The sequence below is a fragment of the Rhyacophila brunnea genome, unplaced genomic scaffold (genome assembly GCF_057557595.1).
Source record: "Rhyacophila brunnea isolate RB1 unplaced genomic scaffold, BYU_Rbru_1.0 scaffold_14, whole genome shotgun sequence".
Classification (NCBI taxonomy): domain Eukaryota; kingdom Metazoa; phylum Arthropoda; class Insecta; order Trichoptera; family Rhyacophilidae; genus Rhyacophila; species Rhyacophila brunnea.
The window spans coordinates 35,437,616-35,509,704 of NW_028232796.1; the positions used below are offsets into that span (position 1 = coordinate 35,437,616).

At 33.9% G+C, this 72,089-nt stretch overlaps 1 protein-coding gene across 1 annotated transcript; it reads left to right on the forward strand.

Moving 5' to 3' along the window:
• Positions 1-13,760: 13,760 nt before the first annotated feature.
• Positions 13,761-43,881, forward strand: LOC147075912 (uncharacterized). The gene is made up of 7 exons (XM_085942390.1): positions 13,761-13,838; positions 17,812-17,867; positions 18,056-18,138; positions 18,279-18,365; positions 19,953-20,029; positions 22,580-22,761; positions 43,782-43,881. The coding sequence occupies exons 1-7, from the start codon at positions 13,761-13,763 to the stop codon at positions 43,879-43,881; spliced, it is 663 nt and encodes a 220-aa protein (XP_085798516.1).
• Positions 43,882-72,089: the final 28,208 nt, after the last annotated feature.

The window sequence follows — 72,089 nt, forward strand, 5'->3', positions numbered from 1 at the left end:
TTCCCTACCCATTCGATTGAGTCCAAGGAATTTTGAGGTTAATGGTTGATTTATCAGTGGTTAATTGTGTAATATAATAGTGTCCTTAGTATTTGAACAATATTTCTTGAATTCAAGTTATTGCAACACTTAGTTGATGCATGCGTGCAATAGATATCAATCATGGCTTAATGGCATAACAAGACATGAATACTGCTAGTCTTTTGTGTTCACCTAGATACCATGGTACTCAATTTAAAAAAAATCTTTGTCGGAAACAAGTTAACATTCAGAAGTATTACTTAGTATGGTATTTGATTTTTGTTTACAATACATAAATAATATTATAATATGACAGCTATAACTTTTGTTTAAATTTCGCCCCTAGGGGCCCAATTGTTTACATCCGCTAACTAATGTATAAGCTCACTTATTTACGTGTAAGTATTAAGTATTACTACTATGCATTTGACCCTAGGACGTTTAATATAGCAATATAAAAATAAATAATATTTATTCTGTATACATAATATTATGAACTAAATCTGTTAATTGAACCATTTTAATTTTAAAGTCCATGTAATTTTTTATAACACATTATTTATTGTTACGGTGTGATAGTCGCCTGCGTGTATGCGTTACGTATTTTATCCAAAGTGTATTCCGACAATATTGAAAAAAAAACCTTTATAAAAATTTACTTGTATGTACGTATTTAAATGTGAACTTGTATATTTCATTAAACCTATTTGTTTGTAAAGAATAATAGGATTATCGGTGTTAGAGATTGTATACTTGTTTCATAATATTATCAAAAGTTATTTAACATTAGTTACCTAAAATTTAAGGTGGCACTTAGGTGGTTTTATTATTGGAGGGGAATTAGAATTAATAATAAATATATTAAAACAGGAATTATTGTAATGTTATAACGGCTTATGTTGATTATTATTAATACTATATAATTGTTCACATATTTAATGCATTTACGGTTTTGAGAATTGATACCTTGATTAACTAGATACTCTCACAAATACAAATTAAAATATTGAAAACGGCAATGGATGCTGAATAAGTGAACAACGGTACAACTGGGCGACGGACATCTGGTCGCCGTTGCAGATAAACGAATGGGTGAAAAAATTCACATACGTTATGACTAGTATCCAGTGTTGCCATCTTTTTCTATGCTTATTATAGTACAAAGGCGTAAAAAATATAGTATTTCTATAAAAAATATAATACAGGAACATTTTTCGTCTGGAATCATTTAAAATTATAGTATTTTGGCATATAATTATAGTATTTTACATTTTTAGCGGAATCAAAATTATAGTATTGTACGATAACTATAGTACGGTTGGCAACACTGCTACTATTTTCCAGTGGCGAATGGTGGAGGTAGGCTGTTAAGATCCGACATAAATAGTGCCCATTAAACTTTGTCAGTCATTTGCATTTGTTTTTATTGAACTAAGACTACAATTTACACATGGTGTTGGTTAGTTTTTAAAAATCAATTAAGCCTTGCCTAAACCGAGCCATAATAGTTTTAGTATGTTATTGGCGATTCGACAAAATAGTGCACACTTTTTCATTCATACTTATTTGTATTCATTGAATTAAGAATACATATTACGCATGCTGTTGGTTAATTTTTAATAATTTAACCCTGCCTAAAACAAACCATAGTACTTAAAAAATATTATTCTATCTATGAAATATCCAAATATATGTATGATTTAATGGCATAATTTTAAATATTTTGTAGATAGATAAGTATTTTTTGACTATTATCTATTATGGCTTGGTTTCGCAGGGTTTAATTAAATTTTAAAAACCAACCAACACCATCTGTAAATTGAAATTGTAGTCTTGGTTCAATGAAAACAAATACGTATGACTGACAAAGTTTAGTCTGTACTATCTATGGTGGATCTTAACAGCCTACCTCCACCCTTAGCCGCTGGTATCTTCCTATTGTAAAGCAAGGTTTATCATTGTTGCAAAGACATATCTCGATGGTATACTTTCACATTGCAACATTGCGCCGAACTGTAGTGATATTCCACAATGCTATTGAAATTTTGTGCAATATATTGTAACAATCGAAAGTTGGGCAAACCCAATTTGTAAATTTTATTTCACAATACCGCTGCAGTTCAGTGCAAGATTGGAATGTGAAAGTGCACCATCGACATGAGTCTGCAACAACCGTAAACCTCTTATAGGCCTCCACAGAATGGAGGTTGTATTAAGTTTATTTTTATGATAAATGGTTGTTAGCCTTTTGCTCAACTCATCAGGTCTATACATCAAGCTGACACACTTAATATTAGACTTGGATTAAGATTTCTTTGTGTAATTCATTCATCTGCGGCGGACAAATGCTGTTCGCGAGCCTAATACTACAAGGTTCTAAGTGTTCGTCCTTGAAAAAACAAACCTAACAATGAAGTAGTATTCTAAGCTGCCTCATTGCTACTTTTGTTTCTCCAAGGACAAACACTTAGAACCTTGTAGTTCTCCACTCGCATGTTGTCAAGCTGTCGTGTTGGAGGCGCCGAATTATCCTACACCCTTGAGGACTATTAAATGTGGTGGTCAAATCAATTCCGATTCTCATTCATTCCTTCATATTATATCTATCATTTTACATTGTTATAAACATCAATATACATACGCAAAGTAATTTTTATTTCTTTATAATTAGTATGATATTGTATAACACCTTTTAGTTTGCACAAGAGAGATCCATCTACAGGTAGCGATTATTTTGTATCAGTTTTATTTATAAAAGCCTACAATAACTCAATTATAAAATCAATGTAGCTCATGCACATGAAGGCTTGTACTCACAGAGAAAAAGTTGCCAACCTAAAATAATATGTCATAATTTATTTTAATAGATTGTTAAATTTCTGCTTGTATCAATTCCATTTAGACAATGAAAATAAATGGTTTCATTTTTTTGTGGATGTTGTTGATTTTATGATGTCAACTCAATGACACAACATCAACTGCAAGGCAACATTTTTATTTCACGCCCTAAACTTTTTGATTTGATAAGATAATTTCTAACAATCAAAAGTATTTCTTTTATTGCGTTAACTGTCAATACATGGTGGAACTGCATTGTATTGTTGATTTATATTAATAAAACGCAAACATTTTTGATGTCAAAAATGTCCCTTTGAGGCGGTCGAAACCGGTGCAAATTTATCAAGTAAATGAAAAAGTGGAATAAGTACAAAAATTTTTTGCGTCTTATTAATATAAATCAATAATTATTAATACTATATAATAAAATACCATTTTGGAAAACCTTAGTAACCTATCTATTCACCATCATTATTGACGCTACAACACAATGGGGGTTCTTGCTGTCTCCGCTTTTCTCTGTCTGCTCCATGATCTTTCAGGGATGCTATGTATCTTTCAACTACCGCAGTCTAGATCTCCCGACCTTCATTGTCCCTTCTTGTCTGTTGAAGTGGAGCCTCTTCGGTGGCTGGGTGTCTAACCTATCTTGATTCTAATTTTGTTTTGGGACGAGTGGGATTCGAACTCTACGTGTGCGTACGTTAAAATTACTTGTAATATTGCATCCATAGATAATATTTTGAACAGCACCCAATAGACGTAAACACCAGACATATATAATAGTTTAATAGAAAATCCACTAAAAAAAAAGAACATGCGATTTTGACATGTGTCAAAAATGTGTAGGTCTGCAGAAAATAGAAAAAAACGTTCACTGACTAGTGCGGCTCACGACCTCATTGTTGTTCTGGCGATTTTGCCAACTGACAAAGTCTGTTTAAAGGTTTGAAATGTACTACGGGATATGGGCATTAGTCTGATAACATTTTAAATACCAAGAAAAACGACATTACACATATAGTGGCAAGTAACGTGATGATAATGTATTTGAAGCATAATGCTCTTTTGTCATGGAACCATTTAAATGGGCATTAATCATATTTATATTTTGTCATGTTTATTACAAATTACAAGCTGAATATTTTATTGTCTATTATTCAAATAATATCCATAAAAAATGCATACAATGATTATTCCTAATATATTATTATTGTAAATCTGTCGTACTGTGTCTTTTTCTTCTAGAAAAAAGTCTGAAAATATTGTAAAAAAGATGATGATTTTAGAAGAATAATTTGTAATAATTATAATTTATTCTCGTGTATATTTAAATTTTGAGTCTATGTATGTTAATCAAATACTGATGATTAAAATAATATAAAGACTGTTACCTAAAATATTTTTTTTATTTAATTCCCTAAACATGTCAATTGGTTTGATCGCTTTAAGGTGAGGGTTCCCGAATCTGAGTCGCGACGCCATGTGAGTTTAGTCATGAAGTCTTTTCCAACAGGTTGCCGACTTAAAATTAATAGTAAAGTGAAGAAAGTATTCATTATAATTGATACGATGTAGGACGCCAGTTAGCTGGCATGAACAAACTGTCGCGCTTTGACACTTCCCGCATGCAAGGACCCATAAGAATTTAGTATTGTCTCTTCTTTATCTTAGTAGTATTCTTGTGCTGTGTTCATAAATGTCATCAATTAACAAAAAGTAAAAATTAAAGAACAGTGTCTTAATTAGGTAAACTACGTGACAGACTTCTATTATGGATGTTACATTCTGTCAATGATACATAGATACGTACAATGTTGTATATAAACCAATGGATGAGGAAACAGACAATAGTATATGATATGATACAACCACCCTCGTAGTCTAGTGTGTAAGGGGCTGGCCTTTCATCCAGGGACTCCGGGTTCGTACCTGGTGAGATCACGATATATTTTTGTCATTTTTTCAAAGCCTGTGTGTTTGCGATTGTTTTAGTTATATTACTAACAACACTAATCATTGCCTCATGGCCTATTGTAGTGTTAAAAAGAATATAAAATATTATCTAGAATAGACAAATCATCGGCTTACAACTAAAATCCATTAAGTGCATTTTTCGCTGATTTATAGTTAATAATACCACCAAGTGCAGAAAAAAATACTCCATGTGCAGGTAAAATCCACTATGTGCTGAGGGGCTTAATAACGTCGCTACAAGAAAATGAAAATACACTATCCGTATGTTATCAGAAATGTTAACAATGAAAATCAATTAAGTGCACTTTGTGTATTTCTTTCACAAAATCAGTACATAATTTAAAAGAGAGTACACATGGTGGATTTTACTTGGCAACATTTAAAACGGTTGAAACAAATGGTGTCTTTTAAAGTTTGATAGCTGATGCTACCGGAGGGTTTTGAATGCAAAAAGTGCACATTATTTTGGTGATTTTAAAATAGTTTAGAAGAAAATGACGTCTAGAAATGAAAATGTAATGTAGCTAAAGAAATGCTTGCCTTATAAAGTACATAATCTATAAACAATCAAAGCTGTTCATTGTAATTTTTGATTTAAATGTTCAACTTACTTTAATGAACATGATAGAAAAATATTATTGTGTACTATCTAATTATTGGGGCCTTGCTGAAAAGATTTCATTTTAAATCATGTGACAACAATTCCCCTTAAAATAAAAGAGGAGAGAGTTAAAACTAATTCGAATCAGTACCATTTTGTATGAATACTATCAAGATAAAAGTGTTTCACTTATTTTTTCTTACAACTATCTGCATTAGTAACGTTGTTGTCTTAAATGCATTTGCTAATATCATCAAGGAAATACGACGATGATAAGAGAGGAAGCGTGTACCGAAAAATAAGATGCCTGATGACACCGTGCGACCCAGTACAATTTGCACTTCTTTAAGTCTAAAAAAGATCAGTGCTAAACTGTGCAAATTATACGGTTGCCAGTAGTGCACAAAAAGTGGAATTGCAACCATCGTATGATACTCACATGAAGAGAAAAGAAGAATGGTATACTGCTAAAGCCTCAATTACATTGAGCTTCTTTACGAGCTGTTTATTGGCGAATTTACAATCTGCCTGTAAAGACGCCCAGTGTAATCATCGAATAAGCTAATAAGCAGGTTGTAAACACTACTGAGAAAAGTTGAAAGCCGGTCAACTTTACACGCTACTCGCCGGCGTGTGGGCCTACTGCGTCTGCGCAGTACCAACCTCCCGGTAAAAAAATGAACTACGTTCCGTCAAAATAGTCGCTGGCTTGTGGCTTCTCAGCGAATGGAAAGTTTTGTGTGTAATCATCAAATCGCAGTAGCTGAATCGCCTGCTTTTAAATTCGCCAATAAACAGCTTGTAAAGAAGCTCAATGTAATTGAGGCTTAAGACTATTGATAAAGAAAGAGTATCTAGTGATCGCAACTTTATATCTTTATTTTGATTTGCAGTCGGTTCTCCAAATTCCTTCATTATACGTTAGCCTAATCTAATGTATTACACCCGAATTTTTTGTTCATATAACCTGACAAATTTATGAATCCGCACCTCCTATTCAGCATTTTGTTATTGCTGGACCGAATTTAACGGGAAAAGGAGAAGTTCTGTGATTGGATCATGTCTCTATAAATATTTGGTGAATTTGCCCCAGAATGTGACTGAAGTGTTAGTATTTTCAGACATATGCTGAAGGCAAAATCACAACCAGCATGCTGCGGTCCTTATCAGTACCTATATGGTTCAAACGAGTCGCATTCACGTGATAGAGCTAAAATTTTTAGAGAGTGATCATTCGTATATGGAGGTAGATTCGATGCATAGTGCCATTGAAAATGCAAAAAATTATATTCCAGAAAAATGGCAATCAAAGAAGGTCTGAATATAACGTAACAGAACTTAAATATGATAATTTCTTTGATATACCTACGTGAATTATTGTCTGATAAATGTTATAACCGGTCAAAAAATACCGAAGAAAATACTGTGAATTGGCTTCTCGTATTTGAACGATGAACCTGAAATATTCCACTATAAGTATGAGCACACAGGCCAATATAACGTCGCTGTAGATTGGTTTCCCGAATAGACCAAATGTTCAGGAGACGAAAAACAAATTTCATAATCCTATATTTAAATACATGGAGATATTTAAATTGTTATTTTTACAGCATATGAATGATGTATTCATTACCATTACAAAGTAATTTAAAGAAAGGGACGGTTCTAGTCCAATTAGATACAAAAAAACATTCTGCATTAAGAGGTTGATTTCGACAAAAACGGATATTCGGCAAACCAATCCTATAGCGACGATAAACAAATCCTATTGTATGGAAGGGGAGAGAACTCAAATCGACCAGCAGAAATTAAAAAAATTGTGTACTAAAAATATACCAATCAGCCAGCTAAAAAAGAATGATTTACTAAAGTTGTGTCGCAAAGTTCCATTCGGTCATTCCGGGGAATTTTCATAGTTGATACAATAGTCTCTCAGCTTCAAAAACCATTCAGGATTATACCAAAGCACCTGCAGTGGATGACAGCCATACAAAACGTTCAGAAAATGAATGATAACAATAACTTTTTTATACCATTTAAAAATCCCACCAAAATTAAGCTGGGTATCTATGTCACCCCTCGGTAGGAATATTTTATTGGTATACTATGACAGAGTGATAATCAACTAAGTACACTTTATGTGCACATACTGGATTTCATTTGAGTTCATTTATTATGTTTTTATTTTTAATTAAATATTATGGGTTTATGCCTACCCAAATAACTTATTGTTTTATTATACATAATTAAATGATGAATAAATGCTAAAAATCTATTTTACGAATGAAATAAAATGCCCCATTTTACAAATTTTTAAATCTTAAAATGTGTTTTACTCAGCATCATGTTTTATGCACTTAGTGGATTTTAGTTGTAAGCCGACGAAATGCAGTCATACAGTGGTTCCACAAGCCAGTAGCGAAGGGTGGAGGTAGTCTGTTAAGATCTGCTATAAATAGTGCACATTAAACTTTGTTACTCATACGTATTTGTTTTTATTAACAAAAGAACTAAGCCTAAGACTGCAATTCAGATACTGTTGGTTAGTTTTCAAAAACCAATTAAACTCTGCTTAACAAAACCATAAGAGTTTTGGTATACTTTGGGCGATACAACAAAATTGTACATAGTTTTTCATTCATACTTATTTGTGTTCGTTGGATTAAGAATACATCGTCACTGTTCTGGCAGAAGACACTAATTCGAAAAAATGACATTGAGTTAGTTATACCAAAATGTTCCTTATTTCAAACTTTACCGTTTGGAAACCATCTTAATAAATAAACAGTCTTTATTTTAAAGTCATCCTTTTAACGATTACTTAATAAACTCACATGATAGACCATTTCAAACATTTTAACAACTTCAAAGTCAAATTACTCAAAACTAGTATTCTTCAGTTAGTGTGTTCTGCCAGAACAGAGATGACATAATATTACACATATTGTTGGACCATTTTTTTAAGCCCTGCCCAAACCAAACTACAACAGACAAAAGATATTATTCTATCTATATCTATAATATCTAAGGTTTAATTGAATTTTGAAAACTAACACCATCTGTAAATTATAGTCTTATTTCAATAAAAAACAAATACTGTCACGTTGCAAATATACCTTAGCTCAAAATAGGTAAAGAGAGAAGCAAGTTGAAAAGGATGCAAGATTGGTCTTCTCTTTTGCACCAACTGCAACACTGCGGCAAATAAGAAGTGCTCTATTCTCTTTAGTCTCGGTCATTTTAACATCGGCGGCACAGATGGATGGATCTCTTCAATAAACAGTTAACATTGACGGTCGCTGCTCAGCCAGTAACCAACCTTAAATTTAGTTTTTTTTTTTTCTTCACAACATTTGCAATGATATTTTTAGCCTGAGATCGCAAAGGTGTAGACATTATTAAATCAATATGACAGTGCAATGCTTCAGTATAGACTAAAATTATAGACCAGGAAAGGTATATGGGATGCTCTGTAAGACAGGGGTGCATCTTTAGTTTAATTAATACATTTTGTTTCCAACCAGTAGCTGATTTTTTTAATGGAAAGACATTTTAGTTATTACTAAGTTTAGGTAGCTATTTCTATATACCAAATGATTTTCCTTGATTTGGCGCCCTTCGAGTAACTGCCGCCCCCAAGCGACGCTCAATCTGCCTACACCCACGGGATGTCACTGTAGGTATCTATACGCATTTGTTTTAAATTTTTAAAATTTCAAAATGTTAAATGCTTTTTTACATATCTATTTTTCACGTATTTAAAGTAAATAAGTATTGCCTTAGTTTTTAATTATCATAGGATACACTGATTACACTATAAGGCTGGCCGCGCACTAGGCAATTAGGCTGCGGAAGCCTGGCTGCTCAGCAGCCAATTCTTGCAGCCAGTTGTAGCAGCCAGAAGCCGGTGCCTCGAGATGGACGTAGAAAATGCAGTTATTATTTACCTACGGGAAAAACTGAAAAAGAAAAGAAGAAACGTTATTGGATTCACCCCCTGCTTCTCGAACGGCGCTCAAAAGGTGCATTTCAAAGTTACATCAAAGATCTTAAAAAACACCAAGAATCTTTTTTAACTATGCTAGAACGTCAGTGCAGTCGTTTAACAAGATGTTGGACATAAAACAAAATTTTATATCTTTGATTTTCTTAATCATTTTACAAATTTTATATATACCGATGTTCCACTTCTCTAATCAAACTCTCTGTATCAAAAGACATCATACAATTTGTCACAGAATACGAAAAACGCCTGGCTGCCGCGACAAGTGCGTGAAGATTGAGGCAGCCACATACATTTTACCGTGTCGTATTGGCTGCGGGCAGCCTGCGTAATCGGCATGTTTCGACTGGCTCCCGCAGCCGACGATATTTGGCTGCCTAGTGCGTTCGCTTGAATACATTTTAATACAAACTTGCAGATCATGTTGGCTACCGCAGCCTGGCTGCCTAAAGATCACAGAAAGTATTTTTTCCAGTAAAGTAAATTTTTAATACCTACCTACTTTCTGTTTCCCATAAAAATTTTGTTTTTTACACACTAAATAAAACTATTAAAACTGAAAAGGTAGGTGTATATAATATAATAACACCATATAAGCCCTTAATGTGACTTTTTTTTCATTTCTGAAGCCATAGTAAGTAAAGCGCGTTGACGCGGTCCAAGTACGATCCAGAACACTTGGACCGAGTGCCATCCAAGTGACAGCATCATACTAATTATTCCTATCCAAGATACTCGGACCACGTCCAACTTATCCAAGTTAGCTTGGATAGGAATAATTAGTATGAAGATGTCTCATACGAGTGCGCTTGGATGGCACTCGGTCCAAGTGTACTTGGATCGGACTTGGACCGTGTCAACGCGGCTTTAGGCATTTTTGCTACTAATATTTTCTCTTTCAAAATATACAGCTCTGTAATAATTTTGCTGTTTACTATAATAAATAATGATGAAGAGGTATTCAGTTTCGAAGTGGACAAAGTGGAAGAACCAATATTTACCATTTTAAAAATATAATAGAAAGATTAAATATTAACCTCCCTAATGAAATAAAATAATTAATTTACCTATGTAGGCACTTAATCATACAACAAAGATGACCAGTAATAGATTACATTTTAGACAGCTCTTTAAATATGAATCCAACTGATATTTAATATAATAATTTTGCTGTTTATTATAATAATGCCAAGGTGTTCAGTTTTGAAGTGGACAGAGCGACAGAATTAACACTTACCATTTTCAAATAATGGCATGATTAAGTATTACCCTCCCTAATGTAATAATAATAAAATTGTTCATCAAAGATGACCAGTAATAGATGACATTATTCAGCTCTTTAATTAAATGGGTGAAACTAAACGATATTTTGAAAATGTAACATTCTACAAAAGTTTTCAAGCATTGCCCATTCCATCTCATTTACATCCTTTTCCTTTTATTGTGTTGCGCAGAGATGTCCTCTTTGTGAGAGTAAGTGAAGAACTTCTTAATAAATTAGCTATTTGTTCATTTTTTAGTTTAATTAGTGCATTAGTAGGTATAACCACCACATCAGAGTCAAAATGTTGGAAAATCCATCAGAATTTAATGTTAAGTAACAGTAGGCTTCTAAACTAGATAATATTCCAATACAAGTTTTGGAGGGAACTCCATTTTGTTTGTCCCTGAAAATATATTTACCGATTTTTACACAAAATATTGACATGAAAATGCATTTCTAAGCTTTAATATGTAAATATTTAGGCTTCATCATTGACATATAACTTATACGGGGTTTTGTGATGGAATTGCGTTACCTATATAGGTAGGTACCTAGGAAAAATTATGCTATGCACAATTTTATTATAAGGCAGAAAAGCGGCGAATATTACCTGCGCCATGTAGAACTTAATGGTAGGTTATCATAGACTTAATATATTTGTAGATTATCAAAGAAATCTACCTAATACAACAAATTATGATTAGAACTTGCTTGGCCCGACATGCCGGTAATTTTATAGTATGTACCTACCTACTCCAAATCGTTTTTGAGATTGAGGTCAAAAATCAAACCAAAACCCAACACAATCTACTGTAAACCAAAGCTACGTAAGTTGTATTTGGTTTTCGTTTGGTTTTTGGTCTCAAAACACCTTAACCATGCCTACCATTGTAGTACCTATGTACCTAGATATTATACAAAATGAAGCCATATTTTCTTCATTGGTACTTTGACATCGAATTCCCCGCCAATTTGTGTACCTTTGTGAAGATATTTTTATTATGGTAATTGATGTAAATCTATTATACTAATAATTTGTGTTTCATTTAATTCTGATTCAGAATACCTAGGTAGTTAGTCAAATTCATTTTTCGATCATTCCATTCCAAGCAAGTAAACGAAGTCTACAGATGACAGTAGAGTTGTCAAAACGAATCATAGATAATAGATATAGATAGATAAGCAAAAAAATAAAATTATTTTCGCGATTTTGACCTCTCTAAATTTTGTAAATACTCATAGAAATGTTAAAAAAGATGATAATAATTGTTATTATATTTATTTTTGTTATTCCTAAGCAGTAAATATATTCACATCTTGATTGACACGCATATACTGAGCAAACATAATGAGCAAAATGCTACCTCAATAACAAATTTAATCATTAGCTGTAGTGTCCTTCTTTTACCCTCACTTTCATATATTTAACCTCAACCTATACAGAGAAGGTCTTCTTCAATGCCTTTGGGCATGACTGATGTCTTATAACTGCCTTTATGATTGATTATTGTGTTATTTGCATAGCTGTTTCAGGTAAAAATTTAACTTAACTGCATAATGGCGGACCAGATAGATGTGTCCATTTTCTTCACAACCGCTGAATGGGAGAGTCTCGATGAACGCCAGCGGAAAGTTTTTAAGCTTATGTTTATAAAATATAAATTAGGTAATTATTAATACCTACCATTTTATATTCATTTCTTATATAAAAAGCGTCATATTAATGTTGGTGTTTCGTCAGCTGATGATTGTCATACAGAATTGGTTTATTTTAGAGATTATTCGAAGATGACTTACCTATTAGAAAGCTGAATGTATAAGAACAGTAAAATATCGTTTTTTCAAAATTGAAGTTAACAATATTTCGAATTATCATTAACAAATTAACGTTCTTATAATTATTTGTAATGAATATTTGTTTAAAAATAAAGTAATTTAGCCCGTCTCCGGACAAGTAGTTTTATCGTGAAATTTTAATTTCCACCTTATAATGATTGAACATGACGCGTCAGTTAAATAATTTATTATATAGTGCATTTTTGGCTGGTACATAATATGTAGCCAAATTTAATATATACGGCACGCCATTTGCATTATTTTACCAAACGCTACCACTATTGCGATAAAGCTCTTTTTCCGGTAAAGGGTCCAATTGTATTTCTATCTTCATCACATTCTTTTGTAATCACTAATTGAAAATAGCTTTGGCTGGGTGTAAGTTAATTTCAATCTATCTGTAGATATTTACAGTATGCCAATAATTTTGTGTAGATAAAAAATTGAACGAAAGTTCTAATTATAGATATTTGAATTTCAGGTGAAATACCCAAACCAATGTTCGTCATAAGATATGAAAATTGGATAAATAAACTATTCGATAAAAGAGATGGTAAGTTATATTTTACATATTATAATGTATTAGTGGTGGGGTGTTGTCCCCTGGCCATATTTAGCGGCCTAACCCCCTGCCAGAGATCCTACCCACCATTTGCAACATGCACAAAACCACAACGTTCCTTAATGCAATGTTTAAGTTTGATTATCTCGAAGATTAGACCCAAGATACCAATGTATGTTTACATTTCCATGCAGAAACCGTCCATGGGAATCTATTATTGAAAGATCAGATCGATAGGATGATTACCAAACCGCTGCCGAATTTTAATTGAATAACATAGTGCCTGTGTACCGATTTTCAAGTCTCGGTTCAATAAGTTTCTTCTGTCGTCTTCGCAGTTAATGTTTTTAGTTCTTACCATCATTTTGTTGTGTAATTTCGTCAAATCTCAGTATGTCATCAATCCACCTAGACTAGACCCTCGAACCGTTCTTGGGTTTATAAATAGTGTCTATTGTTAACGATTGGAAATTCGTCTAGTGATGGTTCCTTATTCTTAACAATGTAAGCTGACCATCTCCACTTAACCCAAATAGTGTACTATTAAACATATTGGCACACCATACCATTCAAAATATGTTTTAATCTTAGACAGTGAAATTTAACAATGTCATTGTAATTATTTAACAACCTATTGTTTTTTGCAATTTTAGCAATGATGGGAATGGGATGTAAGAAAAAAGAAAAAATGGAAATTCGCAAGCAGCGGATGCGTAAAAAATTGGAAAAAATTCGAGTAAGTTTTACCGCGTAGTTTATTTAAAAATTTTAAATTTAATAAAATATGTATATCGTCGCTGCATATTCAATATGACCTATGTGCAGTTTTTGGTCAAAATGAGTTAATGATACCACTCGAAGCGGATTTTTTTTCCCCACAATCTGAACGTATGCTTATATTTAAAAAAAAATCTGAGACAGCATGAATACCATATTAAATAAATCGTATGTGCAGCTATTCTAAAAATGCATCTGAATTAGTCGTATGTGAGGAATGTTGCACATACGATCATTTCATTTCGCACAAATTTTTTACCATAGAGCACATCCGATTTATTTCACACTGACTATGATTTTGACGGTTTGCTACAAATCGACTTCGTTGCCGTTGAAGGCGTTGTTTCAGACTGAAGACATCACAATTTATCGATTATTATTTACCATCTTTCAAAGACTTAATTTACAATACATTATACTTACGTATTGACGTTTTATAAAATCCTTATTATCCATTAATTCGTCAATAATACTGTGAAAATATTCACGCATGGTTTTTAGATTATGTTCTTGAAGCGCTCGGTACCTATGTCATGTTTATCACAATGTAGTGGCCTTTCTTCAGTATTATTTAAATATCTTTTTTCAAATTAGGGAAAGATTTTATTTTTACATATAAACTGTTAATAATACATCAACATTACGTAGTATTCTTATTTTATGCAGGGAACTAATAAAGGTGTAGGTAAGAATCGGTAATTCTACATGCACTTAAATATTTTGAGGTTTACCTCCGCCAAATACATAGTATACCTGCCTATAATTAGGCACAATACATATTACCGAGGTGTTTTCTTTTATTTTACAGAATGATTAATAGTCGCGGGTATAAAATATTAGGTACCTACTTCTTTTGAGGCAACAAAATGGAATTGAAGACACTGAAACGTCAGTATCACGTAAAGTAAAAAATGTTTCAAATACCATATATTTTTAACGTTTACCCCACCCTCGCCATGTAATGAAATTATTTAATCCTCAACCTTCAACATCATATTAACCAGAGGAAATTTATAATATGCCCACACTCTGTAAAGACGGTATATTATCAAACTGTAATAACATACTGTGTGAAACTGCAGGAGAATTGGTATTACAAAAAGAACCAGAAAATGAAAACCAAATGCCTACATCATCATCATATCAACCAGAGGAAATTTATAATATGCCCACACTCTGCGAAAAGGTATATTATCAAACTATATACTAAGATAAATGTCTCAAAGACAAAAGACAAAAGTGATGAGGAACTGTTTTTCGGACCCTGCGATTATCTGTATTTCTGGCACCCAACTCGAGCAAGTCAGCAGCTACGTCTATCTCGGACAGCAGGTGTCCATAGACGGAAGCATGCACGATGAAATTGCTCGAAGAACAAAGCTGGGATGGAGTACTTTCGGACGTCTGAATAGTATCTTCAAGAGTGACCTACCATTATGTCTTAAGCGTAGTTTGTTCAACCAATATGTGCTACCCGGGCTCACGTATGGCTGCGAGACGTGAACCCTGAACACGAGAGATGTCCAAAGGCTAAGAGTCACACAGCGAGGCATGGAGAGGTGCATGTTGGGCATCACGCGAAAGAACCGTAAGAGAAACGAATGGGTTAGGAAGCAGACAAGCGTACGCGATGTAATAGACGTTGCCAAACAGCTGGAATGGAGATGGGCGGGGCACATTGCTAGCCAAAAAGACGACCGCTGGACAAATGCCGTCATCCAATGGTACCCAAGGGGTACGAAACGGCCACAGGGTCGCCCTAAAAGCCGCTGGATTGTCGAACTGGTAAAGTTCGGCGGAAATACGTGGCAGCGAACGACACAGGACCGAGAGAGTTGGAGAAAGCTTGGGGAGGCCTTCATCCAGCAGTGGATTGACCCCGGCTGATGATGATGATATACTATGTGAAACTTCAGGAGAGTTGATATTATAAAAAGAAGCAGAAAAAGAAAACGTAATGCCTCCATCATCATCATCATCATCTGAAGACAATAACTACTAATATTGTGCTTTGTGAAAATACTGGTGAAATATTACATACTATGAACAGTGTGGACTATACGTCATTGTCGTTGGACATTCCTGTTACGCATTTGATGAAACGAAATAAAATAAGGAGAACGTTAGGAGAGGCATACATTAGGTACAGAAAAGTGAATGATAAAAATGTACTCGATGCCGTGAAACCTAGAAAAATATTGGGCGAACGGTGTCAGCACAAACCACCCAATAAAATATTGAAAACCTCATAGTTGTGCCATTTAGTTACGGAAGACGACCGGAATGACATTATAAAAAAATATTTTTATCTTGTTCTTATTTTTATAACTGTAACAATGCAGGTATTTCTAATAACTAAGTATATACTTTTTATATCGGCCCAATGTTTTCTTATCTTGTTCGTTTATATTAATATGTTTTTGTGAAAAAATATTTATTAAATCTTTTTTATTTAACAATATTCCACAAAAAGTTTCTTTTATTGAATGATCCTCCAAAACTCCTTTTGCTACATAAGCATACCCACAGGTAGTCAATTTTTGGAGCATGGGTTGAGGGTTTAATCCCTCGGCTGGCAAAATATGCAAGTTATTTTTTCAATGTGTGTTTGATCCAAAGCGAAGACCCAATAGGTCGGGCTGTTGGTTAAAGACCACTCTCCTAAAAAATCTTAATAATATAACCACTACTCTGTGGACGCTCTGACATGGCACAGAAAAATGGTGACTTATTTTTTAATATTTTTTATAAGTATAGGTACACCAATAATATTATAATAATATCACACACAATTTTCGTTCATGCTTAAATGCACTATTCTAATGTTTAGATGAATCAATTTTTGTATGAATTCTAACAAATTGTATCAGTATAAAATAAATCGTATGTGCACAAAATGATGCATAGAATAAGTCGTATGTGCAAAATAATCGGAAAATCGCGTATTTTATGTTGAAATAGTTGTTTTTTTTGTTTTTCCAAACTCAAATAACATGTGAAATATTTAGGTCGAATTTAAAAAAAATAAAAAATGTACAAAATATTTTTAGTTATTTTTTAAAACAGTTTTTTTCGATTATCTCAGAATGTGTAAAATGACACATACGATTTATTGAATATGCAGCGACGATATACCTTAACATTACAACAGGCCATGAGGCCCAATGAAAATAGTGTAGTAAATCGGTGGTGTAGGTTGGGAGATTAACATAAAATCTACTCTGTGACCTCACTGGGAATCAAACCTGGAACCCCTTGATAAAATGCCAGCGCCTTATGCACTGAACCATGAGGGCCGCCATATATGTTCACCGCATTGGATTTGAGGGCTCTGGAAACAGAAACAGCAGTTTCTATTATTGTAAAAACTTGGCAAGTCAACATAAATGTAATAATAAAATCTCTTTCGTATATGTCGGTATAACTTCTAAGCAAAGAATTCTAAAATTTTATATGTATAAGAAATAAATACCATTTTAGATTTCAGAAGATAGAAGAAAGTAGGAGAAAGAAATATGACATTTTTATTGTGTTGCCAACATTTTACGAGAATGGAAACTATCTGTTTAAATTAATGTTTAATGTTAATTGAAAAATAATTCATACAAAATTAAAACGATTCAATGAGCAAGTGCATTACAATGCATGTATCGTATATTGTAAATGCAAATATTGTATGTGCGATCATCGCAATTGCAATATTTCAGCCAAAATGCGTAGCAAAATGGACAAAATGTAAATACAAGTAAAATCACTGCCATTTGAATATAGGTAGGTACTTGTTCAATTTGGTTGCCATGATCGCATATGTAAAATCACCGCTTTGAAGAGTTGATTAAATATGTTTGATTGATGTAAATGTAAATATGTATAAACAAAATATGTAAATTTGAAGATTGAAATATGCACAATGTAATAATAATAATTTCCAGGCTGAGAGAGATGCAGAAAAGTGTTTTGAAGGATTTTCACAGTTAGAAATTAACGAGTGAGTTCTTTTTCAATTTTGTAAGAATTATTTTATGAAATTATATTTATTAAATCATTATTTTTAATTCAATTACTAAGGTATGTAGGTACTGAATATTATATTGTACATAGACAAGATTTAAGAATGTTAAATTCTTCTTTCAGACCAACTTAAATGTACTAATGCATCTCATGTTATTATTGCAGGTCAAAGAAAGAGTTGCAAATGGTCAATAAATGTATTGATAAATTAGAAAATGAGCTGGGAAGTGATGCAGATGATTTGCCATGTGAGTACCATTCAAAAATGTATTGTCACAATCATATCATGTCTAGTCAAAGTCAAAATGGTGAATAAATGAATGAATGGTGGTGAAATGGTGAGAACTGAGTCCCACTTAACTGATTATTTTTATTTTTGTCATTATAGTTGTGCGGCGACCCAAAAATCCCAGACGAAAGAAAAAGCGACTCGTGGATTACAACGAAGATACGGATCGTGACGACAGTCTCATGTGTAAGTCGATTTTTAAAGTTCAGCCAAAAATTACTTTTGCGTAATTTAATCATTAAGAATTGCGACAACTCAGGGTGGTTCCCGGCTTCTTCCAACAACCTCTCCACCGGCCTCTTTCTAGTTCGGTATCCCAAGTATACGGCAGTTATTGCTATCCAGCCAATATTTGGGCTGCGTCTTCTATTGAGTCTTATTGAATTGCCCGACATTGTTCTGTGCTAGTGGACATGACCTGACCAGCACAGTCTTTCAATCTTAAATTGTGAATCGCACTTCAATCTTCATACATTTTGGATTGTTTATTGATGAAACCGTGAGCGCGGCTTTTAACTTACTTCTGAAAAAAGTAGATATTATTTGACCCAGAGCAAGGAACCCGTGGGTTTTATGAATGGTTAACAATTCCTCATACAAAAAAGTGTTATTATAACATCCACTTTTACTTGTGATGATCATGGCCCCCACATCCTAAAGTGGGCCTCCAGGCCACGATATTTGACGGGCTAAGGTTAAGGGCAGTGTAATGTTCTATAGTAGTATTTCCCAAATGATACTCCGCGGAACTCTGTGTAGTTTTTAGCAATTTTTGGTATTTTAAATAAATTAGCTGGAATTATCGGCACTTAGCATAATATTATGAAGCACTGATCGCGACCCTCTTTTGTGATAGCCGAGTTACATGTAACCCTTAGCCATGTTGGATAAATAGTCGTTTTCATTAGTCAGGAAACACGCTAAAAGTAATTATAATATAAAATTCTTTCCGTCTTATAGCGCCCTTTTTTACTATTAGAGCTTATAAATTTACAGCGTATCTATCTCACTTAACTGATTGACCTGCCACGCCGGGCCCCTCTTAAGCCCAGGCCCCCAGGCTAGAGTCCTGTCAGCCCTCCCTTAGTGGGGGCCATGGTGATGATTCACAAATGGTGATTTAATATTGTGGTGAATATAAGACCAATGATGTTCTCGAAATGAAAGCAAAGTGTGTCACTAGCGTTGGTCACTTTTTTCCCATTGTTTAAGCCCTCTTTAATTCATCCAATCAATTGGTATCCTACGCAAAAATATTTATTATTGCATGTGTGTGAAGCAGATAAAGATACACTGTGACCTCTGGTAGTTAAGGAATCATATTTTATGTAAACCGGAGTTCTATTTCAGCGATTAAAACCAGATGTGGTGCAGTGCGGGTTAGTTTGGAGTTGTTACAAATTATCTTTGTCTGAGGAGGATTTTATTAGGTTTTATTCATTAAGATAAGCTGAATCAGTAACGTTCTGTAGAGGTAAGCATAGTTTATAGGTGGCTTAGATATGATCTATGTACAGGTGTCATAATTACATTGATTTCATTATTCAACGTTCTATCAATTGGAATGATTCGTACTTTGACAAAGGATGTCACTGACTTGGATTATCTCTTCATCTTGTTGGATTCCACTCCAATTACCTTCTCAGAATTTTCAGTAGTATGAAATAGACACATTAATAATTATTATGTCATATTATATTCCAAATAAAATACATTATTCACTTTTGGAAATGACTTTATGTTTAAATTTAAAATCCTGTTATTTATTTCTAGGGTGTGATTTGTGTGACAAGTCTTTCTCAGAGTTCTGCCCTAAACATGGTCCATTACTGGTTATTCCAGATTATAAGGTAAACACTTTATTTATTATTCAACATTACTCGAAAGACTATAATATTTTTTTTTTTTTTTTTTTGACCATGTCCGATCCTGATAGGATCATATGGGCCTCCACAGAGTGGAGGTTTGTATTGACAGATTTTGTTTTTTACGAGAAATGGATGTCAGCCACTTGCTCAACCTATTAGGTCCATACCCTGACACACACAAATTGAAAAACAATATGTGTACTTGCCAGACCCAGGATTCGAACCTGGGACCTACGGCTTTATAGTCCAACGCTTATGCCGCGCGGCCACCGTGGGCGTTAAGTTAATATTACGTGTTATTATAAAGGAAGAAAGATGGGATCGCTTGTCTTTTATTCGTTGTCTTACAATAAAGAAAGTTATTTTTTAATAGTCAAAAGTCTGTATCATTGGCTTACACAAACGTCCAAATAAGTCGTTGTACATCGAAGGCTATGACAATAACCATATTGGAGGCGGCTTTCTACCTTTTTAATAATTTTACAAAGCTTCTTATCCTTACCATGTGCATCAGTGACGTCCCTAGACAAAATGCCGCCCCTAGGCAGCATCAAAATAAAGTCACATTTTTTTTTATTCTTACAGCATTTTTTATCATCCTTTCATGACGAAAATATCTATGAAATGTATTGTATGGATACATTACTAACAAAATATATACCACTAAATCTAATATAAATGCCACCTCTGCTTCAATAGACAATATTGCGAGTCTACGGTTTCAGATGCATTTAAAAATACACCTGACAACTTCCAAAATTCGCGAGTGACTTGCAAAAATATTTGGATACATTTTAAATTTGGTAAATATGTACCTATCTATAATTCGCAAATCTGCATGTATCATTGTTGGTCATCAGGACGTGACATCCAAGGACAACAGAAGTAAACTAGACATCGGCAACCCAACAAAAAATACAGTCCTGTTATACCTTGTGTGTTAATTAATACGTTTTGTTTCCAACCAGTGAGCTGAATCTTTAATGGACAAATATTTCCGTTATTACTTACTTATAAGTTTAGGTAGCTATTTATGTATATACCTAATGATTCTCCTCGATTTGCCGCCTTTCGAGTGACTGCCGCCCCCAAGCGACGCTCAATCTGCCTACCACCACGGGACGTCACTGATGTGCATCATATTCGACCGTGGCCAACCTGTGCCCTTGTTGCACTAGCCAGCTTTGCAGCTGTATTTCAACGAAGCAAGGCGGCCACATGTGGCGCTCGGTTCAGTGTTCGCAAGATTGCCATGAATATCGCATGTGCTGAAGCGGCTACCGCCTTTATAGAGTTTTGAATGCGACGCTAAAAACGTTGTCATGAACAGGCATGTGAAGTTATATCCCTTCAACTTCCTTCAGTGATTTATTGTGGTAACTTGTTTGCTATTTCTTCTTTAAAATCATATTATAGTTATATCAATTTTCAAAATTCATGGTTACTGCACACACACAAGGCTCCTGAACGTTGATACCAATGACATATTAAATGGACATCTCACTTCATATCGGCGCGCACGAGAAATTGTGCATGAGAGTCATTCACAGATGTATAGGTAGACGTCACGTGACCATATGACGTATCCATTTCCATTATGCGATACAAGCTTCGAGAATTTATAGTAATATAACCTTTATTGTAATGGCGTATTAGTGTCATTACTCATTACGTTAGAAACAGATTCTAGGTTACTTACGACTTCTTGGAGATTAGACGCAAGTGACCCCAGCGCATCACAGGCGTCTGTCCAATGGTTTCTGTCATTCAATTGTATTGAATAAACATTCATCAATATGTATCTTAAAATGGTATTTTATCAATAATAAATAATACTAACACATGAAAAGTGATATCCCATCTTTCTTGGAGTGTTTAGTAGATTTTTTTTACAATTTTTAACTATGCACATTGGCATTTTGTAACACAATAATAACGGCGGAGTCGAAACCTGACAGTCAGAAATTTTGTATGGGCAGACCCAGCGGTGTCGCCAGACCGCTTGCAAGCAGAATGTTCATTTGAGCGTAGGATACCGATATTAAAATATGAATTTCGCCATCCGGCAGACCCGACACAAAGTGAGTGTCATTTTATTTTCCAGATGTTTCGTCCATATTAATGTCATTGGTTGATACGCAAGTTCTTCGGACGTTATTCAGACGCACAAACACACAAATGCACCAACTGCGCAGCAGCCAACCGCGAATATAATGCGAAATTATGCGTTGACTCATTAGCTCTGGCACGTTCATAAACATAATACAACGGCCCCTTTATTCGAATACAAAGGCCTCCTATATTATATCGAGTGCGGCACCGGTGTCCCATCTGAAACGGGCCCAAGAGTAAATAGCAAACTGTAAATTCCAGGCACCTAAAATTGTGGCACCACTGTATCATATTATTCTAATTATCCAAAATATACAGTTTACATAAGGTGTGTTAGAATATATTATGACATTAAGTTGAAAAATTTAATTAAACTTGACATGGTATTCATCTAGTAATGGATTGTAATGGTTGTGCTAGGTATCCAAGGAAAGTCAACTGAGTGTAGCTGAGCAGACATTTCCAGTGGGTTACGTGAGATTGGGCCAGTCTTCCATCAAAGGTGCAGGCCAAGGAACGTGGACCTCCTCTTGTATTCCGGTGGGCGTGCGTTTTGGACCCTACCTGGGTGTCATCACTGATAAAAGCCCAACCGAATCCTTGTATGCTTGGGAAGTAAGTAATACATAGTACCTATTTCAATGTTTACAAACTATTTTACACATATTCTACATATTCTTATTTCGCATTTGCGTCAATAAGTAATCGGGATGAATAAATTAATTTCTGTATACCTACTGATATGGATGGGTTTATGTCAGAGGGTTTGATTCGACTGTGATTAAAACCACGGATTCGGGGTAATTGAATATTAGATATATTTTTTCTTTCACGAAAGATATTATAAGACATAGATATTAATAGAAGTAACAAAAATCTACTACTGGCTGATATCTTTGTCGTCAAACTACCCAAAAGTGGAAGTAGCTGCAATTATTCGGTTATAGAATTCTTTATTTTGATGTTGGGCAGCGAGGTGTCCTGTCTCAATGTTACAAATTAATATTATTTGGTTACAAGTTAAATATTTATCTCCCTAACTCTGCAGGTTATGGGATTTTTGATAGGGGATTTAGGCATTTACATATTAATATTAATCGGTATTAGTGGTTACATTTTAATTTTGACTGCCTTCTAGGTTTACCATAGATTTACTGTGATAGGTGTTTTATTTTTTATTTATAATATAGAAGGCGATGTGATTTGATATGCCGTTTACGTTTAAATATGTGTAACACTATAAACCGGTAGTTCCCAACCTTATTTTCAACTTGAGCACGTTTATAGCCAAAAATGGAATGGCGAGAAGTTTTTTATCCAATAAACCTACATAAATATTATATACATATCTGACAAATAAATATTGTTTTTTTTAAACATTGTGTAGGTATTGAATTTTTCGCGGGCACAGGGTTGGAAATCCCTGGTGTAAACAGTTTTAATATAAAAAATTTGTCGATATCCATATTGGAAAGACAGGAAAAATCATTATCCTCAATAATAATATTGATGAAACAATATAATACGTACCGATAGATAATGCTGCCTAAAAACAAACATCTAAATAATTAAAGGCAAAAAAACTTTACTAATGTACCGTAAAGTGGGGTGACTTTGATCGATTTTGATTTTATATTTACGATATTTTGAAAACCGACTATAGGAATAGACTGAAAAAATAATGTAAATATTGCATTATAAATACCAACCGAATAATAATATTAAATCGAAATTTTAACGAATACGTATTGAAATAAAAAATAAAATGTACCCTAACAAAGTCACACCATGGAGTGGGGCTACTTTGATTCCTATTTTTTTTATGCTTTCATTAGTTTACAATATGTGGGACTTCAAACCCATCCCTATATTTCATTTTTTTTTCAGAAGTTACAAGCTACATTAAATAAAATAAAAATATGAAAACGTATTCTCAATCAAAAAAATAAACAAAAAAATGTACAGATTTGCATTATAGCATTTATTCATCATGTTATCAAAAAAGTACAGGGTAAACAACAAAGATCTAGGAACATTTTTATACGAGACCAAAATTACAATACAAAATAACCAATAAAACTTAAAATAAAATAATTTGAACCTAGTTTTCTTTTGTACTGTCGCACCATCTTATTCTGGAATTAAAAACATGGAAATTAAAAAAAAATCACAAGAATATTCTTAAAATTTAGCAACTACACCATCTTCAGTGTAGATATTAGGTGCGGGGGCGACTTTGATACCCCGTATCAATGACGCCCCATACTCTAAATCAGTATGTTACACAAAAGTGTACTTCACCTCAATAAATTTGAATTTAAAATATGAAAAAGAAATAGTGATATCACTATAGTATTCAAATAATCATTGGATTACTACGATGATAATAAAATGGTACTCACATTTTATAGCTCTTCAAATAAGACACCAAATTCACCTTGATGTTTACGGATTCCGATACACAACAAATCGGACACTTAATTACCGTATTTGTAGTTTGACAGGTAGACCATAGATCAATAGCGGCCTTAAGCCTGACAACAGGGTAGGTCAATTTCGAATATATTTTTTTAATTTGCCTTTTCGTTGTATACTTAAAAGACGTATTACAAATTAGCTTTTTATACATTATAGAAGAAGTGCTAGAAATTGTTAAAGGTAGGTTACTTACCCTTAAAAAATGTCCATTTTTCACGTTGTCAACTCATCGTTAACCGAAATTGCACCCAACACGTTATAATATTTTGTAAATTAGGTCAAAAACCAAACTTTGTGTGTCTATTTATACACCTAATAACTGTTGTACTTAATACTATTTAAGAAGTGTTATGGAATGGCGGGATCATTTATATATAAACACTTTTTATATTTCCACTGATCTTATTAGAAGGTAACTTTATGATTAATATAGCAGATTACATTTTAATCGGTAACTTGTATACAATGGTTTAATACAGAAAATGCAGTCGATGGGTTTTACTCAAAGGTTGGATTTAAACTGAACTACAATTAATAACATATGAAACTTTCAGACAACAATGGTCAGTTTGAAATAATAAGCGACAAAAAATAAGAATAAAAAGGTTTGCCGCTCAAATGAGACCTTGAAACCACAGAATAAAACTCTAGAAACATTTAAGGAAAAATTTATATCATTCTGTTTCATTTTACATATTGAAAATAGTATAGCTATCTCGTTTTCAGCAATGACCAAAATTTAGTGTATGCAAGCGATAAAACAATATGAAAAAAAAGGCGTGTTTTGTGCTTTCTTTCTATCTCACATATAGAAAATGAGACAGAAAGAAATATTATTAAGAAATATGAATCTTGGCATTCATAAAATTGACCGAGCATCGAACGATTTTGAAAGTTGAGATACTTGTGTGTATGGTGGTTAGATACATGTACATATAAATTAGCGTGCATCACGTTACAATCGCTCGCCAAAACGGAAAAAGGCGTAGGATAATAATATATAGGAGATAATTGACATTGTATAATGTATATAGATTGTAAGATATTTATTTTTGGGAGGTCATTGACTTTGACCCAAGGAGCCATCCGCCTATGCCATAGATATATTATCTTTTAAAATAGACCGGTAACTTATAATTATACCGTTCCGGTGGGTACTGTGTTGCCAATTTCAAAATCATTTTCAAAGTATCAAAGTAGCCCCTCGATTTCAATGTCACCCCATTCGACGGTACTCATTGAAAATATTTATTGTATCAGATATGTGTTAACGAAAAGAAATCATTTGTCGATGCCAACGATCCTAACACTTCAAATTGGATGCGATACACCAATTGTGCTCGTAATGTTCACGAGCAAAATCTGCAGGCTTTCCAATACAAAGGGAAAATTTTCTACAGGTTACCTATTAATCTATCTATTTATCATAGTTTCTCATTTCAAATGTTTTCATGAAAATTATGATTTATACAAAGAATTTTAGACATGTCGTTCCTACATAAAAAACAGGTCAACAATGATGACTATAAACCAAAGTTTATTGTACTATTTTTTAATGCGACAATCTATAAAATATTCATTTTTCCATAGACACCAAATCAACAAAACACATTTAAAAAATCGAGTTTCTTAAAGCACCCCTAGTTATGGTCCAAACTTTTTCTTTTTACATTATTTGATGATCCACAAAAATAGAATATTTTTAAATAAGATTTACTTGTTTATTACACATTCTAGAAATGCCAATTTAATTTATGATATAATTTTGAAGTTGTTTCTTATTATTGTTTCGCAGAACCGTGAGAAACATTCCTGAGAACAGTGAGCTACTTGTATGGTATGGTCCGCACTATGGTCGACTTCTTGGAATCGACCCCGCCAAATACCATTTGAAAGATCTTTCTTTGAACAGTGGTAAAAACAATACTTTATATTAAATTTTTACATTTTTTAAATTTTGAAGCCTGAAATGAGCGCGGGTCCACTCTTCTGACGTTGATGTCAGTGATGAAAAGAACAAATGATAATAGCATTATGAATTAAATTACATAATTTGAATATTATAATTAGTGGTGGTTGCTTAAAATAATTGAGGACATTTTGTAAAGAATGAAAAAGATTTACATATTGGAAGGTTTTAGAAGAGCCATTGTTTGGCCATTGTTATTATTTGTGGAAATATGTAGGGGAGGGTTGCTTAAGTCGTACCTCCTGAGGGAAACTCGCTGTAATTTCAATTGTTTGGGAATTAAAACTCAATTCGTCACATTAATTCGCACTTTAGTTTTGTATTCATTTCAATTATAATAGAAACATAAAAAAAATGTTTACACACGTTTTTAATTGATTCTTTAAAAAAAGTTCATTTGGTACGACTTAGGAACCAGTAGCCTAAGTCGTACTTAAAAAAAATAAACATGAAGAATAAATCTAACTTACAATAAATAGTAATTTCTATCCTTCTTCTTGGTAAGTAGAAACATATAGATTAATAATCGTAAAAATAAACTCTTATCAATCTTGCAAACGGCATACTCGCACAGTTTTGTCTCATTTAAAAGCTTAACTTCGAAGGTTTTTAAATGTTAAACCATTAAAACACTATTCCAAAGCATTTACTTGCTCCACCAGTTCTTTCCCCATATTGTTAGTCAATTTCTTTGGCCTCCCAAATTTCGTGTCTTTGTTTATGCCTAATTGATGACGCTGCAAAGTTGGTTTCGGGATTTTAAAATCTCTACCCGCCTCATTAAAGTACATTAATCCACTCCATATATTTTCTAAAATTAGCATCATATCATCCTTCTTTCACGTGTTGTATAGTATTTTAGCCACCCTAATCAGAAAAAAAATGAAGAAAAATAATTTATAAACACTAAACATTTCAAAATCTTAAGTCGTGCCGGTACGATTTATGATTTCGATGCAGGTACGACTTAGGACACTGACGTTTTCAAAATATAATTCAACACAAATTTATAACCGCGATATTAACAGGTAATTCATGTTCCGAAATAACATCACTAAACACTGTCAAATCGGGAATAATTGTCATTTATTTATAATATATTTCTTCCGACCATGTCCAATCCTAATAAGATCATATGGGCCTCCACGAAGTGAAGGCTTGGATTAACAGATTAAAAAAAAAAAAAAATATTTATATATTACAACACTGATAAGTATTATAAGCTTACGAATCAACCAAAAATATCTAAGATAGCCAAAATACTTACTAAATGCATTTTTCTTCAAGAAAAGTTTTGGTTGCGTATTGATGGATGCAATTCACACTGATTAGTAGGTACACTCTCTGATCGATAGACTAGGATGTTGTGACCCTGCTTGCCGAAATATTGCAGTGGTACAACTTAGGCAACCTTCCCCTATTACTTTTATAAAGACATTTTCTTTGGAAGTGTAAAACATGATAGTGGGATTAGGTACCAACTTTATAGATGGACTTTTAATCAATCTATGCCAGCATAATGTCGTAATAATTGACAAGAATTTAGATTTTTTGTACATCCTTCGATGGGCCTTCTATTTAGTTATTTTGAAAATCACATTTTTTTAATGTGCCTTTGATCCATAGCAATGGATGGGTTAGGGTGAATGGCTGAAACCACTCCTTATTACAAATTTGTATGTATACAGTCAGACCTCAGATTGCGAGCATAATTTGTTCTGAATACGTGTATGTCAAGCACTTATTTATCAAAGCGAATTTCCCCATAAGAAATAATGGAAACTCAGATGATTCATTCCAAACCCCAAAAATATTCATAAAAAATGATTTATTATATTAAATATAAAGTAAGTATGTACCTAAAGCCGCGTTGACACGGTCCAAGTACGATCCAAGTACACTTGGACCGAGTGCCATCCAAGTGCACTCGTATGAGACATCTTCATACTAATTATTCCTATCCAAGCTACTTGGACCGCGTCCTACTCATCCAAATTAGCTTGGATAGGAATAATTAGTATGAAGCTGTCACTTGGATGGCACTCGATCCAAGTGTACTTGGGTCGTGTCAACGCGGCTTAATTGAATTTATTAATTATTGTGTCAAACGACTTTCACTGTCACGAATAGAATCATTGCTTGTATCACTAAAGTCTTTTCTTTTTGTGTGACTTTTATAAGGAACATATACAATGACACTTGCTTTTGCCTCTTTCTGAGGATTTCTCAGCACTGTAGCATAAGATAGCTCGGTGTGCTAGTGATGTAGGGATTTGGGGGTCAAACTCCGATGGTTGAATGAAATATAACCATTAATTGATAGGTTTTTTCTTTTCTCCCTCTAATCCAACCCCAATAAGGTCACAGACACGTCCACATGAGGCAGTGGTGGGGGGTGGAGGTAGGCTGTTAAGATCCAACGTAGATAACGCACACTAAACTGTGTCGGTCATACTTATTTGTTTTCATTGAACTAATAAAATAAATTGCAGACAGTAATGATTAGTTTTAAAAATTAATGAAACCCTGCCTAAACCAAACCATACTTAGGTATGCTATGGTAGATCCGACTAAAATAGTGCGCACTTTTTCAGTCATTCTTGTTTGTTTTCATTGAATTATGAATAGGTACATATTGCAGATGGTGATGGTTAGTTTTTTTAAATCCATTAAGCGTAAGACGTAACCAAACCATACAAGATAAAAAATATTCTTCTATTCATTAAACATCTAAAATTGTGTATTATTGTGTATGATAATTTTAGATATTTAATAGATAGACAAATTTTTTTTGACTATTATCTCTGATGGCTTGGTTTATAGGGCTTAATTGAATTTTAAAAACTAACCAATACTACGTAGTTGCAATTTGTAGCTTAGTTCAATGAAAACAAATAAGCATGACTGACATAGTTAAGTGTGCATTATTTATGTTGCGGATCTTAACAGCCTACCTCCATCATTTGCCAATGTCATGAGGGATCCATCATATCCTTGCAGAAATTGTACATAGCTTATTTACAATAATTAGTAATCCCTTCCCTTAACAGCTTCAGCCACATAAAATAATAATAAAATTACTTTGAAGAGCATAATATGGGCTTCCACAGAGTGGGAGTTATGTTAAATATTATTTTTTATGAATGGCTGTTAACCATTCGCCCAACCCATTAGGTGCTTGCAGTACCGAAAGTTGGAGATAGGCTGCGGAGATTTGACATAAAGAGAGCACACTACGCTTTAGGGTTAAATTAAATTTAAAAAACTAATCAATACCTACCCTGTGAGATTTGAGTTCACATCTATGGCTTCAAGTACTTGCCCATGCAGAGAATTTTCTAACTATGCGTCTGAGGAATTATTATGTTCCGTTCCGTCAATAATATTCGAAACCAACTTGAATGTGTATTTACGAAATTATCTTCATGGATAGTCAGTAGGTTTATTGCAATAGAAGTGGGTCATTATTCCTAGATATGTTTCTGACAGTGTTCAAAAGTCTGTATTTTCAATGAAGGGTATTACATTTTTTGATCTGGAAAAAAAATATTTTACTTAATAATAATCTCTGTTTACAGATGGTCGGTACCCCTGCGAATATTGTTTGATTAACTACACAGAAGAAATCTATTTGTCAAAACATTACAAACATTGCCCAGCAAAACGATCGCATGACAATAAAACATATTGTCCACCACAAGTAGGAGTCATGAAAATAGATCAATCTAAGAAGCAGTCGGTATTGCAGAAATCTGTCACAGGAGAAAAACCGTTTGCATGTGATGAGTGTGATTATAAACGTAGACAAATAGGTAATTTAAGAAATCATAAACTTACACATTCTGGAGAAAAACCATTTGCGTGTGATGAGTGTGATTTTAAATGTAAATATAAACATTATTTAAGTACTCATAAACTTACACATTCAGGAGAAAAACCATTTGCGTGTGATGAATGTGATTATAAATGTAGAGAAATGGGTAATTTAAGAAAGCATAAACTTACACATTCTGGAGAAAAACCATTTGCGTGTGATGAATGTGATTATAAATGTAGAGAAATGGGTAATTTAAGAAAGCATAAACATAAACATTCTGGAGAAAAACCATTTGCGTGTGATGAGTGTGATTTTAAATGTAAATATAAATATAATTTAAGTAGTCATAAGGTTACACATTCAGGAGAAAAACCATTTGCGTGTGATGAGTGTGATTTTAAATGTATTCATAGAAGTAATTTAAAAACTCATAAACTTACACATTCAGGAGAAAAACCATTTGCGTGTGATGAATGTGATTATAAATGTAGACAAATAGGTGATTTAAATAAGCATAAACTTACACATTCTGGAGAAAAACCATTTGCGTGTGATGAATGTGATTATAAATGTAAACAAATAGGTGGTTTAAATAAGCATAAACTTACACATTCTGGAGAAAAACCATTTGCGTGTGATGAGTGTGATTATAAATGTAAACGTGTAGGTAATTTAAGAAGGCATAAACTTACACATAAAAGAGAAAAATGATTTACATAACATAATAATTTTAGGTCTTACCTAATGGCTCACAGCCAATGGCTTGCCATTTATTGCAGCTCACTGACTAAATGAATATATTCACCCTAACTAATTTATCAATAAAATATAGTAAAATGCTTTCATCTGCTAATTATTGTATAACTTTATAAAATTATTTTACTATACCTAATAATTTTATTATTATCATTGATACACAATGTAGTGCACAGTTATATTGGCTTGGTGCCTGAATTTGTGTTTAATTTATGAGTTTAAAGTTTAAGAAGTAAATCTTATTTATTCGCATGTCTAGTGTGAGTACCATACAATTGTGTTTTTGTGTATAAGAAGAAATATGAATGAAACAAAAAATCGCAGGTTGTCAAAACACTATTTTTTATAAACTCGTCTTATGAATCTTGTGATACAAAACCATTGATTTTCCTTTGATAGGAATAACTAAAGGAAATATCTAATCACAATTCATTTTATTTATTAGACCAGTAATTAATTCCCAACGAGCTTCTGCAAGCCGTGTCAGGGGATCTGGATCCTTTCTTTTGAATTCTGCGAATTTTTATGTTTCGAGATAACCTCCTTTCAACTAATTAATACTACCCATTAGTAAATAATATTAACAACTAAATTGACCTGAAGGGGAAAAAATAAGTTTTTTTTGTGAGCAACCACAAACATTGAACCCAGCGACTCGGCGCTTGTTGCCAGCATGCAGTATCAGTGATCTCATACTGACACAGAGTTTCAAATTTTATTTCTTGTACATATCTACTGGATGCATTATTGAGAGTGACTGTCGTATCTGTCTAGACTTGGGACAAAAAATCATTACTCGCAACACGCTTGTGAAATTGTAACGAATTATAAAATAGATAAATCGGGGACATGCTAATAGAAAGGTTATGCGTAACTAAGTTAATCTAAGAGATGTTTTATAAGTATAAATACTCAAACATACAAGATAATAATTGCATATTTATATAATGACGTAACATGAGATACATAATTACAGTGATATGATTGGTATGTCATGAATGTGAATATAAATCCAATGAAGTTAGTGGTAGGTAGTTTCAGAAATCTTACGCTGCCACAAAACATTCTTTGTAAATTTAATATTTACTGGAATGCTTTTGTTGATAAATTATTCTTGTTCTCTTGTGTCATTAGCTATTTTATAGCCAAGTTTTCACGGATAGAGTCCCAGGTGTACATTTAATCGTCATAAAATTTGCCGTATTTTCAAAAATAAGATTATTCAGTAGACCAGGTGCGCGTAACATAAGCGTTTTGGGTCAAGATCCACCACCATTGTGGTGGTGAGCAATTTTCACACTTATATTAAATTTATACTTGAAACAAAATTGAACAATGCAACTGATTTATATGAAAAGATATAACCATTTTATATCCAACATTGGAGTAAGAATATCCTATGGACATTGTGTGTAAGATACGAGGGTGGGTCAATAATTCCTTAGAAAAAAGCATTAAAACAGTTTTTATTTTTGTATTTTTTTTTTATTTCTCAACATAATCTCCTTGGAGCTCAATACACTTGGTTAGACGTTTCTCAATTTTTTTTAAACCGTCAGAAAAATAAGTTTTCGGAAGGTCCTCAAAATAAGCATTTGTCCGATCGATGACTTCTTCATTTGAAAAAAAACGTTGTCCACTTAGCCATTTTTTTAAGTTTGGGAAAAGGAAAAAGTCACTGGGTGCTAAATCTGGCGAATACGGTGGGTGGTCGACCAATTCGAACTTCAATTCTTCAATTTTAGCCATTGATCGTAAACATGTGTGAACACGGGCATTGTCCTGATGAAAGAGGATTTTTTTCCTGTTTAAATGAGGCCGTTTTTCTTCAATTTTGTTTTTTAGCTGGTCCAATAAAGATGCATAATAATCCCCTGTTATTGTTTTTCCTTTTTCCAAATAGTCAACGAAAATAATTTCACGTGCATCCCAAAATACAGTAGCCATAACCTTACCAGCTGATTTTACGGTTTTCACCTTCTTTGGACATGGTTTGCCTTCGCAATCCACTGCTTTGACTGTTCTTTCGTCTCGGGAGTATAGTGGTGTATCCATGTTTCATCTACAGTCACAAAGCGACGAAAAAATTCATCCGGATTGCGTTGCATGAGCGACAACAGGGCTTTAGAGGCCACCACCTTATTGCGTTTATTGTCGACTGTGAGCAAACGCGGCACCCATCTTGCAGAAATATTTTTCATGCCCAATTTGTCATGTAAAATAGAAATGACGCTACCTTTTGAGATCCCTGTAACCTCAATTATCTCACTCAACTTTAATCTTCGGTCACTTAACACCATATCGTGGATTTTATTGATCATTTCTGGTGTAGTCACCTCTACAGGACGTCCTGAGCGTGGTTCATCCTTTGTTGATGTACGACCACGTTTAAATTCATTTAACCAGTTATAAATAGTTGCAAGTGAAGGAGCAGATATGCCGTGAACTAAATCCAACTCATTTTTTATTTCCTTTGCTGTTAACCCTTTTATATTAAAATGTTTAATAACAGCTCTAAACTCAATTTTCTCCATTTTCCATTTTTCTATTTTCCACAAGCAATTTTTTTTTTTAAATGTACGAGAAACACACAACAACCCGACCAATCTGATTGAAACTTCGCAGCATACTGAATCGGTAGTGCCGCTGCATGAAAACAAACCGCTTACAGTACTAGTCGCGCCACCTGTCGGCTTTTCTAAGGACTTATTGACCCACCCTCGTATTATAATTGTTTTAACTTAACTAATTCTTTATATTAATTGATTAATAGGTAGGTACACACTTAACTAATTTTAAATTTATCCAAATATTTTTGCCAGTCACTCGTGAGTTTTAGAAGTTATCAGGTGTATTTTTAAATGAGTCTTTCACAAGCATAGTGAACCAAGTCCATTCAGGTTATTTTTGAGTAAGTAGGTTCAAACATAAAATTTAAGGGTATGATTGTAATTCTGAAGTGTTATTTTGAGTACATTTAAGGGAAATAATACCCTTACAGCATTAAAAATACTCAAACTTTATGTTTGAACCTAGCTTACTCAAAAATAACCAGAATGGACTTGGTTCACTATGCTTGTGAACCACTCCAATATATCTGAAACTGTTGACTTGCAATATTGTCTAGTGAAGCAGAGATGGCATTTAAGTAACTATAGAGGAGCACCCTCTCCCGGCTTTCCTCAAAAACCGGTCTAAATTAAATTAAATTAAAAACAGTAAATTAAATTAAATTAAAATCAAATTAAAATCGCACACAGTAAACTCAAACAACCTATAATCCAGATCATTTACTCCAGATGAAGGGAATGACACGGATGCTGATGCGCCCCATAAACAAATAGGAATAACCCAAGTCAAGATGGTATTTAAATTAGATTTGGATAATATAGTTAGGCTTTGCAACAAAAAGACCAGGAAAGTTTTTTTTTAATTTTAATGGTTGTGTTGAGACTATTAATAGTTAATAGTGTATTTATCATTAAAAGTAAGATGTTGGAATCATGAAAGGATGATAAAAAATACTGTATAAAAATAGGGGGGAATTTTGGCGCTGCTTAGGGGCAGCATTCTAGGGACGTCACTGATCTAATGCGCTTGTGGTACAAGTCAAGTATGTACATTGATTATAGATTTTATAGGAATTTGATTTCTGTTGATGGACAATTTAATAGTTTCATCTCAAGAGAAGTGATTAATTCAATAATAACTATTGTTAGAAATCCATAATATTTTTGTTAATAATTCGTCAAGATTTTTAAACTAGAAAACATATATTTTTGAAAATATTATGATGCTTATGTGGGTACATCGGTGCCAAATATCGTCTCTGTTCTGGCAGAACACACTAACTGGAGATTACTAGTTATGAGTAATTTGACTTTGAAGTTGTTAAAATGTTTGAAATGGTCTATCATGTGAGTTTATTAAGTAATCGTAAAAAGGATGACTTTAAAATAAAGACTGTTTATTTATTAAGAAGGTTTCCAGACGGTAAAGTTTGAAATAAGGAACATTTTGGTATAACTAACTCAATATGTAATTTTTTCGAATTAGTGTCTTCTGCCACAACAATGACGATATATTCCATGAGTTATTTACTACCTTTACTTAAGCTAAAGCAGTTAGTCATTTATATTATCGTATTGAACCATTAGTTTTTTTTCTAAAGTGATAATTACTTGAACATACATAATTTGAACATTTCTGAGAAATATATAACACCCAGCAGGAATCGAACATGCGTCTCTCGGAATTCGCGCCCACGCGCATTGACCACAATGCTATATGCATCTTGTCTAATTGTGACGAATTTCAACTAATGGTTCTTACAATACTCTCTGAAGCGCTTTCTAAATTGAGTTATTATTAGCAATCAGGTTATGTATTTCAAATTAAAGTAGGTATTAATTACCCTAATTGCTAACCGACGTCACGGATCACTCCAAGATTTTTGGTTGTAAATTATTTGGTTATATATTTCTCAGGAGTGTTTTCAAATTATGCATGTTCAATGAAAAGAATGTTACATTCCTAAATCTTGTGAATTATTCGTTGAATAAAAAATTGAAAATTACTTTTTTAATTGAAAGTAATATTCTGTAAACTATTAAGCAACTTACAATGATGGATTTAATGGAATGTATTGTTATTTCACTAGTTTTGATAATTTGAATTGACTAATAATTAAATTAAAATTGTCCTAGCGATACACATGGCAATTAACGTTATGTTTTTTTCTATATATTTTCTATAAAGTATAAAAAATAGATGTATTATTCATTTTGTAATTAGGTACTAGTGTTATGTACTAATTTCTCATAGAGCTTCTTTATTATTCCATTCTTACATTTTTCCTGAATAACTAATGTTTCTTTATCTTCATAATGTTCTCATTATTTATGTAAATATCGAAAATAATTCACATTTTTTTAAATATTAAATACTTTTTAAAATAAAATATATGTTTTATCCAGCCTATATGTTTTGGCCTGCCATGCCATTTTTTGCGGCTCACCGATTAATGAGTATTATTATCTTTACTAAGTTGTCAATAAAACATTATTAAATACTTTCATCTGCTAATTGTATAACTTTAAAAGGTTATTTTACTATACTGAGCAATTTTATTATTATCAATGATATGTATACACTGTGCATATTTGCTACAGCTTGGTGCATGAATTTGTGTTTAATTTATTTATTTTGCTTATTTGCTTATTCATTTGCATGTGCAGTGAGAGTATAAAATTATGGTTTTGTTTTGTTTTATATAAGAGGAAATATAATAAAATTGGAATATTACTGTTTGCAATGCATCACGAACAACGTATTATTTTTTTATTTCAATGGTATAATTTACACGTAACTACAAAATACGCCCATCGGGCCACATTTTATGTATGCGTTCAACGCAAAAGTGAAATTGTGAACCTGTCTGTACTTACTCAGTGTTGGTTTTTGGTATTTAATAAATTTTGATTTCAAACAAACTAGCTCTGCTTTTTATTTAAATTATATTGACTAATTATTATGATTTGTATGTAAAAACTCAATGTGGGTGTAAAGCCAGACACAGACTGTAATCACATCACGTGAACTCATATACAAATTTAAACAGTGATAACACAAATTTAATGAATACATTGGAATTAAAATCGATATAAATTATTTTATCGATATTGTATGTGATGAAAAGATATTATTCCGAGTAATATAAATGAATATATTATGTTAGTACCTAATAGATCAATACAACAGTTTCCTTAGATGTTGGAGTCATGATGATTGGGGGGGGGGGGTGATTAAAAATAGTGTTGGCAAAATAAAGGTGGCATTTTGTCTAGGGACGTCATAATATTCTATTTTGGTCCATATCCGTTCTGTTGCTCGCCAGTCTTGTGTCTTCTCAGGTTATGCCAACATCCTGCAGCTCCACCGTATACAGCCTGCGGTTATTATATAGAGGATTTAATTGGATGCCAGAATCCAGTTGGCTCGAAAAACAGGCAGCCCATGTTGAAATTGTATTGAGATATCCATAACACGTGGCTGAGCTAGATCCAATGTCGTTTCTTCAATTTCAAAATGACGAGAGGCTGCATGGTCCACCTTCCTACCCCCGTTATGACATTGAGCTACTTTACAAGCTGCTTGTTGGCGAATTTACAATCTGCTTGTAAACTCACCCAGTGTCATCATCGAATAAGTTAACAAGCAGATTGTAAACAATCTACCGAGAAAAGTTGAAAACCAGTCTACTTTACACGCTGGTGTGTGGTACCGATATGCGTCTGCGCAGTAGAGCGATAGTGGCGACCTTCCGGTGAAAAAACAAACTACGTCCTGTCAAAATAGTGGCTTCTGAGCGAGTGGAAAGTTTTTGTGTCATCATCACAATCGCACTAGCTGACTCGCCCGCTTTTAAATTCGCCAACAAGCAGCTTGTAAACTAGCTCAATGTCATCGAAGCTTTACTCCTAGTAACTGCAGCAAGCTCAAAGCTTTTTATACAATTGCTCCGATTCTACTAAAGTACTATTATAATATCTCACTATAGTAAAGGAAAGGGTTGCACCTTGGGACGGTTTTACATTGGGACACTTGCTCTAGAAATTCAACCACTATGGCGGTGATAGAAATAATACAATATTGGCAAGTATATTCTCTATTTGTTCACTCAGCCATTTTAGTTTCAGTAATTCTTTGAAGCGTCAAGTCTCAATTTACTTGTGTGCTACTTTCAAAGTAAAATCTAGCTAGGTAGAGTATAATATGTTTTATAATTTTGCACTTTTTTGCACTCTTTACTATACTGATACGCCTCTTTGCCTGAATACCTTGCATAAAATTAGATCAAGTTATAAATAAATAGACAGATAATAATATAATATGTAAAAAAACGGCGTTAGACACTTTTTTCCCTGCAGCGACAACTTACTGTGACCAGTGGCGGCCGGTGATTTTTTGGATTGTAATTTTTGAGGGTGCGCTGGAAACTTACCATATTGGAAAATGAAATCAATTCAGCGTTGTTTTTGATTTGACAAAACGTTATTGACATTTCGGAATTATCTGTATATTTTATATTTTTAATAAAACATGATGTGAGTTACTTAAATCTTTATTGGATTACTTTTAAGAAACGATTGTATCTCTTATAGTAGATAAATACCTCTTACTTTTAACAAAAGCCATCTTATTCTATATAAGTACATTAGCTATCTTTAGCAATTTGTACACTGTATGAATAATGATTATTATGAAACTGCACTTTGTGAAATAGTATTAAGATTTATTAGCTTATCACTAGAATTCATGAATTAATAATTTTCTATATTATAAATAACCGACATCATTTCGGGTTTAGTCAACACACAGGATAATGAAATATTAATTTTCCAGAAATGCGGTAGGTAGCAAAATTATTTTTATCTTCACTGATTTAAATTGGAGTACACATAAATCAAAATATCTTACTGACATTGTAGGTATTTCTTACTGATTTTAAATTTAGAAAATAATGAATTCTATTGTTTTCAGTTATACAGGCATTTTACATACGAGATTGCTAAAGATGATACTAAACATAATTTGACCGTGAACAGTAAGCTGCAGCGTCTATAATAACAAACCATAATTCAAATCTGTAATTGCTCTCTACTCAGACCAATAATGATGTCATTTTACCCGGTCGGCGCACGATATTCTGGAACTTACGCATGGCGAAAAAAATTAGCACGGTTTAAAATGTTTTATAATGGCTTTAGTTCATACTAAGCTTTGGGTTCATTTTAAGTAAACTAAATATATTACCGGGACGGGGCGCAAATTATTTCAGTTTGGCAATATGGGCACATCGGTTTATGGTTTGCATTACAATAAGTGAGCGATAATATTAAAACCTATGAAGAAAAAATATGATTTACGATGTTGAACGATGTTTTATACCAATGCAAGCAGTGCAGTGCACTTGTATGATGTTAGACCAGCCGCCGCTGACTGTGACATCACGTGACAGTACGCGACGTGTGTCATAATATATTTGAGCCTTTAGTTTTCATACATGAGTCTTTCTTCAACATCTCTGAGTTGGTACCAATGCATCTATCGGATTTTAGTTCTATATTAAAATAGTCCGACATGACAAAAATTTCATAAGCTATTTCATTCAATAAAGAGTGATCAATAGTTGTAGATAACTTTAATATTAAAGATGTATACTTACTTGATTTTTATTTCAACATGAACGTGTCAGTACAATTGTCAATAATTTATTATATTCCATACATTAATAACATAGCATTATCTCGAGTAGGTACAACACATAGTGCAGGGTTGGCAAACCTTTCTATGTGCGAGTGCCAAAATTTCCCAAATATTATTTTTCAACCGTCTGGAAAAAATTGTTTTTAAAAATTCTATTAAAAAAATCGAGGCAATCGAGATCTTAACCTAGGTCTGAGACTGCGTATGGTACGTTGTTATGTTTTCTCAATTCTTTTCTATGGTATGGAAGTATGGACGCTAGACCAAGAGATGTCACGGAGACTTGAAGCTTTCGAGATGTGGCTGTATAGACGCATCCTCAAAATTCCTTGGACTGACCGGGTGACAAATGTTGAAGTTCTCAATCGAATGTGGAAGGACCTAGAAGTTATACGTAGTATCAAACACAGGAAACTACAGTACCTCCGCCACATTATGAGAGGATAAAAATATAGCATTCCCCAACTTGTCATTCAAGGAAAGATCAATGGGAAGCGTAGCAGAGGACGGCGCCGCATTTCGTGGCTTAAGAACCTTCGTGATTGGTACGAGTGCAGCTCCACTAAACTGTTTCGGGTAGCAGACGACAAAGATAAGATCGCCTTGATGGTGGCCGACCTCCACTAGGGGTTGGCACAATAAGAAGAAGATTAAAAAAATGATGATGTTCTAGAATTTAGATATATTTTTCAACTGTCTGGCATGCCGAGTAGTTATGGGTAAAAAATAGATTTTAAAAATTCTATTAAAATAATGATGATGTTCTAGATACCACTCACAGAACATAGCATACATATAGCTTTATCACTTTTTTCAATTACGACGTACATTTTGAAACTGTCTGCCAGAATTACTACTATTAGCTTCACCAAATTTTTGTTTCTTATTTGGTGCAGTCATTTTTTGTGGGTAGAAATGAAATTTTTCGTTAATGTATTAACTAGATTGGTTATTTACGCACAAATTCACATCAGAATTACTGAGATCAGATGAGGCATTCTCTCGCTACAGTGGTCTCAAGCATTGTAAATCGATCAAAATTAGAGGTTCACGGCGCGGCATTCCCCGCCGCCTGATGAGGTTAGTGCGATAATTTTATATGTGACGCATAAAGTCTAAGGACCGACCTATGCAATTATGTATTTAATTTATTCTTGAAGAGCATTTGATGTTATTTTTTATACAACGCGATTAAAAGTCATTTATTATTATTATAGGTTTACCATAGGTTCGCCACCACTGACATAGTATATAAAACGCTGATTTTTTTCCGGTGGCGAAATTATAATTCGATGATAGATTCTATATAGGTACATCAGCCTTTACATGTAATCCAATAATAATCGGTTTTCAAGAAGTCGTAAATCATTTTGCTTCGTATATAAGAAAATGCCAAAGGAAAAAAAAACAAACACTCGTGGAAAACTATCAAATTGCCGTTTCATATTAATGGTAAAAGTTTATCATTATTTATATGCTAGGGAAAATTGGTTCTATTAAAGACAAAACAAAAATAACAAAAAAATATAAGTCGAAAACGCGATCGGTTGTCTCTGGCTGGCACAATTCGCAAATCCAACTAGGTACAGAGGCACACCGAGAGTATGGGAAAAATTATACCGTAGTGAAGGGCGCCAAATTAAATAGGGCGCATACCTTTTCGGTCATTATACATTATGGGAGTTTTAATTCAGAAATAATACTTTACATAATATGTTTACCGGATATCGTAAAGAGAAGATGAATGTGATGTTTTGGAGTACAGCTGCGATTTGCGAATATCTTTGAGAATGTCGACGAATTGAAAAGTGCCCTGGCGGTGGGTGAGACGAAAGAGCTTGGCAAAATTGTAAAGTTTTTTAACAGAATTCGAATGAGGACCTGATCGGCGGATCCCCTTCTAAAAGAGAAGAAGCGGTATGACAGCGAGTCGCAGTCAAAGTCTCGGTAAAATCATAAAAAAACAATCGTAAAGAGCAGTTGCAAAGGGCCTCAAAAATTTAGTGGGGCCATTTTTCAATTCTGTTAGAAATAATATTGTTTGTAGTAATATCGGTAATATGCCATTGGTTCAATTTTTTTAAAATGCCTTGCTTATAAATAGTAATATGTCATGGAATACAAAAATAATGGGAAATGGTTTGCCTCTTTTAGGAAAGGTTGTAGTAAGTTTTAATTCTTGAATGAGGAGAAATATTTGATACTATTAAACACGAGTTTTAGAATATTATGTTAGCTTCAATGGTTATGTCTCCGTCTCTCGTGGTGCAGTCCCTAAGGCACTGCCCTTTCACCTAGGAGCTCCGTGTTGATTCCAGGTGAGGACACAATATAATTATTTATGTGATTTTCTCAAAGCCTGGGTTGGGTGTTTGTGATTTCTATTACTAAATACACCACTGTTAAACTACACTACTGTCAATGGGCTTCTAGGCATGTTGTAGTGTTAAATAACATAATATGTTTATTTTATTTTATTTTTGACTTGATTTGATTTTAATATACATTAATGTATATCGTGTAAACGGAACGTATACAATATTGGGAATATTTGAGGAATAAAAACAAATTCGCATGACTGACAAAGTTTAATGTTCACAGCCTACCTCCACCCTTCGCCACTGATTCATACTTACATGAATTTATCACGTAATATTACTCACTTTATTTAATTATCATGTCAAGTACTCGCAAACATTATAAATCTCTGAAAAAAATATATTATTATATACTAGTATTTCCTCCGAACGCAAAAGAGTCGTCAAATTTGTCAGGCCGGGCTCGGGAATGTATTAATTCGGCCCTGCGAAAACCCTGACATTATTATAATAATGTAATCCTTCGAAAATTCGTAAATAATGGAGTCAACGTCAAAGAGAAAACAAGATAATGTATTCTAAACAGCGCGGAAGTATTTTTTAATATGGCGTATAAAAATAATGCGGCAATGCAGAAACTTGGGTGTCTTTTTTGCGTTGCGACCGACGGTTACATGTAAATTGTACGTAAAACATTTCATCGTGGCACAGTTCGCCGTGAGCTTTCTATCGGAAAGAGATGACCGTACTTATACTATAATATAATACACGGTCTCCAATTTTATTAGTTTCAATATTAAATTTTCATAGCTGATTTTGGCAAAATTCATGAATTCAATAATGAGAACCTAACCTAACCCAACCTAACCTAATCTATCCTAAAAAATAATCCAGTATATCGGCTATTTTCAAAATTTAATAAGGTTGTATTTTTTTGAAATACGCCATTTCTATTGGCATTTCCCAGTGGCTAAGCTACAACATACGGCCGTAGCCATAAATTGACGATAAATGAAGTAGGGAGTAAGATCATGGTAACACGCGTGTTTGAGCATGTACCGTGAATAATCGGTTAGGTTAAGGAATGTCCAGGTTTATGCTTTGAAAATACCATAAAAGCTCCATTTTGACCTACGCTGAGCATGTGGGCCGTTAATATACGGCCATATATTTCCGATACAACATTTCACGGTGAAGTTTAATACGGCGAACTGCCTATGTACAAGTTTCCGGACACGCGTTGCGACAGGGAAGTATATATCCGAATAGGGATTGCAATACCGGTATTTCAGTATTTATCAATACCGAAATACCGGTTTAAAAAATCCAAAATACCGGAATTTCCAGTATGAAGAAAGCACACTCGTTTACATTTTTGAAAATGAATTATACGTTATGTGCTGCTAAAATGCAAATATATTGAGTGAATCCAACAGAGGTGAAAAAATAATAAAACAAATTTCATCAAATATATTTATATACCTACGTAATTGTCGCGATGAATTATCATAATATTATTTCAAAATATAAAACATCCGTGACAAGAATGTTCAATTATTATATAATTATTGATGACTGTACAAGCGTTGAATTTAAGAAGCTTTTCCTGCAACTGGACTTATTTGCACTTGATGAACTTTTGAGGGCTTTAGTTAAAATTATCAATATATTCAAATTATTTGTAAAAAATCAATAGTTCTACAATTATGATCAATATATATTTTTAAATGTCAACATAATAAATGAAGGTATGTAGGCTTTTGCTATAAAATAATATTTTAAAAAGATTTTAATATCTATATTTATTGATAAGAACCTACTTCTGTTTTTGTTTTTTTAATGTTTGAGAAATACCGGTATTAATACCGGTATTCAATAAGAAATAGTGAAAAATCGGTATTGACATTTTCATTCGGTATTGCAATCCATATATCCGAATACAGAACATAAGTACTATCACCATCTGAAATATTAGTACGCCGCGTCTTTTAAATTATTTTTTTGTTGTCTTCTTAGTGCCGAGCCACACCGGGCGACTCTGGTCGCCAGACCAGTCACCGAGACCAGACCGATGCATGCTGTTATATGGAGCATGCCACACCTGGTCGCCCAGTAGTCGCGCAAGCAATAAAGTCGGGCGACCAGTAAAATCTCGTTCGTGCGCTCGGTCTGGTCTCCCGGTCTCTCTGGTCTCTCTGGTCGGGCGATCGGTAGCGATGTATGAAAACATATAACTATGTATTGAGCGCTGCCACACTGGGCGACCAGTCGCCGGCAGCCACGCTGCGGATAGAACGTATTTTTGCATACTTGCGTGTAGATTCATTATTATTATTGGCTGCCTCTCTGGTCGCCGGCAAGTCGCCCGAGTAAATCGCCCGAAGAGACCAGTTGCGCGACTGGTCTCGCGACCAGAGTCGCCCGGTGTGGCTCGACACTTAGTCTAGTCGCACATTGAAAATCGTCTCGACTGGGATAATAGTCATAAATCAAAACTGAGCGCAACATGCAACTCCATAGGCGTATAGGACGAGGACAGTGACGTCACACGACAAGCCAACATGAATGACGAAGTGCGACGTTTCGGTATTATACCTTCGCTGTATGTTTGGCTAGAAATAGTTACATGTGACTGCAACTATTTTGCTGTTTTTAAAAAAAAAAACTAAAATGACGCATTTCATCAATGTGCGGAGCTCCATTTGGCAATGTGTGTTTTGTGAATAACGATGACGTCACATCGACGTATTCGACACGTTGCAGACGAGACGAGTTTAGATGTGCGAGCCGGCTTAAAGTTCAATTTGGTTCCGATTATTCCGTCTTCAGTCCAAAATAATTTTTACCACTTCTGAGATCTATAATTGCAACTTACGAGCCGAGAAAATATTTTAATTCACCCATTAAAAATGTTTACGTTTTTTCTTACAAATTTCCTGAGGACCGTGACCCAGGTGATTCCATTCATAACGGGTTTGGCCCATTCCTCCTAGAATTCTATGTCAGAAAGGCCTGTAGTAACAGTGAATAGCACTCACGAATTGGTGCAACCATCTGGGGCATCCAATGTCTGATTTAATATTATTATGACGCGGTGTGTATAAAAAATAAGAAAACGCGGACGACACAAACGGATACTAACGATACTAAAAATTAGGGTCTAGGACAATTTGGCGCCGGGACAACTGGACGCCACGCAATTCGAAAATAAATAGACGTTATGTACTTATAGGTACTTTTAAAAATATATTTAATACTATTATTTATATTTAGATTATTATATTATGATTTAATAGTTGGTGAGAATTTAAATATGCACACGTAAATAATGATTTAATCGTGCATATATTGAAGTTCCAAGTGTAGACAGTACGGCGTCCGATTGTCCTGACGTCCGGTTGTCCCATTGCCAATAATTATGACTGATACATAGGCCTCGCGCATACGATAACTACTTGCTGTTGCGATAACTATTACTACAAGTCACAATAACTAGTAGGTGAGTACTCATAGCTACAGGCTAGGTGTTCATCGCTAGACTCAAAGTGCGGAGTGTCTGAGTATGGGGTACGTACCCAGAAGCTAAAACTAGTAGGTGAGGCTGGTGTTTGATAACCCCCACCCCCTCCCGCCGTTTTAAAAAAATAGCAATTTTGTTAATTTTTCGAAATGGACCCCGCCATACCATTTTTATATGTGATAGTCACGCGACTTCTCAGTGTAAAAACAAGACTAATTTATGATTGTCTATGTCTTCGCGTAGGTTTGAAATAACTGTAACTGTGGGTCTATTCTATACTTATCGATCTATATAAAGTGATAAAGTGAGAGATATTATCAAACTTAGGGTAGGTTTGTATCAAAATATTAGCACTTATTGTAACAATTACACGAAGTTGGTTTTTATTGTTGCAATAAGTGCTTTATTTTAACAGCACCTATCTTGCTGCTGTCAAAATATCGCACTTATTGGAACAATAAAAACCAACTTCGTGTAATTGTTATAATAAGTGCTAATATTTTGATACAAACCTACCCAAAGTTTGATACTATTTATCACTTTAGTGTTCGATAAGTATAGAATAGACCCACTGAAATGGTCGATTTAAAAAAATACAATTTAGAGCGAGCGAAGCTTTTAGTGTGACTGAAATATTCTCAGATACTTAATCTTCTTCAACCCCGTAGTAAAAATAATGTCTTAAAAATCACTCTGGCGGAACCCACTTTGGAAACGCTGGCTTACATAAACATAAATTAATATAATATAAAGTAAGTATTCGGACCGTAATAATTACTACTAGGAACCTACTCGCAATCTGCAAAGGTTCACTCTAGATTTTTCCAGCACTTTTGCCGTGTTGCTAATTTGATTAGGGGAAAGGAGGGTGATATGTGTCACGTGACGTGCGACCGGCGGACACTCCATGCCAGGCCTTCCCGAAGTGCCGGACGTCACCCTTTTGGGAAATGAGAAAACATTAACGGAATTAACAACGGTATGTGTATAAAAGATAACGCAAACATAGGCTGGGTTAACAAATCTGCGGTTTTTTGTTTTTTAATTATTTTGCACGGAAAGTATTTCTATACACAAGACTCTATCTGCCGCTATGGCAGATGTCAAGAATAGTTTTGAATCGAAGTATTAGCACTTATTGTGCCGTCTAAGCAGTCAAAACCGTCTTCCTTGCTGTAAAATTTAACACACCCATACTGTGGTGCGGTGGGGTGGTATGAATTTAAGCAACGAGGAGTTAAGAGAACGCACCAAACAGCCTCTCATCACACTGAGAGTGAAGAGGCGACGTTGGACCTGGCTCGGCCACATGCTGCGGATGCCAGAAGAGAACCTCAACCTGGCTTGCCTGTTCTTCAAGCCGACCGGTTTCCGGCATTCTGGAAGGCTGCTAAATACTATCTATAGAGTAAATACGGCGGAACTACGGGATGCTGGAACGAAGCAATAAGACTGGCGAGCGACAGGGATTCTTGGAGGTGCCACGTGGTGTCCATATGCTCCAACTAAGTTGCGGATATGGCCGAAGAAGAAGAAGAAGATTGTAACAATTACAACTAACTTATTGTAATTGTTACAATAAGTGCTAATACTTTGATACAAAACTACCCTCGATAGCTGCCGTAGCAGCCGATATCAGTCTTGTGTATAGAATAGATGCGCAGGTTGAATTTTTTAGTTGAAGTCCAATGGGCATCGAGAAATAGAATGTTAAAGGGGTCATTTATTACACTTTTCGGCTAACGGTACCCAAAATCGAAATAAACTCGTCTTTTGTGGGTGTTTTCATCAAAAATAATATTTACTTTTATAAAAAAAACAAAACTCGTTTATTTCTGTGGTAAAATATTGAATAAAATCCGCACCTCCCCAATGTACCGTGGTGTACACTTTGGAAATCCCTGAAATAATAAATGCGCTCCATAAAGACATATTTTCAGTATTGAGCTTAGTATTTTTTTTATTACAACATGTATATCTTCATGTATCTTGACATAGTGTTTTTTTTCCAGAGCGTTGGAGCGGAACTCGGAGCAGGAGCACGGAGCACAGGAGCAATGGGATTTTACCCGGAGCTGGAGCGGAGCCGGAGTACCGAAAATTTGTAGTACTCCACTGCTCCGGATGTTTTTTCATTATTATTAAACTTTCGTCCTAAAATCCAATGAAAATAGTATTTTGACACTACAACACTGGACTAATTTGAAATATGGCAACACTGCCGAGTGATAAATTACCTCACTTTTTTGACAGAAGAGTCAAATAATGAGAGACGATTTGCTGTCGGTAATTTTGTTTAATAGAATTAATAATCAAAATGATCAATAAATCAAATGACGATTATTTTAAAACAACTTATTAATACTTTTTACCCGGAGCGGAGCCGGAGCAAGTATTAGGTCCCGGAGCGGAGCAACTCAAAGAAGGGTCCGCTCCAACGCTCTGTTTTTTTCTGTCATAATATATTTTAAATAAATTAAAGTAACAAGCATTACTTTGAAAAGTTTGGGAACCAATAACCTATACAGACAGAGTGACATACTCGTGTCAGAGTTACACTCGTGACGCCATCCATTAAGCTATCGTGGGGGAGTAGGGTACACATCTATATTAGGGGAAAGCATCCCCCAAAGGACGAGAGAATGATGTCATTAAATTTAATTTACTTTATTTAAAATAAATTATATTCAATGTTTTCTAGTTCTTCTACTGAATACAGTGGCAGCCTTGGTCATGTCAAATCTAGCATTTTTGAGTGGTCATCTAGCTAGCATAATTCAAATATGGCGCGAGGCATTAAGTCTAGCGTTTTTCGTCACTGCAAACAGCTTAAAACGTTACATAATAATTACAAGATAAAAAGAACTTTTTATATACTTGCCACGTTTTTAAATTTTCTGTTGAATCATATAATCTTGACAATTCTATGTATTAATAAATACTTTTTTTTTGTAATTGATAGAAATACTGAATAAATATTATAGAATAGGTACTTAAATGTCATTTTGACATTTCATATTGATTTCCATAGTAACGCACGTATATATTAATAATTTAGTTGCTAGGACACTTTAGCAACCAATAATAGTGAGTAGTAAATATTACTTTTAACGATTTTTTTTCCGACACATACAAAACAGAATTACCTGAAAATGAATTCAATTCTGCTTTAAGATGGCCGAAGTATTAAAAGAATGCATTGTCGTCGTGTTCTGATATATTCTAAAAGTTTCAAATGTCTAGCTAGTCGGGAAGTTAGTTAAAAATCTTGGACAAACAAGAAAAATTTGTATTGTAAACACAAGAAAAAAATCTGTACCGGACAAACAAGAATACGAGCTAATAAAAACGTGGTAAAAATGATAGATTTGGTTGAATGTCAACATGCTGGCCTTTTGTGCCTTACTGTCAAAAGTTCATAAATTATACAGTATGCCATACCCATGGCCCCCACAAGGGGGAGGCTGACAGGGCTCTAGCCTAGGGGCCAGGGCTCAGGAAGGGCCCGATGTGACGAGTCGACCGATAAGTGAGATAAACACAGACCACAAATTTGCTGTAATAGTTAAAAAAAGTCACCTGCGCCACTATTTTGGTTCAATAATAATTATTAAAAATTAAAATATTTCATTGTACGATGCAATTTTTAACTGTGTGCTGATACTCGACAACTCCACAGTTCAAATGGATGTACGTATTAAAAATACAAAAAATCGATAAAATACACCATAATTTTACCGCGCACACCATGGAAAACGCTACTGTAGCACTGCCTTTACCCTTAGCGATAGGTAGGGGGCCCCGCCAAACATCCTAGCCTGGGGGGCTATTTCAGAATGTGGGGACCATGGTCATACCTATTATATTAGTTGTGATACCTGAGAGTAATAATATAAAAATAGTGTGTATTGTTCAGCTATATGAAGCTGTATTTCATGCGTATAACGCATAGTAGAACCTCAATTTCATTAATATTAACTTAACTATGAAATGTTCTACCATCATGTTGCTTTTCAGTATGGATACCAAATTTAAACACAACATAGTTAACCATATTTTCTTACTACTAACTTTATATTTAACACAAAAACATTAAATTTCAAAAACACGTGCTCGCAGTTTTTAAATGACTAGTCATCCAAATCAATATTTACAATTATCTACTATGGCTTGGATAAGACACGATTCAATTGATTATTTAAAAAAACTGAGAAACATCTATACACTGGTCTTAGTTCAATGAAAACAAATACGTTTGACTGACAAAGTTTAGTGGGCACTATTTATGTCGGATCTACAACCTACCTCCACCCTTCGCCACTGGTATATAATATATATCATTTATCAAAACATCTCTGTATTAAAGTTGTTATTGATCAATGTGCCGCAAAATGCAGCGATAAATGATTATTTACCGTTTGCCTTAGCTTGTAAGAAATATTTTATATAGGTACAAAAATTTGCTGAACAAAATTTAATAGGTAGGTAGTAGGTACAAATGCCATAATTTTTGTCGGATCTCCCACCCTTCGCCACTAATATTAATATATCGTCACCTCAATACTACAACTAGATAACTTAATTTTCGCTGTTTTTGAGATAGCTATTGAATATTATGATTCTACATTTCTTTTCCTTCTCTACAAAATGATAAAATTAGGTAAGTTAATGGGAACTGTATTAATTTTGTGTTTGAAAATATTAGATAACTTTAAAACCATAAACACGTTAAATAAATAAAATAATATATCCACAATATTTGTTCATACAATTGAACATTATTTAAGTGTTCCCGATTCGACAAAGCACAATTTTCCATTTTACAACGTTTTTATTAGCTCGTATTCTTATTTGTCCGGTGGTTGTTTATCCAGTACAAATATTGCAATTGATTTTAACTAACTTACCGACTAGCTAGACAATTGAAACTTTTAGAATATATCAGAACACGATGCCAATGCATTCTTTTAATACTTTTAGCCATCTTTAAGTAGAATTGAATTCATTTTCAGTTAATTCTGTTTTGTATGAAAAGTTATTTCGGAAGAAGTTTGTAATCCAATCCACTATTATCGGTTGCTAAGTGGGTGGTCCTAGAAACTAAATTATTAATATATACGTGCGTTACTATGGAAATCAAAATGACATTTCAGTATTCCATATTTGTTTGTTTTTTATTTACTTCATATCAAGTAGGTACAAGTTTGAGCATATTGCGCATAATAATTGAACATAAAATTTAAAAACGTTGAATGTATATAAAAAGTTCTTTTTATCTTGTAATTATTTATTTTAAATTATAATTATAGCTTAGATTTATGTTAATCAAGTAAAGTTTAAATTTCATTTTCACAACAATGACCAAATCAGAGTTATCTAGTTGTAGTATTTTGAGGTGACGATACACTTATACCCATATATTATATTATTAGCATATCTTTGTTATTGACAGTTGGCAACACTGATTCCAGTCGGAGACCAATATTGGAGTAGGTATATACTCCGCCAATATTCAGAAATCCAATTTCATCTGGCATCAGCTGAATCTCGAAAATTATATGACAACAGACTGGATACAATGCGTCGAAAAAATACGCAGAGTCACGTGTTGTTTCGCAATTTCAACACGTGTCCCGGAAAATTGAACCGCTATAGACCGTACACTTATCGGGGGATTTGATTACATAATGTTATGTGAGTTATGTCGGTAATGCGGGTGACTGCAGCTCATTTTGCGGCGGATTACGCGCTTCTGCCCACTTCCATTCAGGCATTCGGGTGGAGAGCTTACTTCTTAGACTCCTTACTCCTCTACCAGGGATCGTAATACCGATTATGTTTTTCGAAAATGAATTTATAGTTATTTTTTCATTATTTACTACCATATTGTATATTAAATTTAATACATTAGTTGTATGCTGCCAAAACGCAAATATATTACTTAAATAATATTAAAACCAAATCCCTCAGTGAATTGTCGCAGTGAATTAACATGTTTCCAAAAAAGATAACATTCGTGGCAAATATTTTCAACTATTCTAAAACTATTGATCCCACGATGGCCGCGTGGCTTAAGCGTCGGCCTATGCCCTATAGTGACGTGAGTCCCAGGTTCGAATCCTGGGTCTGGCAAGTACACATATTGTTTTTCAATCTGTGTATGAGTCAGAGTATGGACCTAATTAGTTGAGCAAGTGGCTGACATCCATTTCTCCTAAAAACAAAATCTGTTAATACAAACCTTCACTCTGATCCTATTAGGATCGGACATGGTCGAAGGAAAAAGAAAAAGAATTGATCCAACGTAGATAGTACATCCAGCACACGTTGAATTAGAGAGATTTTCGTTTATCCGTTGTATTTGTACTGTATATGTACTGAGTATTTGTAAAAATTAGCAGTTCTAAGGCGTAAAACCCACTTAACGCAGCAAGTGGGGCTCTCGCGCAAAATTTCACAAGTGGCGCGTAAATCAACGAAAATACAACGTAATCAAATACGCCAGCGCACACTGGATTTGACGACGAATTATGCCCGCCTGCCCCATGAGTCATCGTTTTTGGCTTCTCGGCGATACGATTTAACGAAAATACAACGTAGTCCATTCATTGAAAACGGCGAGCAAAATCACGTTCCTCGAAGCGTCGTCGATGCGACGGGCGAGAAGCCTTTGGCGAACTCTTTGTTTAGTTATTGCGTGTCCGATTTTAATTACAAGCCCCGAGAAATTTAATAATATTTTTATAGCTTTATTATGAGAGACGCTGATAATAATAATTATTTTGTGCTGCTTGACCCCCTTATTACATAGGTGAAGGGTAATGCGCGGGTGGGAGGGGGCCTACTCAGTAGTGAGCGCACCGAGCGCTTTCTTGGTGGGCTTTATGCCTAAAATATTATGATCTATACATATTATAAAAATGTAGGCATGTTGCTATAAAAAAGTGTTTTAAATACATTTGAATAGTTATATTTATTGATAGGTACTCTTTTTTTCTGTAATAATATGTTTTGACGAATACCGGTATGCAATAAGAAATACCGAAATACTGATATTGATATATTCATTCGGTATTGCAATCCTTACTTCTTAGGCCTTGTCCACATGACGCGTGTTTTGCCGTGAGTGAATGTGGACACCTCAATGTGGTCACCTGTACCTGGAATGCGTGCGAGTCAAAACGCGCCATGTGGACAAGGCCTTACTATACAGAATATATTGGAAATATAATATTATAGTAAGTATGTTGTACTGTAATGGTTTTTCGTATGATTTGATTAATATATTGTAATGGTACTGAATTATAAGAGCGCCTCCTAATGGCGGGTTAAGGGATGTGGTGGCAAGACTCACTGATTTTAAGCTCCCCCCCACAGTAAAAAAAAAAAAACATACATTCCAGCTACCAATGTAGGTAAGGGTAGATATAGGCTTTGGAGATTTGACATAAATAGAGTAAACTAAATTTTATATAATTTTATAAAATTATAAACTTATTTGCTTCTATGTTAGTTTTTAAAATTCAATTAAACCTTGCCTACAGCAAATCATACTAGATATTATTAGATACAAAATATTCTTTTATCTAGAAAATATTTAAAGTTATGCCATTAAATCATACAGAGTTTTAGATATTTTATCGATATGAAAATATATTTTATTTGTTATGGTTTGGTTGTGCCGGGCTTAATCGAATTTTAACAACCAGCTGTCCTTAGTGTAACAGCCTCTCATCACGCTGAGAGTGAAGAGGCAACGTTGGACCTGGCTCGGCCACGTGCTGCGGATGCCAGAAGAGAACATCAACCTGGCTTGCCTGTTCTTCAAGTCGACCGGATTCCGGCGTTCTAGAAGGCTGCTAAATACTATCTATAGAGTTTATACGGCGGAGCTACGGGATGCTGGTTTGACCTGGAACGAAGTAAGAAGACTGGTGAGCGACAGGGATTCTTGGAGGTGCCGCGTGGTGTCCATAATATGCTCCAACTAAGGGGCGGATATGGCTGAAGAAGAAGAAGTTCTTATTGTATTAGTGCAATGAAAACAAATCAGTATGATTGGCAAAGTGTGCATTACCATGACTTTTATGGTTTGATCTTGGCAAGGTTTAAAAACTAACCAATACCCTCTGCAACATTATGTATTCTTAGTTCAATGCAAAGAAATACGTATGACTGATAATGTGTAGTGTGCTCTGTTTATGTCGAATCTCCACAGCCTATTTCCACCCTTTGCAATTGGTAGGTACCTAATATATATACCAATGTATATCTGTCTTATTAACCCATCCTGTAACTAAAAGTATTTTTATTGATACTTCTTAATGTCATATTGTGAAAAACTACTTAATATTTTTTTTTAAATAAATAAATAATTAATAGCGAAGAAAAAAGATCATAACTTGTAATATTGGTTACCTGCAGGACTCAAAATGGACCGAAGGGCATTGGAGAAAAACTCCGGTCTTCAAATCTCCGACATTATCGCTTCATCTCATAGAAAAATCGTGTCGTGAATTATGAAAAAAAGTAATTAGATTCTCTTACTTTACGCCTTGGGGACCAGGTTCGAATCCTGTGTCTGGCAATTACACATATTGCTTTTAAGTGTGTGTTTAGAGTCAAGAGTATGGACCTAATAGGTTGAGTATGTGGCTAATTTCCATTTCTCGTAAAAATAAAAACCTGTTAAGGGGGGACATGCTCGTCGAAGGTTAAAATTGAGTTTTTATTGTATTTTCAAACCATGATCCTGGACACTCCTTAAACGTTGTAGATAATCTATTTATATAATTTTGAAGCCTTATTATCCTTTATAGTTATTTTAAACATTTAATGACTGCATAAAGTATTTTTGTTACATAAAATAGTATTCTTTTAAACCTCTCGCTCTAATGTTTTAGAATATAGTCATATTTCGGTACATAACTGTGCAGTGGTGTTAAGATTTTTTACGTTTATTAATTTTTAAACGCATTTATGAAACCATTAGTATAATTTATTATGAGATAATTTTTGTAAAATATTCACGATAAAAATTATATTGATAATCTCTGTGATCCCAAATTTAACAAGAATTAGGCATTTTATTATTCAAAAAATCGGCAATATTAACACATTTGAAGATAATTCTAAAGATATTTATTATAAGCTATGTTTTTGACCATTCAAGTGTGATAAACATCTTATGAATAATGATTGCTTTATAATAATTATTGACCTAAGTATAAGGTAGTGTTTTTTTGAAATACGCCATTTCTTTTGTCATTCCCCAGTGGTTAAGCTACAACATACGGCCGTAGCCATAAATTGACAAACTATAATTGAAGTAGGGAGTAAAATTATATTGACGCGCGTGTTTGAACATGTACCGTTTAAAAAAAAATAAAAAAAAAAATCGGTTAGGTACATGTTCAAACACGCGCGTTAACATAATTTTACTCCCTACTTTAATTATAGTTTGTCAATTTATGGCTACGGCCGTATGTTGTAGCTTAACTACTAGTGAATGACAAAAGAAATGGCGTATTTCGAAAAAACACTACCTTATTCTTAGGTCAATAATTATTATAAAGCAATCATTATTCATAAGATGTTTATCACACTTGAATGGTCAAAGACATAGCTTATAATAAGTATCTTTAAAATCATCTTCAAATGTGTTAATCTTGCCGATTTTTTGAATAATAAAATGCCTAATTCTTGTCAAATTTGGGATCACAGAGATTATCAATATATTTTTTATCGTGAATATTTTACAAAAATTATCTCGTAATAAATTATACTAATGGTTTCATAAATGCGTTTAAAAATTAATAAACGTAAAAAATCTTAACACCACTGCACAGTTATGTACCGAAATATGACTATATTCTAAAACATTAGAGCGAGAGGTTTAAAAGAATACTATTTTATGTAACAAATATACTTTATGCAGTCATCAAATGTTTAAAATAACTATAAAGGATAATAAGGCTTCAAAATTATATAAATAGATTATCTACAATGCTTAAGGAGTGTCCAGGATCATGGTTTGAAAATACAATAAAAACTCAATTTTGACCTTCGACGAGCATGTCCCCCCTTAATACAAACCTCAACTCTGTGGAGGCTTCTATGATCTTCTTAGGATCGGACATTGTCAAAAAAAACTTCGTATAATATACTTGCTTGTTTAAAGTTTAATGCAAAACTTGTTGGAGTAGTGGTAAAAAATAATATTTCTGTAATAAAACCCTAAATCAGGGAAGAGCAAACTTTTCGGATGAGGGGCCAAAATTCAGGAATTCAAAATGAGCGGCGGGCCGCAAGTAAAATACCATTTTTATTTATGTACACTGTTTATTAACAAAAAACAATCTAATGAGAGGAATGGAGCTGTTATATGTCTTTTAACATTTCGACACCTCCTACGTAGAGTATTGTAACTTCAAAATCGCAACTTTACAGGAGAGCGGTTTAAAGACACAAAAGCTTGGTGTAAGTCGACCTTTTGAATGTTTTGCACCAAATTTGGGATGTTTATTGTCAATCATAAATAGATTTTTTTTGCATTAAAGGATATCTAATATTTTTTGTGGTTTATCAGAAAATGCAGTTACAACACTACACTGCGGAAAAGAATTTGTTCGAAATATTGTATAAAGCACATACAATAGTTTACGGCGGAACCTCTCACATGCATTTAGTTGTATGTGATACTTATTATAATTTACGTCGTCATGGTGTTGGTGAAATATATTGTATATGCTAGATACAATTCTTCACTTAGGATTTTTTGCGTATTTAAAATCATAATTCGGTAATAACAATAATTAAAAGTTATGGTATGGGTCATCAGGTAGGTTGGAAAAAATATTCTCTATATAAAATTGCTTTTATTGTCATTTCATAAAACATAAAATAAATTTAAGACTTTCATGACGCGATAAAAATTAAACATACAGAAAAAAATAGAGAAGAAACAATTTCAATCAAAAATCCATATCAAGGAAGTATGTAAATATTGAAATAAAATTAAATGAAAAATTACAATCACTTCAAACCAACGTTTTTACGAATAATTGGTACAATAATTTATCAAATATCAAAAATCAGACATGGGAATAACAATGGGTGATTAGGTGGAAGGGTGTAAGGCTGGTAAGGTGAAAGGCTTCAGGTTAGAATATACGTGAAATAGGAACAAAATCATTTTGCAACTATATTTTTAGTTTGGAACTAATTTTCAATTATATGATGCGAAAAAAGAAGCATGCAAAATTTAAACATACAACCAAAAAGAGATTTTTTACACTGACATATTAATTATTAAGCTGATTTTGTTTTCATCCTACAAAAACACAATTTGCTATAGGTGTTCGTATTCACAAATAATAAAATCAATCTTCCTCAGAAACTGCTGGTGGAATTTCAGTGGTAGGTATTAACAGGTATAAAATTACTGAAAAACTCAAGATAGCGCTCAGGAATGATTCCACTATTGCACATGTCCAGTAAATCATCTGTCTTAGCTTTTGGAATTGGCAATATTTGTGAATAAAGAACCTTTACCGAAAATGAAGTTTGCTGTGCTGTTGCGTGTGTTAGGTGTTACTTTTCACAGCCATGGTCGAGAAGACAGTGCTGGACAAGTCGCACTTGTAATTAATCTTAAACGGATCATTGTGATTTATATTAATTTGTATTAGTCCATATATGATATTTGAATAGAACTCTGAAATCAAACATATCTACGTGATTGATCTCTACCACATCCTCTGGTTTTCCCTCTTGTTTTGCTCACCCAACTAGACAGTACCCTTCTGGAGGTGCAAACATTTGTTTGTTTTTCGAACATCTTTCAATCAGGGCTTGAACGTAGTCCTCTTCATTTTCCGTATGTCCCCTTTCCAAAAATTTGTGCTTTATATTAACATTGTATTTATGGACCACATACAGTCATGTTAAAGTCATAAACAATGCGATTTATGTTCTGGCCTATCGAGACATCGATGACAACTCGAGTCCTCATTTGCACCTCGTTTGCTTTAAGCCTTCTGCCATATGTATTATGTAGCCACCTTATATTTGAATTGAAAAACTGTGAAATTGAAAACTGATAATTTACGTTTATAATAAAATATACTCAAATTTCCGTGAAGGGTATTCAAAACTTTTTGGAAGTCAAAATTCGCAGATACAATTTTGCCGTGTGATGATTGAACATCATGTTTATCAAATAATTTTAACTGATGAGCAAGGTTCTTGCCATAAACTGGGAGTTACTCCGTGGATGCTACTCGTACTTGTAAGTTTTTGAAAATATGACATTAGTCACACTAGTCCTTTTTAGGGACATAGTGACACAACACAATTTAAAATTTTCATTGTTTATGAATAATTGAGACTGCCTTTCTGTTTGAGCTTTATGTGTGTATGTTATGGGTTCAAACCATTCATTATTTATAGTTTAAACAAAGGGGTAAAGTCCAGGTCGCCATCTAAGTAAAGTTTGCTTGATCGCTGTCGAACATAATCTGATTCGACCGGTTGGATGGACTTAACATGGTCGGATACACTGGTATTCATATCATCAGTTAATACAACATTGTAATTTTTGTGTCGACTTCGTTGATCAGGTGTTAAAACGCCAGTTTCATTATCCACCTTGCCCAAAGCTGTGAATACGAATTGGTCACAAATAGAGAATATAGCTAGAAACTTTTTTTGCAGACTTTAACCAGCTCCATGTTATTTTCATTTCGATATTTCGTCAGATGATATTTAATGGTAAAACTTCGCCACAACTGAGTTTCAGTAAAAACTCTGCGTTGCTTTTCATTTATCGCTAATTTAGCAAAATATTACCACTTTTATTTCGATCACCTGAAACCTTAACCATTATAATTGAGGTTTTTTTTTTTAAACAACATGATTATAAAGCTTTATAAATCTCATAGTTTATGGTAACAGTACCTCTTGAGGTGATTTTTCACAAAAATAGCTCTATATTTTATAACATATCCAATTACTTTTACTGTTAATCTTTTCGAGAGAATGTAGTCTGTTTGTAACAGCAACGCTGGCACTAGTCTCATCATCGTCACAAATAATGTCTAAAAGTTCTATTATCATATTTTAATCAGCACCTGGAGGCAGTTGTGACTCTGTAAAAAGCAAAACAACTAAATAAACATGAATTTATAAAAGTTATCATGCGTATAATATTGTAACTAAAATGTATGTCGCCGTAGAATATGGTAAGTACTACATACAATTTATTTTACTAAAATAAGCACGACGTAAATTACCATAAGTGATAGATACAATATTTTTTTTCAGTTTTTTCCGACGTAAAATATGGTAAATATTACATACAATAATAGTTACAAGCAAAGAAACGACGTAGACAATGGTAAGTATAACTTACGATACTTTTTGTTGTCGTACGAGAAAAAGATTAAAAATATTAACTTACTTTGAATCCTAAAGTCACAGTTTCCCTGGGTAGAATTCATTTCGTCCATTGTTGTTTTACTATTATTATCCGTTTCTATAATATTATACGCTGTACTATTAATTGTCCCATCTGGCCTAATCACACATTTTTGTGCACGGATAGATTTTCTATCAATTTTTGTATTCTTGACACTAAAGTCCTGTATGGGGCGGGCATATTGCGCAATATTTATTGGCATTGTCTAGATCTCTTCATTATAGTATTTAATATTTACCAAACCATACAAAAAATACAATATAACCGAAAGTTCACAGTGATAGCGGTATGTCATCTCCCGTCCGAAGTGCAGTATCGTAATTAGCAGTAACAATACACCCGCGCGGCAAGATCTCCGTGCGTTTCCCGCGTATACTGTTGCTAAATACATTACCATACTTTACGTCGGAAAAAATTCAATAAATTTGAGATACAATAATATGCAATGCTTGAAAATCGCACTTATAATACGAATTTTGATATTCTGTAAATGGCATCATATGTAATACATACTATGGATACGAAAAATGAAAAAAAGTGAAAAACGTCATTTTGTTAGTTACAATAGTATACGTAGGAGGTGTCGATTTGTTTAATTTCAGGTGTTAATTTTGTAGTTGAGAAAGGCGTTAAAAGATAAAAACGTGAATCTTTTTCAAAATATAATATTGCTAGCGGGCCGTGGTTTGCCCGTGCCTGCTCTAAATAATTTTCGCCTGCACCGCTGACAACATTGTGTGCTCTAATATTGCATGTCGCAAGTTGAAAAAATATTATATCATTTGACCGTCCTTCTTCTTCGATGGCGCTACAGCTCAAGTCGAGCCCTGGCCTCCTCCACCGCCGTCCTCCAGCCGGAACGGTCCTCTGCACGTCTTTTTCAGTTTCTGATTTTTAGCAGCCGGTTGGCATCTTTTGTAATGTTATCACTCCATCGTGTGCGTGACTTTCCCACTGGCCTTTCCCCCCTGGGTTTCTTGGGTTTCCTTCCATTTGACCGTCCTACATAACAAAAAATCGAACACACTTATTATTCATAATTAATGCAAAATTACATAAAGAATGTTTTCAGTAAATTATCGAGCACTCCGGATAGTAAAAATTTTCCACTTTGAGCGCTGGATCTCAGGTAAAATATTTTTTTTTTAAATATTCACCTGTTTATTATTAGTGTCTACATTCATGTCACATTTCAGTGTTTACGTTTAAAAAATACGCTGAAATAATTATATTTTAATCTGATTATTCTGTTTTATAAATTTTCTTACGAAAGTTTATTGTAAGCCTAGAAGCATTTATCTGACGAAGACATTCTTGTTACGTGTACAAACATAAAGTTGGAAAAAAGTCTTTTAAAGCAATTACTGCTGGAAAATATTACGAGACATAACAGGTTGTTTTTTTTCCAGAAAAATAATACAGTAACCTAATATTGTAAGATATTGCCGTTGTTATTTTCACCAATAATAATTGCTGGGAGCGTGAAACAGAATTTAATACTTTACCGCCATAACTTTCGCGTTTGCGTTATTTTAATATATTAAATATTTAAAAAAAATTAAACTCGGTTTTTTTATTTAAAAATTTCACCATCATACAGTGGCGAAGGGTGGAGGTAAGCTGTTAAGACCCGACATAAATAGTGCACGCTAAACTTTTTCAGTCAAACGTATTTGTTTTCATTGAACTAACGCTACAATGTGTAGACCAGTGGTTTCCAAACTTTATGTCACTACGCCTCCCTTTAAAAAAATCTAATCTTGGCGCCTCCCCCCCCTTTATTTCTTTAAATAATACAGTCACCTTTTTAAATAGTCAACAATGTACTAATACAAAAATGTTTTTTTTTTTTTAATAAACAAGGTTTTACTATTTATATTATTATATTCATTCAAGTAATTTGTTTTTCATGCGATGAATGTGCTTGTTTATTAGCACAATCAATTTCAAATTCATCATCGTTCATTGACAAATGGATTCTATCATGGGGCCCACATCCTGAAGCGGTCCCCCAGGCCAGGATCTTTGGCGAGCCCACCTACCTATCGCTGAGGTTAAGGGCAGTGTGGTGCTCTAATGTCGTGTTTCCTAAATTATACACGGGAGTTATCATTTAAGTAAATCAATCATCATATAGGTATCACATCAAATTGCAACGCACAACCACATATTTCAAATATTTAATAGCCCTGACACAAAGCAGGGCCGCAGGCGACTTTTTTACTATTAATAAAATAATGTGAAAAGTGCATTAGCAAACTAACCAAGAACTCAGTAAATAGATTTTTATTTGCTTCAATATATCTGACGCTGAAATCATGTAAAAGTGGAAACATGGCGATTTTTTTTTTTTTGTAATTTTGATTACAAAAGCTCAAATTTTTCATAAATGCCTTCACTTTGTCTTATTAAATCAATAAATGCATTAGTGGTCCTTGCATTGATTTTTCACTCAATTTTTTAAAAATTCCAACCAAATAGAGCTAGAACAAAATTATCGTTCCTAAACAAATTTGCCTCAAATTTCAACATTATGATTTGATCCTTTAATTTCATCTTTTCACGAGATTCACAATAGTAGGTATAGAAGTGAGGTTTTATAAAATTGGTCTCCAGATTTTTCGAGAGGTTTGCAAACAACCTTTTATAGGACTGTTTTTTATGTAGTTTTTTTAAACTATGAATCTGCAAACTGCAAACCTGTGGCTACATTAATTGTGTAAAGTGTCCGCACCTCCCCTTGCCTCCCAGTTTGGAAATCGCTGGTGTAGACAGTGTTCGTTAGTTTTTAAAATGCAAATTAAACCCCGCCTAATCCAAGCCAAAGTAGATATTTTAGTCAAAAATATTCGTTTATGAAATATCTAAAATTATGCCATTAAACCATACACCATTTTAGCTATTTCTCATTATTAGCTCACTCGTATAAAAATATATTTTTTCGATTATGGTTTGACGTAGGGTTTAAATGAATTAAAAAAAAAACTAAACTTCACCATCCGTAATAGGTATGTGTTCTTAATTCAACGAAAACAAATAAGTATGACTGAAAAAGTATGCACTATTTATCTCTCATCGCCCATAGCGTACGGAAACTATTGTGGTTTGATTTAGGAGGGTTTAATTAAACCTTAAAACTAATCAGCACCATCTGCAAATTGTCTTCCTAGTTCAATGCATGCCCCCACAAGGGGGGCTGACAGGGCTCTAGCCTGGTGGCCCGGGGTCATGGGGGGCCCAACGTGACGAGTCGACCAAATAAGTGAGATAAACACATATCACAAATTTGCTATAATAGTAAAAAAAGCCTATTTCTCTTTATGTGGTTGTGCGGTGTACTTTTTAATTATGTAATTACTTGCTAACTCCATAATTATTCAAGTGAATGTAAGTATATATTAAAATAAACTAAATACCCTTAATTCTACTATGAATATCATTTGAAAAATGCCACTGTACAGCATTACACTGCCTTTAACCTTGGCGATCGGTAGGGGGGCGACAAAGATCCTAGCCTTAGGGCCCGCTTCAGGATGTGGGGGCGATGGTTCAATGAAAACAAATAAGTATGATTGACAAAATTTAGTGTCCACTATTTATGTCGAATCTTAACAGCCCACCCCCACCCCTCGACACTGCCATAATTAGTGGCTAGTGACGCGTTTAGTGACCTATTGACTGAATTTGAGATATTCTATGATAAAATACTACCTATCTACATATTAACACTGCCGTTACTGTAATGTCACATTAGAGCTTTTCCAGATGACGCGTGTCTCGCCGCGATACGCCATACCGCGAAAGGACAAAAAGAGGAATGAGTGGATAAGGGAACAGGCAAGGGTTTGCGATGCAATAGAGTTCGCTAAAAACCTCAAATGGAAACGGGCTGGACACATGGCTCGAAGAAGGGACGATTGTTGGTCAAATTTAATCATCCAGTGGTATCCAAGAGGTACAAAACGTCCGCAAGGTAGATGGGATCGGATGGGATGTGGATCGATGAAATGATCTGCGGAAGTACGTGGGAATGCAATGCACAGGACCGAGAGATGTGGAATCAGCTTGGAGAGGCCTTCATCCAGCAGTGCATAGATTCAGGCTGATGATGATGATACGTGGTGTAAATCAGGACTCTGCCATTCTTGGTTGTAGTGACTTGTGTGTTCGTGATAATTGTCTTAAAAATTGGGAGCATCAGTTGTTTGTTCTCCCGAGGTGCGGAACTAACCTACCATTGGCGATGCCAATTGGGAGGGCAATAACTCTGTTCAATCAAATCGCTTCGGATGTTGATATTATATTCCACTTAGCTCATTCGGTATATTTACAAATTTTATATATTTTTTATAATTTTTGTATCTATTTACTGTTTTTGTGATACTGCATATCGTTCTCTCTTCTTTGAACTGTTTTAATATTATTTATTTGCTTTTAAATATCATGTTGTGAACGTCTTAGATTTATAATTTGTAATGTTCACTGTATGTAAAAAAAAAAAAAAAATTAAAGATAATTTCGGGAAGATTTGTCGATATGAAAAAGATACAGCTATATCTTGCTGTGATTTTATGTCGTTGTTACGGTTTCAAATAATTGACAATTGCCTTGACGTTATTTATCTAAGTTAATATATCAATGGTCGCAATCGATAATATAACGTACAGTAAAAACAAAACAATGGTTCAGTTCGTGGATTGTATGCGTACGAATACGTATACCGTTGTCAGCGCTACGCCCACACCGACTGCCAGGTAATTAGTAGCACTAATAGGGCTAAACATCCGCACGCACACTATCGACCAACCGAATCTTTGTTTTGTTTTTACTGTACGTACTGGTATTTGCTATTTATTAGTCTAGCACCATCTATGTAAAAAGAGAAAAAAAAATAGTGTAATTATGTATTTAAGTAAATAAAAGTACAAATAATATATCAACGGTTTCTGTTATATACAATATAAAAGGACATACTCAAGGAACCAAGCAATATTTAAAATTATATGAATAAGATATTATTATAATATTATAATTTTCTAACAGTTTCTTAAAGTTACTGATTTATTTTAATTCTTTCGCAGTGTACATATAAGGAGATTTAAAGCCTATTATCACAATTTCAAAATTAAGATATTGTCAGGGTAATAGAAAATAATATTGCAATAGGTAATATGCAAATAAATATTGGTGTAGAAATAAAAACATATTGCAATAGATTAGTGAGTGCTGAAAAGTGCTCTTGCAGAAAATCAAAGATTAAATTGATCGCGCTGTCATGTAGACAGTGACGTTCCTAGACAAAATGCCACCCCTAGGCAGTGCCAAAATGCCGCCACATTTTTTTATACAGTACTTTTTATCATCCATTCATGACTCCCATATCTAAGAATTGTGTTGTATGGATACATCACTAACAAGATCTAGGTATACCAATAAATCTAATTTAAATGCCATCACTGCTTTAATAGACAATATTGCGAGTCTACGGTTTCAGAAAGGTACATTTAAAAATGCACCTGACAACTTCCAAAACCTGCGAGTGACTGGCAAACATATTTCGATAAATTTTAAATTAGGTATGCACGTGTCATTGCTGTTCACCAAGAACTTGACTCCAAGAACAACGGAAGTCAACTAGACATCGCAAACCCGACAAAAAATAAAGCCCTGTTAAAACTTTTATAGTATCTACCTAATTAATATATTTTTTTCCAACCAGTGAGCTGAATTTTTTAATGGAAAGATATTTCCGCTATTACTAAATTCAGGTAGCTTTCTATGTATACCTAATGATTCTCCTCGATTTGCCGCCCTTTGGGTAACTGCCGCCCCCAAGCGACGCTCAATTCGCCTACCCCCACGGGATGTCACTGCATGTAGATTTGACCAATAAAGTAACATTTACCTATAGATATTTTAAAATGTATAGCAGATAATAATAATATTTAAGCATATGAATAATAGGGGTGCCAAGAAGTGTTATTTTCTAATAATGAGTACATAATGAAATAATGCATATTATGCATAATTTGAAAACATCTCATGCATATAATACACTACAAAAAATACGACACTCGACGAATTCGATAACAATTTTTATGTGATAACTACATACAAGTTAAAATTGTCGTGATTCGATAAGATTCCCGTAGCTTAATTGAAAAAGCATACTGGCGCAAATCCGGCAGATACAGGTTCAAGTCCCGTCGGGCGTGATGATTTTTTCTAGTGTGTATAATATGCATGAGATGTTTTCAAATTATGTATTTCAGTATAATATAGAATGTTATATTCTGAAATCTTTTGTCTTAATCGTTGAATAAAAGAAATAGTTAATGCAGGAATGATGTCAAAAAACAATGTAATTGTTTAAGTAATTTGACAAAATATTATTACGAAATATTTATTATATAATATAATCTAATTAAAATCAATCTTTGGTTTGCTGATACAATACGTTTATACAGACATAAAAGATACATAGATACTGTAATTCTGAGGAATGTGGATGACGAGGATTTGAGGATTTTGAGTCTTCATTTTTTTGATTTGTGTGAGAGAGAGAGACATAGTGTCACGTTGTGGATACGTACCTATACGTAAATTGAGAGTAGGTAAATTCTGACCGATAGAAGAGGATGCAAGATTGCTTGTCTTTCACACAAACCCCCACCCTGCGGCAGGACGAGATCCTACTGGTACTTTGGCGGGCAGGAGGGTTGCACCTTCATCGATCTCGTTCACTTTTACCCTGACTTCTCAACTGGATGGATCTTTCAACTTAACCTACTTTTGGTTAATGGCCGGTCGGACGTCGGCCACCTAAAAATCAGTTCTTCTTTCACTTTTATTGAACTTTTATTAACATTAATTTCCAAAATCAGTGTCTTCAACTTCAAATGAACGAGCGTCCAGCACATGAGTACCCTATTATCTTTTATTATAAAGTTTTTGTAAAATAGTATGTCTTCGCATAAAAAAGGTCACAAGTGTACGTAATTTCATGTCTCTGTAATTATTATACTTGTTAAAATAAATTCAATGTTTTATAGCCCATAATAAACAATTATTGTTAACTCTAAATCTAGTGTTTTCTTTATTTATATGGTATTTCGTTATGTACACACAAGTAGAAAGCACTTGGCGCCCTTATCATCTATCAATTTTATCATACACTTACAAGTCTTGTTTATACATAGTTTTCTTAGTCTATTTAAATTCCTTTTTATTTATATTCTATAGATGCTAGTTCTCTGATAATCACATACAATTGTCAGCGCGATCTCATGCCCTGAATAATTTAATCATCCTATTTTACCTTTACGCTTACATCTCACTCATGCTCTATTCTTAACTTACAATTAGTCCAATCTCTCTTTTTTATTCACATATTTATAATCCATTTTATCACATATTACAATAGGTGAATTGATATCGTATTATATGTCATATGCATAAAGTATATTAACAACACAGTAAGGCCGGTTTCAGACGGGACACCAGTGTCGCGCTCGTATATAATAAGGAGGCCTTTGTATTCGAATAAAAGGGTCTTTGCAGGGAACTCAGAAATAATGGGAACTAAAATACACAACGGGTAAGGCGATAGCAGGTAACCGACTCGAATAAGGAAGAATCCGGGTGAAACTTACAAACGTGTTAAGAATACGTTTTACGTCGAATATTAAAAACTGCTCTCGGTTTATGCATTTACGCTCATTTAATGTTGGTGTATTACACACACTATTGCACGTGCATAATGCGTGCTTCATTTTCGTAGGACACTCACACATTCAAAAGCCTGCTCCACCATGCGGCGAATTGAATATTGCCTATCGGTATTCTATTTATTATCTGTTCTGTGGGTCTTTGTATTATGTTTATGAACGCCCCGAGCTAATGAGTCAAAGCGTGTATGGTACACTTTTCCGTCGGCCGCTACATTCTCAAGCCGCCGATACACATGTTTTTATGACCGCAGCCAGTTTTATGTTATAATTTATATCGCGAAATTATGCGTTGACTCATTAGCTCTGGGCGTTCATAAATATAATACAAAGTCCTCTTTATTCGAATACAAAGGCCTCCTTATTATATACGAGCGCGACACCGGTGTCCCGTCTGAAACGGGGGTAAGTAGGTTGATAAGTGGTCTATACAGTGGCGAAGGGTGGAGGTAGGCTGTAAAGATCCGCCATAAAAAGTGCACATTAAACTGTGTTAGTCATACGTATTTGTTTTTATTGAACTAAGACTACAGTTCACAGAATATGGTATTGGTCGTTTTTATAAATCAATTAAATTTTTTGCCTAAACTAAACCATAATGGTTTTGCTACAACAAAATTGTGCACACGTTTTCATTCATACGTAGGTACCTATTTGTTTTCGTTGGGTTAAGAATACATATTACACATATTGTTGGTTCATTTTTTAAATGCTTGAACCAAACTATAATAGATAAAAAATATTATATCTGTAAAATATTCAAAGTTATCTATGATTTAATTACATATTTTTTTATATATATATATATATTTTGGTACTGTTCGGTTAAAGCGGATACAGCGGAAAACGCATTTTGAAAATAGCCGATAAACTGGATTATTTGTTAGGTTAACCTAACCAAACCTAAACTAACCCAAACTAACAAATAATCCAGTTTATCGGCTATTTTCAAAATGCGTTTTCCGCTGTATCCGCTTTAACCGAACAGTACCTTTTTTTTGACTATGTATGTATCTAAATGTAAAATGATATTAAACATTCAATTTACGTTTTTGTTGAATAAGTTATTCTAGTAAGATGTATTTGTATATAAATTAAAATTATCGGGAAGATATTTACGTTTTCGAATTACATTTCATTTTTTAATTGAGATGTGAAGCTTTTACCGAGGAGGGAGGTGGGAAAAAATTGTATTTCCTGCTCCTAGTATTGCAATATTGGTTGATCCCTGTGTGAATAAAGACATCGAAATAAAAAAAAGATAAGTAAAGCATATTTATTTTACTGAACCACTCAAAAAAAAAAAAACAAAACAAAAGAAAAATGATAAATCTCAAACAGTATTATTATTAATGTGATATTTAATCTTTATCCGGTGCCCGGAAACAATAAGCGAAATAATAAACCGTGAAAGAGACAATGCGAATCCTATAAAGCCTTATTTATAAGTACAGAAATAGAACCTCATTTCGGCGGAGAGCTTGTGAGATCGCTTTGAATTATGTACACCAGACAAGGAGAGCTTTTATACTATCTCTAAGCTTAAATAACATGAAAAGTGTTGAATCTGTATTCAAATATAAAAAAAAAACAGTGCGCATCACAATGACAAGCATTTTTTTTATATATAAAAGCTGAGCTTAGATTTTTACATGATTTTTTTTAATGCGGATTTTGTAACACAAAGAAATTTGAAGATTTAAAAAAGAATCTGTAAACGAAATGGGGCAAAGTTGATAATAATTGAATGGGAAATGTAATAATACATTATGAAGGATTTGTTTTGTTGTAACCTACTCACTGTTATTTTAAATCCCTTTTTGTATAATATTACTTGCTGTCTGAAACGCCATACAAGTGACTATTAATGCGTACTATAACCTTTCAACTGTCGGTAACCTCGTAATGAACGGCAGAAAGTTATGTGTTGGGACTGGCGAAGGGTGGAGGTAGGCTGTTGAGATCCGACATACATAGTGAACAATAAACTTTGCCAGTTGTAGATAGAAACTGATTAGAGTCCATAGTCTACTTTCTGTATAAAATCGTAAGAACATAATATCGTTGTTTTATAAAAAGGGCGAATTAACCAAAGTGTTATTTCACAGGAGGAGGATTTTTAACTTTTGAAATTTATTTATTAAATACCTGTGGATGATTATAAATGTCTAACAAGTTTATAGTAAAGCTTAGAAAGAATACAGTCTTATAATAGGCATTGTAATATAATATTTTAAAAAGCTAATATGTCACATTCGCTTTTTATTCATAATACATACTAAGTGGATATTGGCCCTTACGATTATCGTTTTTAAGTATTTTCCTGTGGAGATACAAATTCGCCGTTTTTACACAACAAAGTTAGTGACGTACCTACATATTGTTTTTTCAATAAAATCTCAATTTCGCCAAAGTGGTTGATTCGCCCCTTTTTACAAAACACAGACGATATATTTATTTCATTCGACAGTGCGGCGCCCAATAATCCTGGCGCCCAGTGGTCACATTCCCTTTGTTAAGCCTAACTGGTCATTGCTCTGGGTCAACACACACATTAAAAAATGATTTGTGAAATTGAGTCATCCGATTTCGAGGTGGTTTTTAAGGGGGGACGTGCGCCGCGTAGGTCAAAATGGAGCTTTTATTGTATTTTCAAAGCATGATCCTGGACATTCCTTAAACGTTGTAGATAATCTATTTATATGATTTTGAAGCCTTATTATCCTTTATATTTATTTTAAACATTTGATGACTGCATAAAGTATTTTTATTACATGCAATAGTATTATTTTAAACCTCTCGATCTAATGTTTTAGTACATCCATGTGCAGTGGTGTTAAGATTTTTTACATTTATTAATTTTTAAACGCATTTAGAAAACCATTAGTAAAATTTATGTTGACATTATAATAGTGAAATATTTACGATAAAAATTATATTGATAATCTCTGTGATTCCAAATTTGACAAGATCAGATTTAAAATACAAAAGCCGATCGCCAATAGTAGCTCAATTTGGAAAGCGCTTCAGTGAGTATTAAAAACCATTAGTTAAAATTTGTCGCAATTAAGTATGGCTCCTTTGGCATAGTGGTATATATGCGTGGGCGCAATACACGAGAGATGCAGGTTCGATTCCTGCTTCCGGTCTTACTGTTTTCAAAAAGATTTTTTCTGTTGGTTATAATATTATACTTTCTCAGAAATGTTTTCAAAATTATGTGTTTTAAATAATTAGAATGTTACATTTTTAAATCTTGTTAATTATTCGTTGAATAAAAAAAATAGTTAATTAAGTATAAGTATTATTATGTCGGTACTACGACAGAGAATAATATATTCGTATTTCAACAATATTTTATCAGAAACCTTGTATTATTGGCATCATATTTCTTTTGGCATTATAAAGGAAGTAATATTGATATGAAAATGGTCTCTTCCTGCGAAGTAGTCAAGAGGATGGAGAAATAAGCACGCCCGAGCCCGCGAGCGCCGCCGCTAGATGGCAGTGTGAAGTTTTATTGACCGCGTCGGAAGTAGGTCGACCCTATCTTCATTGTCCTACTCCTGGGAGTTGTCAAAATGGTTCGCTTCGAAAACTTGACTCCACTGTTTGGGGCAGGGCTGTGCGTTATCGATTATGTCGGTTATCCGGGATAGACAATATATATTATAATCCTGATATGAACTGTAAGATGTATGTATATTTTGGTTATTTATTAGGTATATCGTATATCGTCACATTACTATTAAGACCTCGTAAGTCCGATATTATGGCAAAATTTAAACAAAAATCATATCAAAACCTCGGTTCTCTAGACCAGTATGCTGTCCATTTATCGACAAATTTAAAAAACTCGTAAGTCTCGTGGTTTCAAACATGGAATTTAAACCTCATATTTCACAACCGGTGTTAGCAGATTCATCGATCGAGGTGTTTAAAATATTGTTTTTATTATGTTTTTTCTTTCCCTTCAATATTCTTCTCAAACAGACTTAAGAGGTTTTAATAGTAAGGTGACGATATCATCATCATCAGCCTAAATCTATCACTGATGAAGACCTCTCAAAGCTGATTCCACTTTTCTCGCTCGTGTGCGTTGTGTTGCCACGTACTTCCGCAGAAATTAACATTTCATCGATCCAGCGGAATCTAGGTCTACCTTGCGGACGTTTTGTATCTGACTGACTAGATTTGTCCAGCGATGATTGTCTCTTCTTCCAGCTATGTGTCTAGTCCATTTCGATGTGAGGTTTTTAGCGAACTCTATTACATCGCAAACCCTTGTCTGTTTCCTTATCCGATCATTCCCACGATGGTCAAGCGGTTACGCGTTAGGCTTATAGTATCGTAGTCCCGGGTTCGAATGTTGGGTCTGGCAAATACACAATATATTGTTTTTCAATTTGTGTTTGGAGTCATAGTATGGACCTCATAGCATAGCAAGTGGCTAATATCAGTTTTTCGTAAAAACAAAAATCTGGTAATAAAATCTCCATCATGAAGAGGTATTCTTAAAATCGAACATGGTGAAAAAAGCTTTGCTTTATCATTTTTTTTTACACAATACACACTAAATTTACATTTTATTTTCAATTTTTTTTCATTTCAACGAAAGACATCATATAGTGACATCTAACGGTGAAGAATGGAAGTGGCGACGAAGAAAAAAATAAATTAATTACAGTCGATAATCAACCACTCACTCTAGTAAGCCGATCAAAATATACAGTGCCTTTCCGCAAAGATGTAAAACTAATAGTGTCTAATTATATTGGTTGGGCCGATTGGGAGCGATTGTCATCCTTATTTCCCACCTACCCTGAATTCAGTATTATTGTCACTAGACTAAGTGACCTGCAGTCACGGGTCATGATAAACTGTGAGGAAAATAACAGGCAGTTAGGCCAAGTGATATGCAGGAAGCGGACGTGGGCAAGTTGTTATACTTTACGTTCGCTTTATACCTACAGCGTGATTCAAAAGTTAACTCAAAACATATCTCTTCGACCGTCGTTGCACTGAGCCTGTTACGGTTTGAGTGAACGTCGCGTCCATCAATAATACAACATATCATCATCATTCATCAACCTCACATATCATCCATAAACAGTGTACCATCAAGTGCTGCGCACAGGGTAACTAAACAAACAATACCGTTCGAGTGATAGTTCAACCAGACCACGGAGCCATCATAAATCATCATAAAGGTCAGTGTCTGGCATTCTGTTAAATTGCCCTCACCCCTAGATCCGGAATTCACATTTTCCTTAAAATTACAGTCTAATCACTACATCAAAAATGGGGTCCACATTTTGGAAGTCAGTCAATAGAAAAGTGAAAACGACAAGTCACTGTATTTTTAATATCAGTTTCTGTCCAATAAAAATATATTTAGTAAATGTTTGGTTAACATTCATCCAAGGATAAATAATATTTACGAGACTTTACCGGTGACAAATACCGGTATAATGTCACATAGGCAACCCTGCCACAATCTGGTAGAGATTTTTTTAAGAGTATCTCCCGGCTCCTCTTCAAGTTTTGCGTTTTTTGCTTTATGGGATGAATTTGAGATTTTACCCTTTTTATGGCAGAGA

Coding starts and splice junctions, on each gene's coding strand:
- LOC147075912 (XM_085942390.1), top strand. CDS start 13,761: ATGGGAATGGGATGTAAGAAAAAAGAAAAAATGGAAATTCGCAAGCAG. Junction 13,839..17,811: donor AAAAATTGGAAAAAATTCGA/GTAAGTTTTACC, acceptor AATAATTTCCAG/GCTGAGAGAGATGCAGAAAA. Junction 17,868..18,055: donor TCACAGTTAGAAATTAACGA/GTGAGTTCTTTT, acceptor TTATTATTGCAG/GTCAAAGAAAGAGTTGCAAA.